Genomic DNA, 72,089 nt, shown 5'->3' with positions numbered 1-72,089 from the left:
ATTTTCACATCTTTAATCCAAAAACTCATTCCCTACTCACAAAGCTCTCTCTGTCTTTCAAACCATTCCCTAACCACGCCTTTATGTATATATATATCCTTTACTTGTAAAAAAAAAAAGGAATATACGTATGGTAATGTTCATTTCTTACCAAAACAAGTCATTTATGGATATTATCAAGAAGTCCGTACAGATCCAATATAGTGTCTTTTTCGCCCCTATGCCCTTAAATCATGAAGCGAAAAAAACAAAAAAAATCTTCGGCAGTGAGAAATCTGATTTTCTCACTAGTAATCGTTGCCAAAAAAAGAAAATATCAGTATCTGATACTGAGAACCAACTTCTCTGTTTTTGGGCAACAGAGTACCTACAGATTGAGACCAACACGGATGCCCTCGATTTCTTTCCAGAACTTGAGAAACAAATCCGACGGAACCAAATTTATGTTGCAAAGTTCATCCCGTGAAGCCGGTTCTTTGTTGTTCGACCCCGACTCCATTTTCAACTGCTCGAGAGTCGAGACCGTAAACAAACTACTGTTCATCCCATGGGGGTTATTCTAGGCCTGTAAACAAACCATTGTTCATGCTTGATTTTCCTCACTTCGGATTGAACGAAGGAAAGAAAGATAATAAAAGGTTGAGAGAAACACACTAGTCTTGAAATTTGCTTTTTAAGAACACTTACGCCAGGTAAGGTACAAAATCCCATAGTCTCTTCGATTTCTTCTTTTCTCCCTGTTATTTTTTCTTCCATTTTCTTTTTCTTTTGAATCGATGGTCTAAAATATGTGAATGTTGTTTTAGAAAAAGCCCAAGATGCTCTGCCAAAAAATACAAAATCGTCACAAATTATGAACTAAATCCTCCATCGATTTCTGATCTGTGTTAGTATTGTTGCTCGTGAAATTTTGGTTTGTGTGGTCAGATTTTTGTTTCATATGAAATCCAGTGAACCCAACTTGTGCAATTCTTCTTTCGTCCCTTGATGTGGAATTCTTTCCTGAAAATTCAATATGGTCGGATGAGGAAAGTCTCTTGGAGCTGGAGCGTCGAAGAAGGCAACATCGAGAAGCAGCAAGGCCGATCTACAGTTTCCGGTTGGTAGGATCACTAGGTTTCCAAAAGCCGGAAAGTACGTAGAGAGAGTCGCCAGTGCTCCCGTGTATCTCGCTGCCCAGTTGAGGTTCGTTTTTCCCTACATGATTCCCTCCCTCTGGTTTTCACTGTAATTTTGTTTGAAGGATTGAATAAATATATTAATTATTGGCGCAAATCTTATTAAAAACAGGTTTGGAATTGGTTAGAAATGTAGCAATAGACAAGGATCATGCCGAGGCATATTCAGTTGGCGGTGAGAAAAGATGAAGAACTTAGCAAACTTGTTGGGTGCTATTACGATCGCAAACGATGAAGAACCTAGCAAGTTCCTCGTCCGGTGTTCTGTCCTCTCTTCAAATTCTCAGTATCTTGCTTTCTCCATTTACATTTTAGTATATTCATTGGTATCCATGGCGATTTGGATTTGGTGGAAGATATTTTCCCACAGTTTAAAAATAAAGGAATTCTGGCAGATAAGGGCAACTTTTTGCCCTGAATATCAATAAAAAGTAATATTTTTATAAAATAACTAAAATAAAATAATTTTTCTGAAAAATATCAAGAAAAGGCAGTGGCAGTGTGGCACTGTTCATCGTCTTCCTCTGCCTTTGTATTCATACCAGCCATTTCAATGGGTCAACGGGTTCCGACAGTCCATCCCGTGTATCGGAGGCTCGAGAAGACGGAAATACGGTGGACTCTATGCGAGACTAATTCTTCCAGAAGAATCAGAGCAGCTCCTTGGAAGGGCTGGCAAAAGAATCGTCGGTGAAGTCAGGTTCGCCAGTGGAGTTTTGTTGTCTGAATTTTCGACGACACCAGAGGACGACAGCAGTAGTCTGGTTCAATCTCGGGCGTCAGTTGATTCAGAAACTGGTCGATGATGACCCAGAAGATTTGATTTAAAGTGGAACTCGCAGACCATAGCAGAACAAACACGCAGCATTCTCCCCCCGTGTTTGACCAGCCCGCGTTGGCTTCTTTCCCTCCAAATCCAGCACCAACTTGTCAAGCCGTCGTCTCCGGACGCCAGACTGGTGTTGCTTGCTGATGAGGGCAGATTTGGCCTTCCAGTGAAATTGTGACACGTGGTACCTCGTGACAACTTGGCAAACACCCAGGCAACAACTTGACAAGTTGGTGTCCCCCTCGGGCACCGGTCTGGCTGGCCTGGCGCGACCTGCACGCGGCCTGCAGGTGGCCTGGCGCGGCCCGCGGGGCCTGCGCGACCTGGCCGGATCAGCCTGCCACAGGCGCCGACCTGGCAACCTGGCCCGGACACAGGCGCCGACCTGACAACCTGGCCCGGACACAGGCGCCGACCTGGCAACCTGGCCCGGACACAGGCGCCGACCTGACAACCTGGCCCGGACACAGGCGTCGACCTGGCAACCTGGCCCGGACACCGACCCACCGACTGACACAGGCGCCGACCTGGCAACCTGGCCCGGACACCGACCCGCCGACTAACATAGGCACCGACCTGACAACCTGGCCCAGGCGCCGACCTGGCCGCCTGACACAAGCGCCAGCCTAACAACCTCGAGGAGTTCATCACCGTACCCCGGCTCTGACGGGATATAACGTCTTACCGTTTGAAGGCTTTTCACCCACCTAACCCGCGAGGGCACCACTATATAAGGACTCAGACCCCCAAAGCCAAAGGGGAGGAAAAAGGATGGTAACCCCCGCTCTCTAGCTCTCTCATTTCTCTCCAAGCCCTCTGTAATCAGAATGCTAACTTAGGCATCGGAGAGTCCCCGCCGGGAAAATACCCCCAGGTCCTCTGATTCAGTTCTCGCAGGTCCCTCAGCTCCCGCCGCCTACAAAGGAGAGAAAATCACCTCATGCGGAGGGTAGTCGGGTTGCGCTGGACCAAGGAGCTCCACCATCCTCTGAGTTGCAGGCCGCCTAGGAGCAAGTCAAGTGACGAGTCCACCAGGCAGTTCTTCACCAGGGAGTTCGCCACCAGGGAGTTCACCACCAGGCAGTTCGCCACCAGGCAGCTCGCCACCAGGCAGTTCACCATCAAGCAGTTCGCCATTAGGCAGTTCGCCACCAGGGAGTTCACCACCTGGCAGTTCGCCACCAAGCAGTTTGCCACCAGGCAGTTCGCCACCAGGCAGTTCGCCACCAAGCAGTTTGCCACCAGGCAGTTCGCCACCCGGCAGTTCGTCACCAAGTAGCTCTCCACCAGGGAGCTCGCCACCGGGCAGTTCGCCACCCGACAGTTCGTCACCAAGTAGCTCTCCACTAGGGAGTTCGCCACCAGGCAGTTCGCCACCAGGGAGTTCGCCACCAGGCAGTTCGCCCCCAAGCAGTTCGCCACCAGGGAGCACCACCAGGCAGTTCGCCACCAGGCAGTTCGCCCCCAGGCAGTTCGCCACCAGGGAGTTCGCCACCCGGCAGTTCGTCACCAAGTAGCTCCACCAGGGAGCTCGCCACCGGGCAGTTTGCCACCAAGCAGTTCGTCACCAAGCAGTTCTCCCCCAGGGAGTTCGCCACCAAGTAGCTCATCACCAAGGCACGTCACCACCGGGTCAAACAACGAGTTACTTAGCCAAAAAATTTTATACATCACAAAAAATGATACGTGACCAAAAACGGTTACATCAATTGGCGCCGTCTGTGGGAACACGCTACGAAAAGCTAAGTTCTCATCTTACCAAAGCTAAGTCCTCACTTTTTTGAAGCTATCACTTTATAGTTTACATTTTTTATGAGCTCAAAAACTATGGAGGGAGCTAACAGACTAAGTAGCTCTACCAACCTTACTTTCAATTCAGATAATGCCTCATCAGTCCTCTCCGCAAGGTCCCCCCTACAAAGATGAGCTCTTCGTGGCTTCCGCGGGAGTTGATGGCCAACAGACTACATAGGCGCCCTTACCGGTCGAGCCTTCCAAGTCTCCTGTGTGAGCTGGCGACCTAAAGTTAGTAGTGCTGCCCCCGAAGGTCGAACTCCTAGTAGCTTCTTGTAGGAGTGGGTGACCGGCATTACGAAGCTGATGCAACACAATCATAGCTCGACACCTCACAGGCAAAGCCTACGGGCCACATTACTGCTTAAGACCCGGTCGCCTCTCCGGCACGGGCAAAGTCAAAAAAGAGTAGACTACGAGTCACTCCCAAAGCCTGCGGGCCACATTATTGCTTAAGACCCGATCGCCTCTCCGGCACGGGCAAAGTCAAAAAAGAGTAGACTACGAGTCACTCCCAAAGCCTGTGGGCCACATTACTGCTTAAGACCCGATCGCCTCTCCGGCACGGGCAAAGTCAAAAAAGAGTAGACTACGAGTCACTCCCAAAAGCCTACGGGCCACATTACTGCTTAAAGACCCGGTCGCCTCTCCGGCACGGGCAAAAGTCAAAAAAGAGTAGACTACGAGTCACTCCCAAAAGCCTACGGGCCACATTACTGCTTAAGACCCGGTCGCCTCTCCGGCACGGGAAAGTCAAAAAAGAGTAGACTACGAGTCAATCCCAAAGCCCACGGGCCACATTACTGCTTAAGGCCCGGTCGCCTCTCCGGCACGAGCAAAAGTCAAAGAAGAGTAGACTACGAGTCACTCCCAAAGCCTGCGGGCCACACTAATGCTAAATATCCAGTCACTTCCTCAGCAGGAACAAAATCAGCAAAAGTGAACTATAAGTTGCCCCAGAGCCTAAGGGCTACACTATTGAACTGGCGGAGACCCCCTCGTCTTACTGGCAGCTCGCCACATACAGGCAGCTCCCAAAGCCTAAGGAATTGGATCAAAACTTACTAGCTCATCGACTTACGGGCCAAAAGAAATCTACTCCCTTCGCTGAGTTACTCTCAGCTCGGGAGTGGGGGGCAATTGATGAGGGCAGATTTGGCCCTCCAGTGAAATTGCGACATGTGGCACCTCGTGACAACTAGGCAAACACCCAGGCAACAACTTACCAAGTTGGTGTCCCCCCCGGGCACCAGTCTGGCTGGCCTGGCGCGACCTGCACGCGGCCTGGCGCGGCCCGCGTGGCCTGCGGAGCCTGGCGCGGCATGCGCGCGACTTGGCGCGGCGTGCGCGCAACCTGGCACGGCCTGCGCGCGGCCTGCGCGACCTGGCCGGATCAGCCTGCCACAGGCGCTGACCTGGAAACCTGGCCCAGACACAGGCGCCGACCTGACAACCTGGCCCGGACACAGGCGCCGACCTGGCAACCTGGCCTGGACACCGACCCGCCGACTGACACAGGCGCCGACCTGGCAACCTGGCCCAGACACCGACCCGCCGATTGACATAGGCGCCGACCTGACAACCTGGCCCAAGCGCCGACCTGGCCGCCTGACACAAGCACCAGCCTGACAACCTCGAGGAGTTCATCACCGTACCCCGGTTCTGACAGGATATGACGTCTTACCGTTTGAAGGCTTTTCACCCACCTAACCCGCGAGGGCACCACTATATAAGGACTCCGACCCCCAAAGCCAAAGGGGAGGAAAAAGGATGGTAACCCCCGCTCTCTAGCTCTCTCATTTCTCTCCAAGCCCTCTGTAATCAGAATGCTAACTTAGGCATCGGAGAGTCCCCACCGGGAAAATACCCCCGGGTCCTCTGATTCAGTTCTCGCAGGTCCCTCAGCTCCCGCCGCCTACAAAGGAGAGAAAATCACCTCACGCGGAGGGTAGTCAGGTTGCGTTGCACCAAGGAGCTCCACCATCCTCTGAGTTGCAGGCCGCCTAGGAGCAAGTCAAGTGACGAGTCCACCAGGCAGTTTGCCACCAGGGAGTTCGCCACCAGGGAGTTCGCCACCAGGGAGTTCGCCACCAGGCAGTTCGCCATCAGGCAGTTCGCCACCAGGGAGTTCACCACCTGGCAGTTCGCCACCAGGCAGTTTTCCACCAGGCAGTTCGCCACTAGGCAGTTCGCCATCAGGCAGTTTGCCACCAGGCAGTTCGCCACCAGGCATCTCGCCACCAGGCAGTTCGCCACCCGGCAGTTCGTCACCAAGTAGCTCTCCACCAGGGAGCTTGCCACCGGGCAGTTCACCACCCAGCAGTTCATCACAAAGTAGCTCTCCACCAGGGAGTTCGCCACCAGGCAGTTCGCCCCCAGGCAGTTCGCCACCAGGGAGTTTGTCACCAGGCAGTTCGCCCCCAAGCTGTTCGCCACCAGGGAGCACCACCAAGCAGTTCACCACCAGGCAGTTCGCCACCAAGCAGTTCGCCCCCAAGCAGTTCGCCACCAGGGAGTTCCCCACCCGGCAGTTCGTCACCAAGTAGCTCCACCAGGGAGCTCGCCACCGGGCAGTTCGCCACCAAGCAGTTCGTCACCAAGCAGTTCTCCCCCAGGGAGTTCGCCACCAAGTAGCTCTTCACCAAGGCACGTCACCACCAGGTCAAACAACGAGTTACTTAGCCAAAAAATTTTATACATCACAAAAAATGGTACGTGACCAAAAACGGTTACGTCACTTGCATTTCTACCACTGCCTCCTCTGTTACTATCACCCAGTTGCTGCTGATTATCGCCGGTACCGATCATTTTGCTCACCTGTCAAGAGTTTATATAAAGCTGAAACGATTCAAAGGTAGAAAACAAAAGAAGTGTTGAGATTCCTATCGATCAAAGCAACGAAACGAACCTGCTCGTTGGTCTTGTCCACCCTGGCCATGGCCGAGTCGGAAATGTTTGAGACAGTATCCCTCATGGCCTGCATTTCCGTTTGCTTTCACAGACGAACGAAGATTAATTAGAAAATCGGTATCTGATTTCAAAAAGAAAGAGCTCGTCATGTGTGTCGAACCAAGCGCGATGTGTCCCCATTTTATATTATAAAGGGTTTCTAGCAGAAGGATGAACTGTGTCGGGACGAGGAAGACGATGAATAGCGCCCTGCCCTTTTTTGATATTTTTCCAAAAAAAGGTTATCTTATTTTAGTTATTTTATAAAAATATTATTTTTTATTGATATTCAGGGCAAAAAGTTGCCCTTGCTATAAACCCTTAAATAAATAAGAAAAGGATAATTTAGAAATTTAAAAAAATTAAAATAATTAAGTGAAAACCTTTTTTGATAGTAATTGATCGCTAACAAAAGGGGTCTTTGTCTAATGGATAAAGTTCAGGGGGTTCTTTGTGCAAAAAAAGTGTAGGGGTCTTTGTTGTTGACCACATAATCAAGGGGGTGTCTGTGTAATTTACCCTATTTTTTTTGTTAAATAAAATAACTATAACTATATTACAATGAATAATTAATAACTATAATGGGCCCTAGTTTGGTTTAGGCCTGTCAACATGTCAGGTTTAGGTAGAATCAGTCTCAAACCGATTATTTAATCGGGATAAAATCATAGACATGATTATATCGAAAACAATAGTTATTTATTCAAATAATAACTTAAAATTTAAATTTTGATAATATAATCTTAATAAAAATGATAAAAATATTAAATTATTTATATGTTAATAAGTTAAAATTTTTTAACTAATATAATCTTATTTATTATCTATCAAATTTACTATTTAAAACATAAAACATAATAAAAATTACAAAAAAAATTAAAAAAATATATATTTCATAAAATAATCGGTTCTAGATCTGAATCAGTTGGATAGGCAAGAACCAGAATTGATCCAATTACTAATCAACAAAAAATCATGGAACCAAAACAGTTTTAATTGGTTCAGTTGGTTTAGGTCCATTGGATAGACCCAATCTATTGACAGCCCTAGTTGGTTACTGTTTCGCTAGTAATAATAATATGTTAATAAATTATTTCTAACTAAATAAATAATTTAGTAAAATAAAATAATAAATGAACAAATAAAAGTAAATAATGTATTTACCTTTATTAAATAAATTAGTATTTATATAATTATTTATTAAGTTTAATAAAATAAATAAATGAATAAATAAAAGTTTATTGAGATGGGACTAATATAGGCTATCTCAAACCATATTTGACCTGTTGACAACCCTAAATATTGGGCTTAGGGGGAGAATAATTCGTTAGTAAATTATTTCTTAATAAATAAATAAATTAGGAAAATAAATAAATATTTATTAAAATCTCTCTAAATGTCAAATATCCTTTATTTTAATAGTTTATTATATTAAAGTTAATAATATATTTATTTACTTTTTTAAATAAATAAATATTTAGATACTAATAATAAAATAAATAAATGAATGAATAAAAAATAGAGAGTTTATAAGAGGAGAGAGAGAGAATTAACGATAGAGAAGAGAGATGTTTTTTTATTTTATAGGATGGCATAATCGTAAATAATTAAATATCTAGAAGCTAATATGAAAGAGAGGGGGTGGATTATGTGGCATCATGATTAAGTTTATCTTATTTTTGAAACTCATGTAATTTTCAAATGTCATTGAGTCAATTACATAGGAAGGTTTGTCTTATATGTGGCATTCATGTAATTTTCGAATACTAAGGCAATTGCACAAGGAGGTAAAGATAATACATTTGTCTTATATGTGGCACTCCTATAATTTTTGAATATCATAAACACAATTACATAGGGATGTTTGTTTTATATGTGGCACTCTTGTAATTTTCAAATACCATAAAGGCAATTACATAGGAAGATAAAGAGGGTAGAAGGTGGGATAGAATTAGGGGTGCAAGTCCAGCGGGTTAGACTAGGTTTATGGTCAACCTGGGCCTGACCCTAAAATTTTGGCTTAAGGCCTGAGCTTGGACCGAGCTCGAGGTTAAGCCCGAATTTCCTAACCCAAGCCCAACCCACATTGTAATTTGATGCACTTGGGTTGGGCTTTGGCCCGAGCCGGGCTTGAGTTGGTCAATGAACCCACTCTAAAATTATACATATATATGTATATTTATTCAAATATGTATAGTTGGGCTAGGCTCGGGCTACCTAAGGGCTAGGCCTGAGCTCGGCCTGAAAAATAAAAAGCTCGACTTCATGGGGCCGAGCCCTGCCCAAGGACCGATAATCTAAGCCCAGATTGTGTAAAATTTCGGGCTGGACCAGTTCGGGCTTAGGTTGGGCCTGCCTAAGTTGCACCCCTAGAGAGAATTGAGAGTGAGAAAGAGAGCATAGCAGAGAAAAGGAAGGGAGAAGTGGGAAAGATACGTCAAAGTTTTAGAGCATGCTTGTCGAGCCAACAACATACCGTGTGTCGACCTCCAAATGCTGCCCGTACACATTACCAATGCTTTAAGTATATACTTATAGATAGGGAAATCTCTAAAAGTAACCTAAGTTTTATGAAATTGATTATAACAATTTCCTAAATCCTCCACTATTGTTGTCATCTTTTAGCATTTCATTACAATCCGTTCACATTCAAGTTTAATGCCAGATGACGTATAGAATTGTTTTAAAACCTAATATTACTCTTTCGTGGTTGATTTTGTCTTCCATTATTTTCTAAGTTTTAAAATAAAAGTTAACATCCACCTTGTAGAGAAGAACATATCCTTTAACCTTTACTTGATTGAAGGTCAAGAACATAAAGGGGAATTTCTCCATCATTTTCCTGTGATATTGAACCAAATGGACATGGTACTAGCTAGAGCTAAGATGGTGTCCTCAAAATCTAGTTTTTAGGTGGAAGATGATCTTTGTTCTTCACCTGTTCAGAGGTCTTTATAGCAACAAAAAAGGGAGGTGATCCCTTTTAGTTTTTGGGTTGTAGATGGTTCTGTTGAACATCTCTATCTGTTGGAAAGTTTTTCAATGTAGAAAGTTTACCACAAGGAGAAGACTAGCAAGGTGTTGTTGTCAAATCAAAGCTAGCAATGTGTTATTCAATTGTTGCAAGTTTATTCAAATATTTCATTTGAAAATTTAAAGAAGAATGATAGGTAAAATAGTCTTTTCCATCTTTTCATTAATGGATGCTAACGAAAGGGGAAGATTTAGTAAATTGTTAAAAAATTTGAAGGGCACTTTAAAACAATTTCTAAATAGTAGGTGTGAATAAATCAATTTCCTAAAACTTAAGGGTACCTTAAGGGATAAAGGCCAAAATTTCTCTACATGTCCAAAAATAAATAAATAAATAAAGCCATCGGAATTTCCTACCCACACTCTACTCCTCACGTCACCATCTTGTATGTGCGGAAGCAGTGCATTGTGGGTAGAGAAAGTGAGTAGGAAATCTGAGTTCTAAATAAAACAATGAGAAATGAGTGAATAACTTATAGTTTGACATGGCCAAGGCACGTCTGCCAAGAGTTTGTGAATACGTTTTTTGAAACTTTTACAAATAGAAAATTGGTTGAGGGTGGATTTTCTTGAAAATTGGATGTTAAGAAATTAAGGGCCAGATCATTTATGCCAATGGTTATGATCTACCACATTGGCCATCAATTAACGATGTTTTTCATCATCCACAAGTCAATCACCATCCCACACCGAGTATGTGGTAATTATTCCCACCTAATTTGTTTGGGACTCGCCATTCATGTGGTAAATCTGTGTTAGGTTTTATTTTTTATTTGTTTTAAACAACATAGGCATAGATATATCAAGAAGTGTATCATTATACACTTTAGCATAGGTAGATCTCAGACAACATATTCCTATCCCATGAGCTTCTCCGTTTCATGAAAAAAATCTAAATCCAAAGGTAGATTCATGGCTCTCAAGTTAGAAATAATGAAAGCCTATGATAGAGTAGAGTGATTTTTATTTATTTTTGGATAAAGTCATGCTCAAAATGGGGTTTGGCTGTGTTGGAGGGACTGATTATGCAATGATTTTCAAGGGGCTGGAGGCAAAGTGACCCGTTATCTCCTTATTTTTGTTGGTTTTTGAGACTCTTTCAGCTACCCTAACTTTCAAAGCAATTAAGCACTAAGGCCATCTCAGGTTTGAAAGTGAAGAATCATAGGGCTCCTACTATTACCCACCTTGTTTTCCTCTGTTGATGACAGCTTCCTTTTCTCTAAAGCAAATCTGGACGAAGCAAATGAATTTCTAACTTCTCTTGATCTCTATGAGAGGGCTTCTGGTCAGAAGATTAAATTGCATAAATATGAAGTTTTTTCAATAAGAATACCCCTGTGAGATTCCAAAGATTGATTGCTAAATGCTTGGGTATGAAAAGGATCAACCACCCAAGCTTTTATCTTGGGCTCTCCTCGAAAATCCAAAGGTCAAAGCAGAACACTTTTGGCTTTATCACTGAAAGGGTAGCAAAAAGAGTCGAAGGTTGAAAGAATCAAATCCCCTCTCCTATTGGTAAGAAGGCCCTTGTTCAATCTATGACTTCAGTATTACTTGTTTATGCAATGTCATGCTTTCTCTTACCTAAATTGGTGTGTAATAATATTTCCACAAATGTTTTATTTGGGTGATTCTACTCACAGGAAGAAAATTCACTAGATCAATTGGAGCACCCTTTGCAAAAATAGAAATGTGGGTGGCTTGGGTTTTAGAGACCTGCGCACCTTCAACAAAACCCTATTGGCTAGACAAGCTTGGAGAATCCAAAGGAACCAGAATTCTCTCTTGAGTAGAGGCCTTAAGGCTAGATACTTTCCTAGAGATTCTTTCCTCATTGCAAAAAATCCCAAGAGGCTCTTCCTGGGGATGGTGTAGCATATGTGCTGGGAAGGAAATTTTGAAAAAGGGTTGCTTGTGGAAAATTGGTAATGACCAAAGTATCAATGTGGATTGATTCTTGGGTCCCTTCTTTAAGAAACTCTACTGTCCCTTGTTCCAGACCTGTGGATTGCTAAATTTCCAAAGTTAGTGACCTTATAAATCTTGAGACTCATTCATGAAGAGTTAATCTAATTAGAAGCTTTTTTCCCGACCATGTTGCATCTAAAATTTTCAAGATCTACATTCCCTTTACCTCCTGCCAGGATTCTATCAACTGGGTTCCCTCCAAATCTGGTATTTTCTCAGTTAAAAGAGCTTATTGGATTGCTAAATCCTTATGTGCTGATATGCATGTGTAGGATCTTGGGAACCTAAATTCAAACCTTTGGAAATTAATTTGGAAAGCTTGCCTTTATGTGGATGTTAAAGACTCTATTACTCAAAAAGTTCAAAACTCTAAGTCTCATTGCCCCCTCTATAACTCAAAAAGGTCAAAATTCAAACCATAAGCCATGCTCTGCTCTCCACTTTTGTGAAGCAGTAAAACTAATCTGGTATGCCTCTAGTCTAGGTTTGAGAATGGATTCTACTCCAACTCTCTCTTTTAAAAATTGGCTGCTATCCTGGGTCTACAACAGTTCCCTCTCCAAAGATGATCTACAGAATTTCTTTTCAACTACTATTATCATTTGATGGTGTATTTGGTTTAGAATAAATAAATTGGTGTTTGAAAATTATTTAGAGGATTATGGTATTTTGATCTTAAATTTAATGCTTCTTTTGTAGTAGCAAAGGCAGTTAGTGACCTTCCTTGTTCAATCTCTTGTGATTGCTAGCCTCTAATCAATTTTTTTTTTTTTTTGGGGGGGGGGGGATCAAGGTGTTGATCCTCTTTCGAATGACTGTTACACTCTATCTTAGGAGATCAAGAGTGAGATTGCTGACTTTGTTTCTATTTTTTGGTCCCATGTAAATCACTTCTCTAATTTAGTTAATCATTTTCTTGCTAGTAGAAACTGTCTAAGAGGTGTGTGGATCCACTCCCCCCTAACATCCTTTCTTCTGTTTTGCTACAATTTGATCAGTCTGCTTGTATCTCAAACTTTTTCTCTCCTAGTAATGGCTAATTTCATGTTTTATCAAAAAAGCATGAGTATGCTAGAAAAATCAAGATATACATAGATCTATTGAGGTCAAAGATCATGGGTAGAGAGCACCATAAAAGCTCCAGAATTAGATCAGACATTTGGGAAGAAAGACAAGTTTCTAGAAAACGAAATCAGATAGGGTACCCGGGAACCAAGATCTGCAGATACAGAGCGTCAGAAGCACTATCTCTAACAATAGAGGCTCTAATTTCGATAAGCAACTACAAGTTCAACTTCATCAGAGATGGAAAATGATAGAAAGCATCACTAGAGGAGTGGTGAGATCATATTCTGGCATTCTTTTTGGTATATTGGCCAGGAGATTTTTTTTAGTCGAGCTAGGAGACATTTCTGATCACACGGAATTACAGATTAGAGATTCATACTGATCTACGTGTGATGGTCTTGGATTTTTTAGTATGCAATTTTATCATCTAAAAATAGATTAAAAGGTCAGAATTACATATTAAAAAAGTCGAAGACTTTCACTAGAGAGGAAGTCATTGACTGAGAAGAAGCGGAGGCCTCTTTACGGAAGGGATTTTGATGTCAAGTAATTAATGTTAATTAATCAAACATTACAAAGTTAAGAAGGGATCGAAAGATAATTGGTGTTAACTAGACCGGAAAGGGCCATATTTGTCACGGCCAAGTATTTTACAGGGGAGGTGTTAGTATTTAGTACAAAACCCAGGGGAAGTTTAAGTCTTTTACCCTAACCGCCCAGGTCTTTAACCAATTGAAATTTTCAAATGTATTTAATAAGATTTGAACCCATAACCTTTTATTTTCATATATTGTTTAATTACCATTAGTTCACCTCTTAAATTATGTTAAATAATGACTCATTATTGTATATATTATTTTATTGTGCATGTATTTTAAAGAAAAGGTAAATTAAGAGATTTGATTCCTAGTTATTTGCTTTAAAAATTAAGAAACTTTCCATCCATACACCTTATTTAAGAGATTTGTTCCATTACCCAAACCAAGCAATTCTAGAAGGGGTGTAAAATTCCCTCTATAAGCATTAGGAGTTGCCACCTAACATGGCTTATCTCTTTTTTAATTAGCAAACTAACTACCCCCCACTTTCCCATAAATTATCTCTATCTTTCCCTAATTCCTATTTATCTCCTAAATTATATCTAAGTCCTATTTATCCTCTCCCCCACTCTTCATCTATATCAATCTAAAGAAAGTTTCAATTAAAGTATTTAACAATTATTTAAATATTATAATGAAATTATGTAATAACTTTAAAATCTTTATTAAAACCACAAAAAATAATTATAATTGGTTTAATAGTATTCATATCATTAATAATTTTATATTTTTGTGAAATTCATAATGAAATTATGTAATAGAAATATAAATTATAAGTTTATGGATTATTTAATTTAATAACTAAATAATATTTTAAAAGCATAAATAAAAATTATTTAAATAAAAAAATATTAAAAATAGATAAATAATTATGTAACAAAATAGTTAAAATTACATAATAATTTTAAATAAATAAAATTGAAATTATACAAAATATTAAATATTTAAATAATGAAATATTTAACATAACTAAATTTTAAATAGTTAAAATAACGAAATTATGTAATAAATTAAAAAGAAATCTTAAGGGTAGAATAATAATTATAATACATTTCATAATTTTTGAATTAATAATAATTTTATATTTTACAAAATTAAAAAAAATTATGTAATAATAGTATAAATTATAATTTCGTGGATTATTAAATTTAATAAATAATTAATATTTTAAAATTTTAAATAATGGTATTATTTAAATAATTAAATAATATTATAAAAAACTAATTTTTAAATACTTTAAATATCAAAATATCAATAACTAAATCATATCTATGTATTATTTCTGATGTAGCACGGTCCGGTCACTCCTAGCTGGCGCTCACGTGGCTCCTGAAAGGTACCTGAGATGAGAGGAAAAAGGAAAAACTCCGGAGGGATTTCCTGACGGGAACGCTCCGATGCTTAAGTTATAATTGTGTGCAAGAAGCGAAAGGAGAATGAAGGCTAAGAGTGAGGATAGTGCGTTATCACTATGTTCATGAGGTCAAAGATTTTAGAAGAAGTTTCCCTTCTGACCTGAGGGCTTTTATAGAGATGCTCACATTAGGTTGGGCATAACCGCCACTAGGCTCCTGCCACAGCCGTTACTTGCCAGGGCTGCGCAGGTGGCTGTTGCGGTGTACGCTTCACCCGGGTGAGTGACACGTTTCCAAAGTGGCAGGAACGCCCTTGCCTGTTGAGAGACGTGGATGCTAACTGTCGGAAGGACTGGGACTGCGCCATCAGTAGAGGATATGGTGCAGTCTGACCGATACGGTCTGTTAGTCGGAAGCTTCCTGGAGGGCGCTAGCGCAGATCGTTCGCGAGCTATCTCGTAGCGAGCTTGGGATACTCCAAGGTTACCTTAGTGGAATTGGTCCTCAGAATGACTTCTGTTAGGGGGCTCGGGCGAGCTAATAACTTTAGCTCGCTAGCTACAGTTGCCTCAGGGTATCTTTTCCAAGATAGCATGGGGAACCCGGAGTTCACCTTGTGGCGGGCTCTTCCCCTCGAGCTGTAACGTAGCAGACTGCTTCGTGGGCCCGTCACTTGGTCGCTCTAGGCTTCAGTGCTAGGCTGTCGCTCATGCTAAGTCGGCGCCTACATGTCACCATTTCATAGGTTGGGTCAAATCATCCCACATCAATTGCCCCCCACTCCTCGAGCTAAGAGTACCGCCTTAGCGCGGGGAGTTTATGAAGTGCGACGGACTGATTTGACTGAAATTCAAACTTGATTGACAGTCCTTATTAAATGCATTCGCGGGAATCAAGAGATTTTTTGACTCTCCTGACTTTTCAGATTCCGAAAATGTGCTGAGGTGGCCTTTAACTCCGAACGTCGTGCGGCTGCGACTACCTTAACTACGGAAGACGTGCCACCAATCGCCTTCGGTTTTCAGAAAGTGTGCGGTCAGGGCGCCTGCGGACCGTTGGATCTGCTTTGATCTGGGCTGTCAATTTGAAAGGGTGGAGACTATAAATAGGGGCCCCCTCGGGCTCTACTTTCTCCCATGCCATTTTGTTGTCTTTGGATTCTGAGGTTGCGCACTTCACCTAGTCTACCCGAGTTCCTCAGTTTGCTTCGTTCCGTCTACTCTGGTGAGTCCCAATTGCTGTCAGCCATGTCTGAGTATCCATATCACACCTATCACAAGGGCAATAGCCAGAATGATGATGCTCCCTCGAGCTCGGAGGGTGCCTGGGAGCAGATCCCGGAGGCTCGGGAGGCCTCTGGTGACATGGCGTCTACTTCTAGGGGGAGGGAGCCTGATACTTCTGGCCCTTCCTTAATGATAGCGGAGAGACTCAGGTCTCTGATCCGCTACTTTCGCCTCCCTGGGGACCTGGTTTACAGCCTTCCTACTGGTAACTTCCCTTGGGAGCACGGCCCCGATGACATAGTAATCTTTCAGGAACAACTTGAGGCCGGCTTGCGTCTCCCCCTGCACCCCTTGATAGTGGAGGTGTTAAATCACCTCAACATCACTTTTGACCAGCTTCATCCCAATGCCATTCGAAACATGGTTGGAACTATATCCCTGTGTCACGAGTACTGCCTTCCTTTGGACCTTGATATTTTTGTCTCTATCATTTGTATAAAGAACGCTGCTCCTGGGGTTCCTCTGGAGAGGCGCTTTTATTACCTCTCTCCCCGTCGCGGCTATAAGCTCTTGTACGAGCTGCCGAATAAGATTCCCACCTGGAAGCGGGACTACTTTGTGGTCCGTAACCCCGAGGGGTGGCCCTTTCCCACGGCTTGGAGGGGCGCTGTTCAGGACCCCGGGGCCGAGCTGGACCCTGAAATTCGGAAAACAATGCATTCCTGGGTGTCGGTAAGCTTCCTTTGCTCGAACTACTTAACCGAGGAGAAGCTTGTGCAGGTAGGCTTGAGCCCGGGTAGGTCGGCCTTTTAGGTCGCGTAGTGCCTTGTGACTATTGTGCACGCGTATTTTGTTTCTTGTCGAACTAATACCTTGTGGTCTTTTGGCAGCCATCATGTCCAGTGCCGACTCACGCCGCCCTCTCTCAAGCAGTCAGAGGCACCATGCGAAGAGGACGCGCCCCGACCAAACCCCTCCTTCGGGAAGCACTGAGTTCGGGTCTACCGAGCCGGTCCTACCCTCTCCTCCGCCCATTTGGTATTTTAAAGACTCCCAAGAATTTCAGGACCTCCAGACGGAGTATGGTTCGGGTTCGTACCGCTCAGGGTTTAAGCTCTGTCGGTGGCTGGTTCGGAAGAAGTTCTCCGAGCTCAACCTCGACGGCATTACTATGAAAGGTCTGTCTCCTGAGACAGCGGACCAAGCGGATGAAGAGGAGCCTGACTCTCCAGAGGATGAGGAGTCAGATCCTTGAGGCGGCGTTTCTCTGGGCTTCTGGTGGCTTCCGGGTGCCGTAAACCTGGTCTTTCACAAGTTTTCGGTTGGGCGGTTGTGCCCTGTGATAATCAAACCTTTCCCGAGTTGTTTAGCTCGGTTGCTGCACTTGTTATTTTTCTTTTCTTCTCTCTTTTTTTTTGACAATGAAAGTTTTTTCCTTCTTTTGAGTATGATGAACTCCCTTTATTTTCGCTAAAGCGAACTCATCATTTGAGCTATTAAAGCTACATGCCCGAAGTAGGATTCTTCGGTAGTCGTTATCCCAATTTGTCCTTTAACGCTTAAGACCTCTATGGTGTACCGCAAAGTGATTACTATGTATGCTCGAACTATACATTGGTTGGTTATTCCTCAGTTCAACCAACTTATTGAGGCGAGTCATGCTTCGTAGGGTTTAGACCCGAGCTGCTTACACCTTTGATATTTCATACCTTGCCTTCGCCACTGAAGTGGCTAAGTCTTTCTTCACGCCGAGGTCTTTGTTAGCTCGGTGTTTTGGCCATTGGGCTGAAGGAGTGGCTCGTGGTCCACTCTCGGAGTTTGCCCATGCCATAGAAGCGACTGGGTCCTGTTGTGTCGAGGTCATATTAGCTCGATATTCTGGCCCTTAGGCTTTGGGAGTGGCCCGTAGCCTACTCGATTCTTACAGATAATATTGCCTTAGGTTGACAATATTCCATGCTCGAGGTACTTGTTTCCCTTCGAGGGTCTCGAGCTCGTATGTTCCTTCCCCGAGCACTCGTTTCACTCGGTAAGGACCTTCCCAGTTAGACCCGAGCTTGCCAGCGCCGGGCTCAGGCACCATAACTTTACGAAGGGCCAGGTCGCCAACGCGGAGGTTTCGCTTCTTGACCCTGGCATTGTAGTACCGAGCTACTCTCTGCTGGTAGGCTGCGGTCCTAATGTATGCGAGGTCCCTTACTTCGTCGAGTAGATCGAGGTTGGTACGTAGCTCATCTTCGTTTGTTTGATCACTATATGTTTCTAGGCGCAACGTAGGTACTTCGATCTCTGCGGGGATCACTGCTTCGGTGCCGTAGGTGAGATTGAAGGGTGTTTCTCCGTGGCGGTCTTCTCCGTGGTCCGGTAGGCCCATAGAACACTGGGTAGTTCATCTGCCCACAATCCTTTAGCTCGGTCCAGCCGTGCCTTTAGTCCGCGGAGGATGGCTCTGTTCGTGACTTCTGCCTGACCGTTTGCTTGAGGGTGCACGACTGAAGTAAAATTCTGTTGGATCTCCATGTCTCGGCACTAGTTTTGAAATTTGATGTCCTCGAACTGCTTGCCATTGTCGGAGATTAATACCCGAGGTAATCCGAAGCGGCACACGATGTTCTTCCAAAAGAAGTTTTGGACATTTTGGGTTGTGATCGTTGTGAGGGGCTCGACTTCTACCCACTTGGTAAAATAGTCCACTGCCACTACTAAGAACTTCCTTCCACCCATTGCTGGCGGGAATGGCCCGAGTAGATCGATGCCCCACTGCGCAAAGGGCCACGGGCTGGTGAGATACTTGAGGTCGGCAGCGGGTTGGTGGTGAATATTGGCATGTCTTTGGCATTTGTCACATTTTTTGACGAGTTCAATAGCATCTGCCTTCATTGTTGGCCAATAATACCCTTGTCGGAGTGCCTTTTGGGCGAGGGCCCTGCCCCCCAAGTGCCCACCGCATAAACCCTCATGGGTGTCGCGGAGTACGAGCTTGGCTTCAGTAGGTCGCAAGCAACGTAAGTAGGGGAGTGTGTAAGATCTCTGATATAGTTGTTCTTCTATCATGACATATTTGGTTGCCTGGCGCTGCACCCTTCTAGCTGCATTGCGGTTTGCAGGGAGGGTCCCGTGTAGCAAGAAGCTCGCGAGTGGGTCAATCCAGCTCGGCTCTGCTTGAACGACGGGAGCGACCTCCTCTGCCCCCCCGAGAATGCTAGGCCGAGACAGGTCCTCTATGTACACGGTTCTCATGGTGATGTCGCTGGTGCTGGCTAACCTAGACAGGGCGTCGGCCTCAGCATTCTTTGACCTAGGGATTTGTCTGATAAAGTGTGACTGGAAGTTGAGCAGGGCCTCTCTGACATTGGCTAAGTAAGCGATAATGTTGGCTCGCGAGCTTTGTACTCGTCGGTGACTTGGTTGACAACAAGCTAGGAGTCACTGCATATAACGATGTGCTTGGCTTTTACTTCTCTCGCTAGAGCTAGTCCATCTATCAACGCCTCGTACTCCGCTTCATTGTTAGATGCCGCGAACTCGAATCATAGCGCGTACTCCAGTTTCGTGCCACTTAGGCCGTGTAGGACTATCCCGGCTCCGCTGCCCTGCTGGTTCGAGGAGCCATCTACGTGAAGGATCCAGGGCTCCTCATCCCACTTTGCTGGTGACAAAGTGGGACCGCTTGTAGCACGGTCCGGTCACTCCTAGCTGGCGCTTACGTGGCTCCTGAAAGGTACCTGAGATGAGAGGAAAAAGGAAGAACTCCCGAGGGGTTTCCCGACGGGAACGCTCCGATGCTTAAGTTAGAACTGTGTGCAAGAAGTGAAAGGAGAACGAAGGCTAAGAGTGAGGATAGTGCGTTATCACTATGTTCGGGAGGTCGAAGATTTTAGAAGAAGTTTCCCTTCTGTCCTGAGGGCTTTTATAGAGACACTCACATTAGGTTGGGCATAACCGCCACTGGGCTCCTGCCACAGCCGTTACCTGCCAGGGCTGCGCAGGTGGCCGTTGCGGTGTACGTTCCAAAGTGGCAGGCACGCCCTTGCCTGTTGAGAGACGTGGATGCAGACTGTCGAAAGGACTGGAACTATGCTGTCGATAGAGGATATGGCGCAGTCTGACCGGTACGGTCTGTCAGTCGGAAGCTTCCTGGAGGGCGCTAGCACGGCTCGTTCGCGAGCTATCTTGTAGCGAGCTTGGGATACTCCAGGGTTACCTTAGTGGAATTGGTCCTCGGAATGACTTCTGTTAGGGGACTCGGGCGAGCTAATAACTTTAGCTCGCGAGCTATAGTTGCCTCAGGGTATCTTTTCCAAGATAGCACGGGGAACCCGGAGTGTGCCTTGCGGTGGGCTCTTCCCCTCGAGCTGTAATGTAGCGGACTGCTTCGTGGGCCCGTCACTTGGTCGCTCCGGGCTTCAGTGCTAGGCTGTCGCTCATGCTAAGTCGGCGCCTACGTGTCACCGTTTCATAGGTTGGGTTAAATCATCCCTCATCAATTTCAAAAACAAAAATAGATTAAATAACAAAATTATGTTATAACTTTAAAAAATTTAATAAAAACACAAAAGCAATTATAACTAACGAGGCTTCATGCGATGCACGAGATGTGGCACCCCTCGCTATCCTTCACCCCTGTAGTCAAGACACTCCACCCCATTCACACCCTGTCCTCGGTGGCGGGGTAGGTTGGAGGCGTGGCACCCATTCCCCGTCGGAGATGGGGAATCCCCAAATTTCCCCACCCCAATGTAAACACCTAAAAATAATCTAATATATGGATATTTTACAAATAGGATTATGGGAATTTGGGGGTATTTTAGGAATTAGATTATGACAATTTAGGGGTATTTTATAAATAGAATTGTGGGATCCTATGATTATAAGAATATGAGGAAAAACTTAGAGATATTTTAAAAGTCAGTATTAAATCTATTGATATTTTACTAGTTTACCATCGGGTTTGGGGAATTATATGCAAACCCCCGTCTCTAATTTGGAGCAAAAATATTTTCCCCATCCCACCCTATCTCTTCCCCATCCCTATTTAAGATTTGAGAAAACTTGCCCTGTTCGAGGTGGGGTAGGGTACTATTTACGTTTTATATACTATTTTTTAATAATTATTTATGTTTTATATACTATTTTTAAATGTTTCAATATAAGAAATTAAATACTAAATCATAGTTTAAACATTATTTAAAAAATAAAAAATCATTTAAATAACAGAATTTTAAACATTATTTACATTAATCATTGTAATTTAATAGTTTTTCATTAAATTTTTACAATAATTATTTATTCATAAAGATAATACTAATTGGCATAATTTACTAATTTCTATAAAATCAATAGTTATAGTTAACAATTATCAAATAATTCAGGGGAACTCTTTAACTAATAATCCATAATTTTTAAATAAAAAATAATTAAAAATTAGGAAATTAATCTATGAAAAAAATATTTTCCAAAACTATTTAAATAATAGTCTAAAATTTTAGGAAAATTAAATTAGGAAATTAATCTATCAGAAATTGTTTCATATTTATTTAAATAAAAATCCATTATTATTATTTTAATAAATAATTATGAAATAATTTAGGAAAATTATTAAATCTATCCACACCGTTCTAGACCACTTGGTTGGCTTCAACCACACTTGGTTTTACATTAATTAACACCAAATGATTTACTTCTAATTAAAGTTAATGTAATTTACCATAATTACATTAGTTTACTATAATTACATCACTTTTATTAATAGTAAATAATTTATATTAATTCACATTAATTTATTGTTATTGTAAATAACTAATTTACTATACATTTTTGCTAATCAATAACAACTTCAATATTTTTTGGATATTATTATAAAATATTGTAATTTATTGTTAGTTAATTAGTTATATAGAATTATTATAATTGTAGGGATAATTAAATAGGAATGGGGAAAATGTTTTTGCTCCAAATTAGGGATGGGGATTGCATATAATTCCCCAAACTTGATGGTAAATTAGTAAAATATCAGTAGATTTAATATTGATTTTTAAAATATCTCTAAGTTTTACTTATATTCTTATAACCTAGGATCCCATAATTCTATTTATAAAATATCCCCAAATTCCCATAAATCCTATTTGTAAAATATCTACAAATTATATTATTTTTATGTGGTTGCTTAGGGGGGGGGGGATTTGGGGATTCCCTATCCTCGACAAGGAATGGGTGCTTTGCCTCAAATCCGCCCCACCACCAATGACAGGGAGGGTAGAGTGTCTTGACTATGAGGGCAAGGGACAGGGAGGAATGCCCCATCCCGTGCATCACATGGGGCCCTTCCATGTGATATATATATAGAAAGACAATCCATGTCACCATGCCTCTCCATGCTCCAAACTCCCCTTCCTAATTTCTTGCTTTTTTGAACTTTTTATTTTTTTAATTCTATATAATTACCCATTAAACCAATAAAGAAATAACATAAGCTTAACTATTTCTAACAACTAGGGTTGTTCATAAGAATGCCCAACCCGACCAAACCGACCAACCCGAGTCGGTCGGGTTTTTATCAGTATCGGTTGGTTTCGGGTTGGGCAAATATATAAACCGATATATCGGGTCGGTTTCGGTTTTCTTGTGTGAAAACCGAAACCAACCCGACCCGAACTGAACTAGTCTTCTACTAGTTCGGTAGTTCCTAGTTTGAGTAGTTTCCTACTTAACTATAACTAGTCTTCTATTAGAACTAGAAGGTCCATTAGGCAATTACAATTAGAATAGGCAATCTATCCTAGTTTCTAACTTTCTATAGTCATTTACACCAAATAGGCAACCCATTAGGCAATTACAATTAGAATTCAATTAGGTGTCCTTTTGTACAGGAGCAAAACCGAAACCGATCCAAACCGACCCAACCGGACTCAAACCGACTAGGTCGGTTTGGCCTATCAGTGGGTCGGTTTCGATTTCCACCTCAGGTAACCCGACCAGGTCGGGTCGGCTGGGAAAACCCCAATAAATCGACCCAACCCGACCCGTGAACACCCCTACTAACAACCATAAAGAATGAAGGATTGGCTTTTCTAATGTTTAGCCAAGTGGCACCACTTTCTCCTAAATTGTCTCTAATTCCTATTTATCTCCTAAATTATCTCTAACTCATATTTATCTCTTAAATTATCTTTAATTTAGTAGATATTCCCTCCTAAACTATCTCTAATTCATATTTATCCTCTCCTCCACTTTTCTTCTACATTTATCTAAAGAATGTTTCAATTAAAAAATTTCAGAATTATTTAAATATTATAATGAAATTATATACTAATTATAAAATATTTATTCAAAACATAAAAATTAATTATAATAGATTTAATAATATTCATATTATTAATAGTTATATATTTTTATAAAATTCATCATGAAATTATATAGTAACAATATAAATTCTAATTTTACAAATTATTCAATTTAAAAATTTCAATAACTAAATATCTTAAATAACATAATAACATTAAAATAAATAAAAAACAAAATAATGAAAATATTAAATATTTTACGTATGATTTAAATATTGAAATAACGAAATTATGTAATAAATTAAAAAAAACTTAAAAGTAGAAAATAATCATAATAGGTTTCAAAATATTCATATTAATAATAATTTAATATTTTACAAAATTAGTGACAAATTATGTAATAATAGTACTAATTATAATTTTATGGATTATTAAATTCACTAAATAATTAATATTTTAAAATTTTAAATAACAATATTATTTAAATAACTAAATAATATTTTAAATATCTAATTTCACTTATATCAATTAATAATTATAGAAAATAACTTTCAGAAAATAGTATTTATTAGTAATAATTTTACAATAATAGTGTATAATCATTATATATTTATATATATACTAAAATTAATATTTATTTTTATTCATTAATCATTTATTGTATCTTTTGATAAATATGTTTTCAATAATTGTTTATAAGTCTATTTCTGTTTTTTTATTTAACAGTAAATTGTCTATAGTTATTGGAGATTAAACAACTGTTATTTATCTTTTGAAGTTTAATTTATCGTATTTATTGTAATTTTGTTATAAAATTTATTTTAATAATTATATATTTTTATAATTTATTGATTAATATTTACTAGAGATTAAACTATTATTTGAGATTACACTATTTATTGACTAATTTAATATTTTTCAATATTTATTATATTTTTGTTGTTATTATATTTTTATTAGATATCTATTGTATTTTCATTATAAATTTATTTTCAATAATTATGTATTTTTGCTATAAATTTTCAACAATTATTGGAGATTAAACTATTGTGATTTATTGGAGATAAGTATATTAATTTAGCTGAAATTAGGAGTGTTCAAGGATTGGTTCAGTTTAGTTGCAGGCTGCTTCGCCAACCAAATCGACCTAGTTAGGTTAGGAGTTTGTCACCTGAAACCGATTGACCATTAGTGAATATTTTAGACTAAGAAATATGATATAAAATATTATTACATTGTTATTATTAAAAAAATTAAAAAAATTATGATACAAAATATTTTGGACTAGGAAATATGGGAATTTTCCTACTTTCTCGTATTAAAAAATTATATTTAAAATATACTATGGTCGAGTCGGTTCAGGTTTGGTCAGTTTACAAATGGCCAGATTGAAACTGATCTAACTTGGTCGAATTGAAAATTTTCTAAACCAAATTTGATCGAAAAATACTAAAAAACTGACCAACTTGGGTCAAGTTCGACTGTATGTATGTATGTATGTATGTATGTATGTATGTATGTATGTATGTATGTATGTATGTATGTATGTATGTATGTATGTATATACTAAAGTAGTTGGTGACACGCAACATGGCCTTTTCTTTCTCCCTTACCCCAGCCCCTCTTTCGTATGGCCTTTTTTGCTTTCTCTCTTGAAGCCACATCATCGGTGTCTTCTCCCTTTTTCATTTTGACATCTCAGCATGCCCAACCCAACCCTCTTTCCTCTATGTTTATCCCTTTGGATATCCCCTCCTAAAACTATTCCGAAAATCTCTCTACAAAATCCAATCTAATCTAGCCAAGTGGCACCACTATCACCCACTTTCTCCTAAATTATCTATGATTTGTATTTATCTTCTAAATTATCTCTAATTTAGTAATTTAGTAGAGAGTTTCTCTCCTAAATTATCTCTAATTCCTAAATCATATTTATCCTATCTCCCACTTTTCATCCATATCTATCTAAAAGAAGTTTGAATTAAAAAATTTAAGAATTATTTAAATATTATAATGAAATTATGTAATAAATTTAAAATATTTATTAAAAACACAAAACATAATTATAATAGATTTAACAATATTCATATTATTAATAATTTTATATTTTTATGAAACTCATAAATATTAAATATTTAAAATAGATAAATAATTATATGATAAAATATTTAATATAATGTAATAAATTTAAAATTTATATAACGAAAATTTTTAATTATTTTACATATTATTTAAATATTTAAATAACTAAATGTTTTAAATAATGAAATATTTAAGATAACTAAATTTTTAAATAGTTAAGATAACGAAATTATCTAATAAATTTAAAAGTTTTATTAAAAGTAGAAAAATCATTATAATAGATTTCATAATTTTTGAATTAATTACAAAATTATGTAATAATAGTATAACTTTTAACTTTACAGATTATGAAATTCAATAAATAAGTAGTGTTTAAATAACTAAATAATGATATTATTCAAATAATGAAATAATGTTGTAAATAACTAATTTTTAAATATAAAGAGTATAATAATGAAATCATATTTTAAATATTATTTAAAAAATAAAATAGATTAAACAACAAAATTATGTAATAGCCTTAAAAAATTATCTAAAACAAAAAATAATATAATAGATTTAATAGTATTTGATTATAAGACTACAAAAATAAATAATTTATAAATTTATAAATATTATTGAAATAATGAAAATAAATTAAATAATTTAGAGGTATTGAAGCTTTCAAATAAAAAAATAGGTAATAACTTTCAAAAAAAATGTTTTTAATAGATATTAAAAAAATAGAATAGTAATTGCAATTATTAGTGTACTAATAATAAAAATGTCATTTCAATTACATCAATTAATAATTCTATAAAATAACTTTCAGAGAATTTGATATTTGTTAATAATAATTTTAGAATCTTAATCTACGCTTGTTATATATTTATATATACTAAAAATTATATTTGTTGTATTTTTAGCAATTGTTTATTGCATTTTTGTGATAAATATATTTTCAATTAATATGTATAAATTTATTTCTGTATTGTTATTTGATATAAAATTTTCAACAATTATTGGAGATTAAACTATTGTTATTTATAAGAGATTAGACTATTAGTTTAGATGAAATTAGGAGTGTTCACGAGTTGGTTTAGTTTAGTTGTAGGTTGTTTGGCCAACCAAATTGATCTGGTTGGGTTAGTGAGTTGGTCACCCAAAACCAACCCAACCATTAGTGAAAACCAGCCAACTCTGGTCAAGTTAGGAAATTGCTGAACCGAAACCCACCAGAAATACTACAAAACTGACCAACTTAGGTCAAGTTGGGTCAGGTTGGTCAGTTTGGTCGGTTTCATGGGTTTAATGAACAACCCTAGTTGAAATTAATTATTGTTATTTTTGTATTGTAAAAAGTAGAAAAGTACAAAAATTTTGTTTTGATATAAAATTTGTGAAAGAGGGAGAGAGAGAGAGAGAGAGAGAGAGAATAAAAGATTTGTGTAGAGAAGGGAAGAGGACAAAATTAGGTTCGGCCACCCCTAGTATGCCCTTAGTCTTTTGATACAAAGACAAGTATGCCCTTAGTAAGTCGGCTACTTGTAAAAGCTAAGTAAACATTCTTAGTTTAAACATAAACTAATGGGCCTTAGGCCATATAACTCTCTAACTATGCTTTGTAAATAAAAATAAATGTTATCGGCCCAAAACTCAACACTCCCCCTCAAGTTGGGAATATATGTTACACATTACCAAATTGTATAGATCATTCTCCAACTTGTTTCTTGCAACACCTTTTGTAAGAACATTAACAAACTGTAAGCCAGATGCAACATATGATAAGCACACTCAACACTCTAACTATGCTTTGTAAATAGAAACAAATGTTATCAGCCCAAAACTCAACACTCCCCCTCAAGTTGGGAATAGATGTTACACATTCTCAACTTCCATAGATCATGTTCTAATTTGTTTCTTGCAACACCTTTTGTAAGAACATCAACAAGCTGCAAGTCATGCAACATATGGCAAGCACATTTCTCCAGATGTTACCCTTTCCATTATAAAGTGTCTATCCACTTATATATTCTTCGTCTTATCATGCTGAGTAGATGTTACACATTCCCAACTTGCATAAATCATGCTCTAGCTTGTTTCTTGCAACACCTTTTGTAAGAACATCAATAAGTTGCAAGTCAGATGCAGCATATGGTAACCACACTTCTTCAAGTGTCACATTTTCTCTTATAAAGTATCTATCCACTTCTATAAGCTTTGTCCTATTATGCTGAATTGGGTTGTGGGGAATGTTAATTCTTGCTTGATTGTCATGGTATAGCATCATAGGTTCTTTGGCCTTAACTCTAATCTCCCTTAACATGGATCAGGCCTAGACGAGCTCTGAAACACCATGTGCCATGGCTCTGAATTCAGCTTCTACACTTGACCTTGCTACAATTGATTGTTTCTTACTCTTTTATAAAACTAGATTACCTCCAATAAGAGTGCAAACTCTTGATGTAGATTTCTTGTCATCTAGGCACCTTGCCCAACCAACATCTGTATAAGCTTTTAACTTCAAATGTCCATGGTTAGCAAATGGTATGCCTCTACTTGGGTGTCCCTTCAAATAGGAAAGTATCATATCAATGGCCTCCCAATGTTGAACTTCTGGGGCATGCATGTATTGACTCACCACATTCACTGCATAAGAGATATCTGGTCATGTCATATATAAGTATAGAAACCGGCCCACCAATCTTTGATACCTTCTAACATCCTTCACTAGCTCACCTTCTAAAGCATTTATTTTGTGGTTCTAATCAATAGGTGTATCAACTACCCTTGCTTGTGAAGTATTTATCTTGTAGTTTTGATCAATAGGTGTGTTAACTACCCTTGTCCCAAGTTTTCTTGTCTCTTATAGTAAGTCTAAAACAAATTTCCTCTATAATATGAAAATCCCATGCTTGGACCTTGCCATCTCAATGCCTAGAAAATACTTCAACTCCCCAAGATCCTTAATCTCAAACTCTTTGTGCAGGTCCTTCTTCAAGGTATCAATCTCACTCAAATCATTTCTTGTGACTACAATGTTATCCACATACATTATTAGTACTGATACCAATGATCCCCTCCTTTTTACAAATAGAGTATGATTAGATTAAGTTTGAATATAGCCAAATACAATCAATGCACTTTTAAACCTGTCAAACCAAGCTTTGGATGATTGCTTCAAACTATATAAAGACTTCTTTCATTTACACACCTTTCCTTTACCCACATCATTGTAAAAACCAGTTGGAAGATCCATGAAAACCTATTTTCGATATAATTTTTTTTATTGTGTCCAAGATGGAATAAGAGTCCCATGTTGGCAACAGTCACATAAGCCTCTAATGATGGCAGGGTTTTTATAATTTGAAATGTAGAGCTGGTTGTTAAAGTTTTGTTGGTTTCCGGACCAACTTGCAACCTAATTTTAAATGTATAACCGACTTTGACTATAATTCTCCCTTTAAATTATATATTTCATTTATATTATATAAAATATTTTTTATTTATCAAACTTAATTTTTGTTTGTCTATAGTATCATTTTACTCAAACCACTAACCCACCATCTAAAAATAAAAATTGTTTCATTTCTAGGTTGACATTAAATTTTGTATTACATTTCCATCATTGATAAAATTATTTCTTATGTATAAAACTTATTTTTTGTTCAATATAATGAATGTACAATATTAGAGATGCACCCAATATTTTATTTTTTATAAATATATAACATTAGATATGTGCCAAAAATTTTCTCTATCTTTTTTTTTATTTTTGTGATTCTTTGTATGTTCTATTATTAAAAATTTTATTATTTAACTATGACATCATTTAATTTCTTGGTAGATTTTGAATTTGGCATTCCATTTTCATCATTAATAAAAATACTTCTTACATTTCATAGTTATTTATTTTAGTTTTTTTATTATTTAATTATGGCATTATTTATTAATCCATTTGACCCCAAATGGTCGAATTGCTTGCCCATTGCTGGAAGGGAAGAATATAATTTTTTTTTCAAATTACTTTTCAAAATATTTATTTTTATACTATTAAAATTAATATTGTGGATTTAATTACAAGATTTTAATGATGAGAAAAATAGATCTTAAATATATGATTTAATGAGAGAGAATAGGAAAATATTTTTATTTCCAATTGCTTTTAAATTTTACATTCTATTTTTATAATTAATAAAAACATTTCTTATTTATCATACTTATTATTGTTTAACATGTATGCTAAAAATGTTCCCATTTTTTTAAATTTCTATTTTTTCATTTTTTCTATTTTTAATTTTATTATTTAATCGTGGCAACATGGATTAACCCATTTGACCCAAAATGATTTAATTTCTTACCACCACTTAAATGAAAACACTATTTTTTCTAGGTAGATTTTAAAAGTATATAAGCTTTTATGTTATTGGAATTATTAATTTATTAAGTATGGATTTAATTAATAGAACTTAATGATGAAAATAAATAAAAATGACTTAAATATCTGATTCAATGAACATGAATGCAAGTTAGTAACTTAAATATTGAATTTAATGAGAGAGAATTGAATGCATTAAATATCTTTAAATTACCTGTTTTCAACTCATTTAATATCAAGAACCGATTACCCTATTTGCCCTCATTTTTTTTATCATTAAATTTAAATATAAAGGAGTAAATATTGTTCTTAAAAATTCTAGAAATATTCTTGAGGTCATTCGTACTTTTTAAAGTAGTATACATAATATAAATATATGATATATAAACATTATATATAATATATCTAAATGGAATGCGTAAAATCATAAATATATAATGAACTCGTTATTTTATAATAAAATAATAAATAAAAGTTTTAAGTTTTAATTTTTAGGGAAGCTATTTGGGCTTTCTAATTGGGTTAAGCCCAAAAGAACCATAGAATGGTCCAAAGTCCCCAAACCGTACTAGAAACCACACCAAACCGTAATAAAACGGTTTGGTTTCCATACCAAAATGGTTTGGTTCAGTTTATAAATTTCTCAAATCGTAATTTACTGGTTTGGTCTAAGATCTTCTCCAAACCGCATCAAACCGGACCGTGAACATCCCTAATCTCTAGCATGTTTAGATTTCCTATAGTAACCACAAATCAGGTCCTTGTCCTCCTTCTTCAGTTCATTTCCACCCTCATCCCCACTTAGCTTAGGCTTCACTGTGCTAACCATAGCTGATTGCTCAAGGCTTAGGTTTCTTATCATCACATTCCTCTTATTCTCCTTTCCATGCACAAAGGTATATGGCATATGCCTGAGAGAGAATTACACTACCTCGGAAAAGAATATGTGGTCGTGCAATGTCATATTTAGGGTTAAGTTCTGATAGAAACTCAAATACCCTATTCTTCTCTACTAGCTTCTAATAAGTTGTTGCATCTTTGCTACTTTCCCAAATCACAGTCTCCAAATGATCCATCTCCTGCCATAAGGTTTTGATGACTGAAAAATAAATTGCAAAGACTTATCTCCCTACTTAGTACCAATCACCTAGTTTCTCAGTTGGTTGACTCTAACAACATTCTCACTCTATGAATAAGTTTTTACTACTCCATCCTAAATCCCCTTAATTGTATTAGCCCATAGAAAGTTTTTACTCTCATCACCGATGACATAAAAAATTATTAAAAGTATTATATAAAATATAATTAATTAATAATTATTTAAAAAGTTAAAATATAAAACAATTGTCTACTCTTATGTGCTTCTATCATTTAACTTTTGCTTAACAAAGCTTGTGCATCGCACTGGTCTCTGCTAGTATATATATAGATTTATGTATGTATATGCCACATCATCATGGTTCGACCCTGGTTGAACCTTTGACTTGTGAACCTCCCGCTTCTCTGGTTCTATGCCCAGTCTGGATCTCTAAACATTGATTAAGACACATAACACATTTGGTAAATGTAGAGAAATGATAAAGGAAACAAACACAATTCTTAGAAACCGAATGTTTTAATATTCATAAATATAAATTTTAATAAATATTTTTAGCATTTATTGACAAATATTCACCAAAAATACAAAATGTTCAAAAGTCAAGAATTAGAATACATGTGTATGACAAGTAATTAGAACATGACATAGTGGTAGATTTGTATCTTTCAACTTAACTAGTTTATATTTTCTTAATTATACTTTTTAATACCCAAAAATGGACACAGGTATTAATGAGAAAAAGTAATTATAGGAGTTGAATATAAAAATTAATGGGAGAATATGAGGAAAGAATGTATTAAAAAAATCTGTGCCAATGGTATTGACTGATATGAAGCCAATACATATCAATAATGTTAATACAAACAGAATAAATTTGAGTTTTGACCATTCCACTCGTGCCACGTATCTATAACTTCATAATCCAATACAAATCTCTAACCTCAATTTGCCTATCTTATTGCATCTGACTCAAATGTGGAGTCGGATGAAAATTTTGAAGGGCAATCAGGAAAGTTTGGACAATCAATTGTTATCTAACGATAACCTCTTCTTATGTTTCAAGGCTTTTACTGATTGGCAACCTCATGAAGAAAATTCTTTTGAATAGAGCAATAAGCTTCAATGCTGAATTGGTGACTGCCTTATTTGTTATAAGTGATTTCTTCGTCGCGCCATCAAGCACCTACCGTCGTGCCACCCAACGACTAGCCCTGTGACATTATTGTGGTAAACATAATGAAGATGATTCCAGTCCCCCCCCCCCCCCCCCCCCCCCCCCCCCACCTCCTGGAAAAAAAAAACAAATAAATAAATAGATGATCCCATCTTTATGTACTATCAGAAAACATAGTCACTACTATGGAATAGTGGTGTAACTCAGATTGACCTGAGATAACATTTTAAACTGTTTCAGTCTTGGGCTTTCGAATTGGGCCATTAAAAAAGTGAAATTTTGACAAAATTCCAACCCTGCACCCCTGGTCCCCTACTACTACTACTATGAATTAATTCCAAGTTCATGCAAACATGGTGAACTACAGCCTGATATAACAAAAAATCTAAACATTCATCAAAAACATTAATTAACTTTCCTAATTTGGACAATTTGGAAAGAGAAACAAAGACAATCTTTGCAAACTTAAGGCTTAGTTTGGGAAGAGTGCAAATACAGATGGAACCTGTGTAGGAATCGTGCACATTTGCACTCTTCTCAAATGGAGCCTTAATATCCAAATAAAATATTTACATGCAAGAACTGCCAAGCAAATCAGCTTGCATACTTTTTCAAAAGCAAAGCCAATCTGTTGTCAAAGAAGTCAGATTTTGTCTTCACAATACTTGCAGTCATGCACTGGGAACATCTCCCCATGAATGAAAAACATACAAATAAGGTGAATGAAAACATACAAGTAGGGAGATGTTCTCCCTACCCGTAACTGCAAATTTTTTTAAGAACAATGTGAGGACAAAACCTGATACACCCCCTTTATCTTTTTAATAAGTAAAATATATTTCATTAAACAGCAAGGAAAAGAAACACAAACATCAAAACAAACCAAAAAAATCTAACAGGAACCACACATGAATTATAAGAAAGGATAGCCTACTATTACCGATTACTGAACGTGCAATGCAGTGAATATTTGTTTCCAAGTAGAAGGAAAATGCAAATTAAGACCACAATTTTACTTTATTTCCAAATTCCAAGTAAAAACAAAGTTCACTCGTTTAACAAAGGCAAGACACCAGATACTGTACTAATCTCCTTTGGTTCTAAAAATCGTATTCATATATTTTCGAGAGAACTTCAAGAACGTGAATACATTATACATAAACACGCTATGTCAACCTCCACCATAAGGCTGTGTTTGGTTTGACCGTTTAGGACTTTAACTTCCCACATCAGTTGAGCGTTGATGTGGGACTTGAGGTGGACTTTAACCTCCACCATAAAAATATTCATATATTTTCCTACCTTCCCTTTTAAACCAAACACAGCCTAAAGAAAATTCAAGCGGCTCAGCAAGTACTTTAACTTCCCACATCGGTTGAGCGTTGAACGTTTAGGACTTGAGGTGGGGACGACGACCGAATCGATTTTGAACACAAAATCTTGGCCGTTAGGTAAAAGAAAAATGGATAAACTGAATGATTTTTTTTTTTCTTTTGGTTTTTATTATGGATAAAATAATTAAATAATTATAGAGGATTAAGTGATCAACCCGATCTCAGCTTCAGCCGTCGAAGTTCACAACCTCCTTAAGAGTAGATCAATTCAGTTCAGCCACTTCAGTTGTCATAAGACTCATAACGAGAGAGAGAGAGAGAGAGAGAGAGATTATTCCAGAAATTTCAAATCCAGAATCGATGGATGTATTCTCAAGGCACGAATGAAGCCCCATAGTCAGAAAACTTAGAAACAGTCATTGCTGCTTCTAAATTGTCCCGAGGGTTCAAGAATATAGTTCATATGCATTTTATGAGCAAATGCAATTTGGAAAAATAAGAATGGCTGCAGAAGTGACAATAGCACGACTCAATTGTTCCAAAAAATGGAACAAATAAACACTAATTCAAAGGGAATGATCGGAATCCAGAACTCGTATGCCACTATAACCACCGATACTTGCTATGCTGGGCAATCAACCAGTTCGCTTGATGATATGGACGCCACTGTCAGTATCAACAATGTCACTAATCTCACCTACTTTGAGACCAAATGCTGCTTCTTCGAAAGGCTTTTGCATCCGGCCCTTGCCAAAAGGACCTGCAAGAATTGTCACATGGAATTTCAATCAACACCAATTCATGCCAGTGTGTTATATCAAGTCTAAGTATCTTAAAAAATGATTAGGACTAACAATAATAGAGACAGCATATGAAGATTTGGTTCGTGGGAATAGGAGTCTGGAATCGGACTGAGAACAGGCCATTCCGGTTTCAACTGTTTGATTGGGTGGAATCAGAACCCCATTTCCATTCATGGTGGAATGACATTTCCCCATTTGAGAATAGGCCATTCCGGTTCCAACTGTTTGATTGGGTGGAATCAGAATCCCATTTCCATTCATGGTAGAATGGCATTCCCCCATTTGAGGGAATGTCCATTCCCTCTCCCTCCAGCTGATTCCAATTCCCATTCTGATTCCTGTTTGAACCACACAGACTATGGGAATAGACCATTCCAATTCTGACTGCAAACCAAATGGACCTCAGTGTTTAACTCTCTTACCTTTTACACTTAAGTTGCAACGTTAGAAATCGGGGAAAAAAATATGGTGTTTTGGGATTAAAAGCCTGATACCTCCTACGTTTGGAAGTCTAAACTCTTAAGTCTGATACCTCTGACTGAAGTTTCATTGGGATAAGAGCCTTTTTTAATGTTTGAATAGTCTGCTATCAGAGTCTGATTAGTCCCTCATAACGTAGTTATTGGTCTGAGTGGCTATTATAGTTCTTCTATTTGAACATGGGTATGAGCGCTATTCTTGTTATATGAAGTTTTGAGAGAATAAGAGTGAGCAAGACATGTATGCGAAGAACTAACAAGTGATAAGTGGCTATTCAATCACTTGTTAATCAGAGCAAAATTTCAGATATAAGTAGGGCCAACCAGCAGGGATTCCAAATACACTTGGGATAACCACATCTGATTAGTTTCAGATAAGTGGAAATATTTCAGACTTCCAAACCTTCTTCTTTCTTTTCCTTTCTTTTCCTTCCTGAAAGTGGCATCTACTATTTATACGACAGTATTAACAAATCATAGACAGACTATATTGAAAACATACCTACAATAATAAAAAAAGAAAATCAAACTTTCCCATTCACATGCATGGTATCAATATTGGGAGGTTTCAATAACTTAGTTGAGAGTAAAGATGCATTTTGTTATGGTTTGCTTTGTCATGGTGTTTCTTCTCTTGGTTGATTTCTTATCACCTTTTATGTACTCTTTTTATTTTAATGAAAATTTTGTTTTATTATCAAAACAAATCTCAATAAACTGCCAATCTCATTTTCCAGGACACAGACCATGGAGACTGGACAGACACGGTGTTGGTCTGTATTTTCCAATTTCCATGAAATGCACATGCCCTTGGTTTGTCTGCCTTCTTTCAAAGCCTTAACATTAAACAAACCACCTTAGGGATACAAAATTTGAGAGAATGACAAAGGTAGAGGATCAATATATCAGGACAGGGTCAATCCATACAGTGAAGCTGCCAATGTAAAAAAAAAAAACATTAACAAAGAAAAATATGCAAAAATTCTTGTGACTTTTGCCTTCTCTAAAGCCAAAAGTCATGACAGTATGCATTTGGAAAGAAAGCAAATGCTACACCGAAGCAAATTTGCACTCTAGTTCCGTTTTGCAGGCATTTGGTAAGAAAGCATTTTTGTAGCAAAAATGAATGTAAATTTGTTTTTTTCCTGACAATTTTTTGCATTCAAAACAGGTAGATTCCAGTCTTAATTTGTTTTTGTACCCATCTCAGGTAAGATACAAAATTAATCAATGCAAAACCAAACCAAATTTGCATTTTCATGAATCATATATATTTGCATTTGTGTTGAACATATTTGCATTTGCACTCTTACCAAATGCACATGAATCACTTTGTTTTATTAATCTATTTTAGCACTTTCCAGAAAACTGACAACTCATCTGAATTTCTTGTCAATTAAAGGGCATTTAGCCACTACAACTAGGTGCAACAAAAGAATTAGTCAAGCTTGTGTCAGTAAGTCATTAAATCACTTTATGAAACAACGGAAATCATCTATCCTGAACACAATGGGCATGGTAGGGAACTAGGGAGTACAGGTCAACTAAGATAACCCATGGATCATCTCTAAAATTCTCATCCACTATTCACCTAGGCCACTAGTTGCTATTGTAAACCAACCCCCAAACCTACAGAAAAGAGGAAAAAGAAAGGAGTAAACGTGCACACACAGAAAAAGAAATGTTTAGGTATTTTGCTATTTTTATTCTACAAAGCATAGCAAGGTACCAAGGGCATGCAGCAAGTCAGCATTGTCCAGATGAAAACCATGCTGAGTAGGGAGGTTAAAGGAATGACAAAAAATTCATCAATGTTGTCAAATGGTAATGACTCAGTCAAATCGTGGTTCTGAACAAGACATACCATACCAATTGCAATGTTCTAAAATAATAAAAGGAAATGATAAAAGCTAACTGTAACGGCCAGAAGCTCTCATTTATATACATAACAAATAAATGAAAACCACGCTGCACTGCCGAAGTCTTTGAAAAGCCACTAAGAACAGGATAAGATATCTTAAATTAGGGACGTTACCATATAATCCATCAAGGCTGGAAAACTGAGCAGCTCGTCATGTAATACTTGATAAAAGGCCATTAATAACGCAAACACAGAAACCGATTTTCAACCTTGACAGGTCTCATAACCAATAAAAAGAATCCGTCACAGTTAACAACAGTAAGTACACTTTCCAAAATCCAAACCAATCATCAGAAAACCAAGTAGTTGGTTAATATACATTAGTATAACTCAATAACTCATCCCCAGCTATTAACACTCCAAACACCTACTCACATCACATTGAATCAACAACACAGAACAGAATCTATTTGGCTCGACAATAGCCAAACCCTAGATTTCTACTTCCAAGTACAAACAGAATGATATTCAGGTAGAGAAACTCATCAACAAACACTCCATTTAAATAGGAGAAAAAATGAATATCATCCAGAAACCCTATCTTCCTAACCAAACAGTACTTGAATTCAACTACAGTATTCATTTCAGAGTAAAAATATCGAAAGAAAACTATCATAGTCAAAACGTTGAACGAAAATCAAGTCACTATGAAGAAACCCTAACTCACTAACTAAATTTAGTAGTAGTAAAGAAAAACAGAGAGAAAGGGACCTAGATCGCCGCCACGTTTGGCAGAACTGCAATCAGAGTAACGAGAAGCGACGTCCTCGAACTTGGCCTTGCCGGCGACAATATCCTCCCTGAGGGATTTAAGCTGATTGACAGCAGTTTCTCTGGTGGTGTTCTTGATAACGTGGCCATCTGGATCCTTCCACGAAGCCTGCCTTCTGGAGCCTTGGTGCTTAATCAGGATGTGAGAAGCCCTAACCTGATTAGAATCCATCTTCGTCTTCTTCCCGTTCTTATCCCTTCGATCCGACGACGAGACCGAAGTTTTCTTCCGCTTACGATCGATCTCCTCTATCTTTGCAATGACTACTCGATAAATATAGCAATATAAGTGATTTCTCTTTCTCTGGTTTGAACGGGTTAAGGGAGACGGACGACGGGTGAAGTCTTGCTTTCTTTTGAGAATTGAGAATTGAGAATTGAGATTGGGCGCGTAAGACGAGAGATAATAATGAGAATTGAGAATGCAAAGGGATGACAATGACATTAATACATCTGCTAGTGCTTCGCTTTAATGCGTTGACAGCAACATCAAGAGAGTAGTGCTGCTTCAATCGGCATGTTAAGTATTGACACGTGGTCATGAGAAGGAGAACGGGGAACTCAGATGCATCTGATTGCAGCCACGTGGTGGACTTCTTTCTCATTTCCTTCAAACCACCTTGTAACTTCTTGCATATCCCACTGTCTGTGCTCATCTAGTAACTGATTAACTTTTATTCTTGGTTGAGCCTTGTATCGCTTGTCTTCCTAAAGGAATTCCATCTTGCGGCATTGGGCACCTAGCAGACGGATCTTGAAAAACCCATATATTCTTTCAATCATGCAGCTTCCAACTAAAACGTTGTTCATTTTTTTTTCTCTAATTCTTAAAATTTGCTTCCACCAGAGGGACTGCCCACTAGCTGGCTGGTTTTGCTTCAAAAACTGAGGCGTTTCTTAATTATTTTGCTTTTAATTAGTATTTTGGCATTAGAGCTTGATTCCATTCTCCTTTTTAAAACCCAAATCTCCATCCTAAAATATCCCTTTCGCCCTTAATCTCTTCCTCATTTAACATAATTTGAAAAATCTACTGTTTATTCTCCCCTTCCTCTTGACATATAGCGACGAACTAAAAGAGACGGGCGGCGATCTAGATTCCCTCGGAGGCCCGTCTACTACGTGTAGAGCCCATCACGAGATTCCCACGATGGCGAGAAGACTGATTAGTTGCATTGTTCTTCTTAGGTGGAACAAGTGGTGGTCTTGTGGTTTAGAAATGTAACCCATCGCTGAAAATGGGTTTTTCACTATGCTCATTCGGAGCTCAAATCCAAGTAGATCAAGCGACGGTAAGTAGCCTAGTGAGTTTGGAGACATTTGTTGTTCTAAATTGCAGAGAATAACCGAATCCATGAATTTACAATAAAAGCATAAACAAATTTGGAATAACCCTGGACGGTTAGACAGGAAAAACCGGGAATCGGGCACCTTACCGGTTCCGTTTTCCTTCAAAACCGTTTTTTCCTCAAAACTATTGATTTTGGTCAGCAAATCGCTGAAGTGGCCAGTTAACCGTTTAAACGGGTTTTGATCGTTTTCTAAATTTTTAATTTTTTTTATTTATTTTGTCAGAACGGTCGGACCGTTCGAACCGATAACGGACCCTGACCAGTTCGTTTTTAAAAACCATGATTCAAAGAGTGGACAGCGGAGCAGGCAGGGAGTTGCAAGAGTCCCCTTTAATTTACATGGACACCACCATGACTGTCGACGAGGAGGGAAGCCTTCTTGGTGCACATGAAGTAGATTTCGCCATACGTGAAGATGGCAATCGTGTCGGGGAAGTCATAGCTGAGAAGCCAAATGTAGAAGGCGGAGGATGCCAGATGGGGAAGTGTGGTGGAAGGGGAACGAACCATTGGCGAGTGGAGGGAGGGGGTGTGCAGAGCAAGAGAACATTGGAATCACCCCATAGAGATCCATTTCTTTCCTTCCAGTTTGAGTAAAATAACCTCAATCTCTTCTTGAGATCATGCCCACGATCCATTGATGACAGTCGATAAGTGAAGATTGAACATTGAGGGCTTGGAGCGTTCTCTATTCAAAAACCCTGTGTTGTAAACCGACATGGTCGGCGAACAAAAGGGAGAGAGGGGAAATGTCACAGAAACAAGAATTGGTATCACTGTCCCTGAAACCATAACAATGACGATGACGATGCAGATATGTGCCGCAAGGAGGCGGAAGTAGCTTCCTAGCTACTTCTGAACCTTAACCCTGCCAAGCTCATGGAAACACTGGATCCGACAACCGGCGTAATAGTCTTACTCACAGGCGGTGATTCTTACCTGGATTACAAAGGATAATATTGGGTTTTAAAAAAAATGTATACATCACATTAACGGATGCTAAGGGCAAAGATAGAGTTAATCAATTATTAAGAGTGGTTTAAGAGAATACTTAAATTAAATAGAGTTTCAGTTCTCTTTTTGCCAATCCAAAGTTTTCCGAATTGAATATAAGAATTTGAGGCCCATGATTTAAGTTGATGCATGCGTGCATATGACATTGATGACCCTTTGGGTTTTCCACTAGTTGTTCAGATACCAACATGCAATAGAAGATACGTGGGAAACTAACGCAAGTTGTGCTCCCAAGATATATGTCTGGTGGTGACTGGTGGAGAAGATGAAGAACGTTGTTGCAAAAAAGGTTGCCCACGTAAAGAAACTGAAAGCCAATATCACCAATATTGAATTGATCTCAAGAACATCAATCACAATTTACCATCTTCAGCATTAGTTAGTGATGAGGGTAGAACTAACTTCTAGTAAGATCGTGACGTGTGACGACCTCGGCATATTAGTAAGCATCTTATACATTCTCGGCATTAGCCCGGTTTGAGGCACCTTGGCAACGACTGTTATCAGCTCAGCATATGAGCAAAGCTAAGTAAGCAAAAAAGAAGCACATCACGCTGAGACGAGCAAACACACCGGAGCTGAACCATGTGTGTATGAAGACAACCACCATCCCATTTGCCCACTCTTTCAGATGGTGGGCCTCGGGCTTCTTCTATGTACAAGTACAACCTAACGTGGCATGTGAGCCACCTAAATGTGTCCCACTAATCCATCACGTCAGGTGTCTCGCTTGCCTTCACCACGTGTTGGTCGGCACAAGTGCCCTAACCTATATAAAGGTAAATTCCATATCTTAGTAGATACATTGCATTTACTACTCTTTATTTCACCTCATCCTATTACTAACTCAGTGACTTGGACGTTCAAGTCTCAAGCCCGGGATTTCACCACTCATCATATTACTCAGTGACTTGAATGTCTAAGTCTCAAGCCCGGGATATCACCTCAAACTCTCTGATTTATTTTCCCCTGCAGGTCTTCACCTTCCATCCACGCCGATCTACTGTCCAGGTACTAGGGGATTTTGATCGTCTTCAATTACAACATTGCCTCATGAAAATTGAAATCCATTATATCTGCTGATGTACATGTAGTTTATTACCTAGATTAACAATAACAATGTTCGTAATGGAAAGGTAGCTTGTCTTAATGAAATCTGAAATTTTGCGAACCATCAAGGAGACAATGGAAACTGAGCCAGTAGTGAACACGAATTCAGTTATTCAGGTCCATCAAGCTCATGAGCCCTTAGTTGGGCTAAATGAAGGAACGATTCATTTCTCAATCAACTATCATTTGTGGTGGGTTAGTTTCGGAAGCATATTCTGCGACGCCGGGATTCCATCTAGCTAAGCTGCTCAATTCTGAAGATGAATGCAATCCTTGTTGGAAAATGAAAGCTTAGAGCTCATACCTCACTTTATAAGTTCCCAAAAGTCATTTAGGTCCGTTGGAATGAAATTGTCTATTCTTATAGCCTATGGTTTATACAGGAATTAGAATGAGAGTTAAAATCAGTTGGAATGAAATTTTATTCCCAACAGAAGGAGAGGAAATAGTTATTGGGGGAATATCATTCCACCAGAAATGGATGTATCAATTTTCAGGGTGTCTGGTATGTTTAATACAAAGGAAACTGTCTAAGACTCACCATGACTTTCAAGAGAAATGCAGAAAAGTCATGGTAAATTTCAGACAATTTAATTTCCCTCAATACAAAATTTATGGCAAATGGCCATCTTAAATGGTTAAAACCCTTGATAGAGATGATATGATTCAAAGCTTGAAAGCCAAAACAATTTCAATCTGTGAACACCATCCCTTTGAAATCCGGCGATCCAAAACAGTTGCGCATTGATAAACCATGGTTGAGCAAAACTTGAGTTTTCACAGGGTCAATTTTTGTTATAACAGATCAAAGTTGGGGAAGAACACTGCTCCGTCTTCTCATTTTGAGTTAACAGCACACCCTTGCTTTAATGCTTGCAACCCCTCAATGAAAGGTAGACAAACCATTGATGTAAATAAATTCAAAGGATCATTTATCTTGAAAATAAATTCAAAACATCACGACTTTCTTATATTCTTAAATGGCTTGTCCATGTTTCATTCAGGGATGCGGGGGAGTAGTGCGACCGCAACAGATGTGTGCTCAAAGCTCGCTCACTTTCCAGCCAGAGCTAGCTTGTATAAACTGGTTGACATGGTCCCCTTCAAAACTGAGGTCTCTACTCTACTTGCTTGGCCTACAAAAAGTCACAAACCAAAACTGCCAACAATTTTAAGCATCTTCTCAAGGCTTTGCTACTGTAAAAATTGTCCAGAAGTCATAGACCATATTGAGAAAATAAAACATAATTCAAATGGACGCTTCCCCACATGATAGAAAATTATTGTTTCCAAATGAGGGATGATTGAAGGCTTCCCTTGACTATTTTATCTTCTGTTAACAGGCAATAAAATATAAAATTGCCATAACAATGTTTTGGCAAAAAGGCTCACTAACAAAATTGCAGAGCTATAAATGAAGCACAATGGTTCACTGATGCTTTACATGAAGAAAACAATACTAAAAGTCGCTAGCTTAATGCATCATTTGGACCATAGATCAACAATGGGATCATCTCTACTTCAATGATGAGCCTTAGCCTTGGCCTCTGCCTTACTATGAGATTTTGCCTTTGCCTGAGAAAAAGCCAAGGAATATACAAATGAGCACCAAACCGAGCAGCATTTTCGTTTAATTGAATGATATAGAGACTACAAGTTTCAGATATATCTTATATGCAGTGAAGTCAAAATGATAAGTGATGATGACAAGTTGTATACTAATATCATATAATGCCCAAGTGACAGACAATGAAAAACACCAAAACTAGGTGAGTTCTTTACAGCCTCTCCAACTCCAAGCTTTTCTAATTACAACAAAAAGAACCTAGCAATTAGCCTACCCTAGAAATAATAAATCCCCCATCAACTTCTCAATATATCCAGGAAATAATGAAAATTAGATGAGAGGATGCATCAACAAGTAGGCATTTCAATTTTATTTTTCGTAAAATTGATTTTGCTAGATAACCATGGTGTTTTAAGTCTCAACATATGTATATGAATAATTAATTGCATTGGAAATTGGAAAAGTGATATGTTATGACACACAACACAATGCATGATAGTTTGTTATAAATTTAAACGCATGGACACCACAAAGATAAGCTGAGTGAGAACACCCCCCAAATACTGAACCAGAAACGTCTTTTTAACATATCCCCCGACACCCATGCACATAACTCAATGTAAAAAGTGTACAGCCATTTGAAGTTAAACCTGCCCAACCAAATACAATTTTTGGATGTTAAAGCCAAATCGCCTACATGGCACTTATGTGGAATCTAAACAGGAATGCAACACTATGATTCCAAACACCAACTTTGATCATCCAATACTGGCTCCTAAAATCACGTGACCATGCATCCTTAGAAATAAAATCCAAATGGCCTATTAGACTAGGACCATTTGAACACCCCACATCAAAACTACATCGGGCAGAAAACAGTCTAGTTTAACAATTGGTGCATAAACCAACCCAACTCAATAGGGTTAAAATAGATTCGTAACCTAATTTAAGAAAAATTAGAGGATTTCAGTAAAATTTTGGGTGCAAAATATGTCCAGCACCTGTACTAACAAAATAAAAAAGCTTTATATGATATTTCATTTTACTTGGATAAAAGAAACCAGAAACTGATTGTTTCTCTGATATAAATTCAGTAGAAAAAGAAGAGAAAAGAAGGTCACAAACAGAAGAAAAGAGAGAAGAGAAGAAGAGAAGAAGAAAAAGAGAAAAAAGGGTGTGGTTGAATCATTCTGCCACCCCATCAGATTAGTATTATATGTTTGCATCTTAACTGTAGTGGAGTTACATAAATACTCCTACTAAAACAGAAAAAAATATAAAGCAGTATGCCTAGCCTAACTACCATAACTACCATGCAATAAATATAAAAATATTAGTGGGACCACACACACACTAACAACTAACAACTATCTCTACACTCCCCCTCAAGTTGGGAGGAGATATTAGTCATTCCCAACTTGCGTAGATTTGCCTCCAACTTGGTCTTTGTAACCGCCTTAGTGAAGAGATCAGTTAGTTGCATATTTAAGGCAATATATGAAAGATACACTTCTTGAGATGTAACTCTCTCTCGGATAAAGTGTCAGTCCACTTCAATGTGCTTAATTCTGTCATGCTGTATCGGATTATGAGCAATGTTAATTGCAACCTGATTATTGCAATACAACATCAGAGGCTTCTCATATTCAACACCTAGCTCATCAAGTAAAGATCGCAACCATAACACTTGAGCCATTCCATTAGCCATAGATTTGAATTCAACTTCAGCACTGAAGCGAGCAATAACATTTTGTTTCTTACTCCCCTCCAGGAAACAAGATTTCCCCCTACAAAAGCACGATACATAGAGGTAGATCTCCTGTCATCAATACAACCGGCCCAATCAACATCTGTATATGCTTATATTTTCATGTGACCATTATTCTTGAAGAGTATACCTCTCCCAGGGCATCTTTTCAGATAGCAAGTATCCTTTCCACTACAAGAAGGTGGGTGGTCTTGGGAGAATGTATGTACTGGCTAACAACACTGATAGTATAGAAAGTGTCCGGTTGTATTAGGCAAAGATAAAGAAGTTGCTTGAGGGTGTCAATCTCACCAATGTCACTTCTTGTTACTACAATATCAACATAGACAGTAAGCAAGGTCAAAGAAGAATTTGTTTTCTTAATGAAAAGAGTGATCTGATTGAGCTTGAAAATAACCAAATTTTTCTAAGGCTAGTTTAAATCTATCAAACTAGGTTCTTGGGGACTGTTTTAGTCTATATAAAAACCGAGGGGCAACTCCATGTACACCTCCTCTTGTAGATCTCCATTGAGGAATTCATTCTTAACATCCATCTGAACCAGTGGCCATGAGAAATTTGTAGCAATGGATAATAAGACTCTGATAATATTCATCTTGGCTACTGGTGCAAACGTCTCCAAATAACCTATGCCATAAGTTTGTGTGAATCCCTTTGCAACCAATCTGGCCTTATACCTTTCTATGGAGCCATCAACATTATATTTTACGATAAACACCCATCTACACCCAACAGGCTTTTTCCCCTCAGGCTAATCAACCAACTCCCATGTATTGTTTTTAACAAGAGCATCCATTTTTACTTTCATTGCATCTTTCCACTCAGGTACCAATAAAGCTTCTTGCACTGTTATGGGAATAGGAATAGTAGCAATAGAGGCCCGAAAGGATCTATATGATTGTGAAAGTCCACCATAAGAGAGAAATTGAGAGATACAATGAACAGTGGATGAAGTACAACGGTGCTTCCCTTTACGAACTACAATTGGGAGGTCAAGGTCATTTGAAGGTAGGGACTGAGGCTAAGCAGTGTTAGGTATATCATCTGCAATAGTGGGTTCAGTAGTGGAGGTGGTACCTAGATCTGGAGTTGTAGAAAGAATTGGGATCGACCTGGACTATTGAGAACCAAAATCAACCTGCCTCCATCGTCTGTGAAACACCCTCAATTCATTGCACTTCTAACAACCCTCTTCATCATTCTCCCCTTTAGTGACTAGAATAGGTAATGAAACTTCTAGGGCTGAATTACCCAATTCACTACTCTCCCCCTGAGAAGAAACCTTATGATAGTAGGGTACACCCTCAAAGAATGTCACATCCATAGACAAACTGTCTACCAAAAACAAGGTCATAACAGCAGTATCCCTTTTGATTTTGTGCATACCTAAGGAAGATACATTTAACAACTTTCGGGTCAAATTTGGAGAGATGAGGTCCAAGAATTTGAACAAAACAAGTACATCCAAAGGTTTTAAGAGGGATAGTAAACAAATCATTGTCTGGACACAAGAGGTTAAATGGTGTTCTCATGTCTAAAACCCGTGAAGGAATTCTATTAATGAGGTATACATTAGAGTTCAGCATGATGCTTTTGGCTACCTCCAAGATATGTTGGTTTTTTTCTCTCAACAACCCCATTTTGCTGAGGTGTATGAGAACAAGTGCTCTGATGGATGATCCCATAATTAAGGAGATAGTTGTTACATCTCTTTGACTTTCCCACTCAATTGTCTCTAAGTGATCAATTTCATGCCAAAGAGATTTTAAAGTATCAAGTATACCTCTAAGTGATGAGGTATACAGCTACTTGAAATTATTCACTTCACACTTCAGTTCATAAGCCCTAGCAACATAAAGGGGTTGGGAGTATGTCTCTTTCATATTATCCCAAATTTCCTTGGTTGTTTTTGCCCATAAATAATTTCGGCTAATGTGAGGCTGCATTGAATTGCACAGCCATGTCATCACCAAATAGTTCTCTTGAACCCATTTGGCATGTGATGCATCTTCCTTGGTTGGCTTCTTTATATCCCCAGGCACAGCCTAATTTGCCTCTACCTCCAATGGTCATCATGGTTGATTGGGCCCATTCCAAGTAATTAGTTCCATCGAACCTAATAATAGTAATCTGAAAAGAACTTTTGGTCATGCTTCCAGCCCCCAAAAGACCTCCTTAAATCTTTAATTCACTTCCAGCCTTCTCCATTTTATATCACTACTTCAAGAAGAAAATCCCTGAACTCCTCTTTTTATGCAAAAAGAACTTAGATGATTGAAATCAGCCACCCAAAAATCACCCACAGTGAAGACTTATCATTCAGAAATCATTCACAGTCAAGAATCACCACCAAGAAATCACTTCTCAGACTAGAATCATCACCCAAAAACCATTTACAGTTTACTATAATTGTCCAGGAATCAACCACAATCAAAGAACAATTCTGGGAGCAAAGAACTGATCGTAGGGTTTGAAAAATCCCTAGAGAATAGAACAGGGAAAATAGAGATCCGTCAAAAACCCCAAAGAAACAACTAAGGAAGACTGAAATCTGTTAACTGTTGCTTCCAGAGTGGTTTAAACTGCTCTTATTTAAGGTTGGTCTTAATAAAGAGAAGTTCTTTCTCAAAAAGAAACTGATCGCCACTTTCAATCTCCAATTTAAACCCTAAACTTGAACTTACCTATTTTCTTTGATCCTTCCTAATCACCGGGCACTCTCCAAAGATCATGCAATCCCTTGGGCAGAAACTCAAGACTCCAGTAATCCTCCAAGAATCAGGCAATGACGCAGAACTTCCAGTCTTAAAAAGTTCTCATGCAGCCGACTGGATGAAGCTCACATGAGAACCCTAATCTGTCCTAGTTTTGCTCTGATACCAACTTGGATAAAAGAAACCAGAAATTGATTGTTTCTCTGATATAGATTCAATAGAAAAAGAAGAGAAAAGAAGGTCACAAATAGAAGAAAAGAGAGAAGAGAAGAATAGAAGAAGAGAGGAGAAAAAAGGGTGAGGTTCAATCATTTTGCTGCCCCATCAGATTAGTATTTATATGTTTGCATCTTAACTGTAGTGGAGTTACACAAATACCCCTGCTAAAACAGAAATAAATATAAAGCAATATGTCTAGCCTAACTACCATAACTACCATGCAATAAATATAAAAATATTAGTGGGACCACACACACACTAACAACTAACAACTATCACTACAATTTTGGCATCTTCAGGAATCAGGAATTTTATCATTTTCCTCTTTTATTGTTATATACTGGATTCAGACTGTTCCACATGTTCCACCAGTCTTAACAAACTAGCATCAGGTCCAATCATTGTAAAGTCTGACTTATTTGGTTCTATGTAAAAAGAACTTTCTAAAAAAATGTCTGCAACAGATAATAAAGGAGGATTCAAGGCAATCAAACAAGAAACTGATTCTTCATACGGTGCAGAATCTGGAAACTTAAAAACCATCTGAATCATATAATATACCTTCAATCTTGAGAAATCCAATGACTTTACCTGGTCTTATGCCATCTGGATTGTCTGCATTTCAAAAATTGTGATGGAACTTTCACTTACCGTCCAATCGTATGATTATTTATCCAAACCACCATAAAAATGGAAAGCCCTTTAGTTATTGTGGGAAGATTTGCTGCAGGATTCTTTCCCCACTTCAAATCCTTGAGTGGGGAAACCAAGAAAGTTCAAATAATAGGCCCAATTTGGTGTTAATGGTGTGTAATGTTTCGTTTTGGAAATATAATGCACGTTGTTATTTATTCAGGACACATTTTCTGAAATTCAAACAAATATTTAGGCAAATGTTCACCTCCGCTAATGTTTCCAGAAATCTGCACCAAACAAAAAGGCAGATTCTTTCACCCCCCAATCACCTCACATTATCAAACAATACTGTTTGCTCACAGCGGAAATTTCCCAGTTTCTTTTGCGTTAAGCCGCTTAAGTGTACACTGAGTTTAGACAACAAAAGGTCTACCAAAGCCAGCTCCCCCGGTCTTATTGACAAAGCAGTTTCAAAAGCACCACCAGGGAACTGGAAATATTATCCATGAACCATTGCCAACAACAAAACCTTATATTTGTAGCAATCAAGCACCCAAGCTGAACATTTCATTCAAATCTAATCGAAGTAGACTCTATGGACCATTATATGAGATACACAAGAATTCAAGGACGATATATATATATATATATATATTTGCTACCACAATTTATTTGTAACACTAATCCAGATGAAAAATAGAACCCGTTAGCTATATGATTTTCCTTCTTTCTTTTCCCTGTTCTGATTTAGTCGACCAAAAATCCTAGCTAGAAGGTCAAAGCTTACATTCTTCATAATAGTATTAAGGAAAATAAATTCCATAAAAAACCACAAAGTCATTCAAAGGCTTCAAGATATGAAAATCTAATTAGGGTGGCCTGAGCACATTTGCAATTAAAACTCCAATATAATGGGAGGGATCTGAGAGTACCTTAAGATACTTGAGCTTCAGGCTTCCATAGACGACGCCAAAGGTAAAGGCTGAAGCACGAGCCACCTGCAATCGCAGCAAAAGTAATGAGCAAAGGGAAAACTTGAAGAATCGGACGAAAGGCAACAGATTTCTAGGAAGAAGGATAAGAAAAGGCAAAAAGTACAGAGGCTAAAGAGATTACCAGAGCGAGCGTGCTTGTGCCGGAGTAAGGACCAGGAGGTGGCGCCATTGAAGCTTTGATGGTGGGAGTAAAAACGAGTGAGAGAAAGATCTCCAACACAGAAAGATGTGAGCCTCCCTACACCTCCAAGAGAACTCAGCCCTAGATTGATTTGCTTTGCAGCTCCGGAACTGTTTTTGAGCTCTATTTCGCCTCTAGTGAATTACATACATACCCTCATAAAATTTCAAATGGTTATTGTATCCTTGCTAAATATATCATATAAGCTTTACCTAACTGGACGCATAATCACATCAGCGCTTCCCCAGCACGCATCCCACAGCGGCCTCACATGCACATCTCAGCGTGAATTGAGAGAAGAAATCAGCCCCCACGAGATTTCCCCGTAACGTCCCACCACACATTCTCGTCGTGTATCTCCTTATCATAAATCAGAAACGATAATATCATCAATGGGAGATATTCTCAAGAAGGGATGTGTTGTGGGACATTGTGGAGGGCAATGTTGTTGGGGATTCAACTTGTAAATTGAAAACATCTTCCCTACTTTTCATGTGTATACAGTTATGATGGTGTAATCATATGATTTTATGTTTTTAGTGATTATTGTGGTGCTTTGGTGTTAGATATTTGATTGATATGATCTCTTTTGTCTTTTTTTACAAGGCTAATCATTTTAACCCACGTAGTGTCATTGTCACACGGACTTCACACGCATATCTCACCGGTATCACCCATGAATAACAACTTAGAAGTATAGGAGATATTCCCAATGCAAGGTGGGATGTGCAGTTAAAGGTCGTTGTGAGGCACCTTGTATGAGGAGCAGATCCGGTCTCTCAACAGAGATAGATGTAAGTCCTCCTGCTATTTCCACCTACACGGAAAAGATATCATAGCGTGTTAAATACCAAAAAAAAAATTATTTTAATCCACTTGCATCAACCCTAAAATTTTAGGATCAAATTACAGCATCAAGTATCATATTTGGATATGGATATGAATATATTTGAAAAACGCATGGATATTGATGAAAATCTAGAAATATTTGAATACATTAAGTAAATATATATAAATTCTATAAATATATTAATAATATTAAGTTTAATATCAAAATAAGTATAAATAATACATAAATATATATAGGAATTATATATTTTAATAGTATATATGAAGAAATATATTACAATTAATATAGTGAGGTGCATAGATATTATACAATTTTGTTGATAATGTATCAATAAAGAGTCCAAGGCACATATTATATGGATCTTTACAAATTAATACATGTACAAAGTTATTATTAATTTATTATCTATTAACATCCGAGGCACAAAACATATGCAACTATTTGAATTATTATATCATTTTTCTATTTTACTATTTTTAATTTTTAACACTAACAAAAAAAATCAGCTAAAAAATTAATTCTCAAATGCTTGATAAATTAATTCCCAACGACCATCGCCCCCACCCATCACACTGCTACAATCTCGGTGATTGAATGGTTTTGAACTTTCATATGTAAAGAACTTTTTCATTTGCAGGACTAATTTTTATATCTAGTTTTTATTAACAAGATGTATTTGTTCTTTTAGGAAATTGTTAACATGTAGGGTATTGAAGATGTACACTTTGGATTTTGATGAAGACTTTTGGACATTATAGAGTGAAATGATTTTTTTGTTATATTTTTTATTGGTTTTTGAACTATCCATTATGGATCTATGATTTGAAAGTGACAATTGTATATATAAACATTTTATGATAAATTTGTTTTATATGAAAATGGTTTATTTGGTTAAATTTCATAATTATTAGATTTTTTAATTAAATATATAGTATGCATTTGATTTAAAGGGCATGATGAAATTAAGACTTTTTAGTGGCGCTTGTAAATGCCACTAAATCCTAAATGAATAGAATGATTAAGACTTTTTAGTGGCAATTATAAATGCCACTATATAGATAAATATTGTATGACATTTAAAAGTGCCGCTATATAAAAAAATAAATGCTATTATATTATTATTGCTAGCTTTTATGGTAACCTTATCGTGGCACTTATAATTGTCACTATACCAGTTGCTATTTAGTGGCACTACGAATTGCCACTAAATGTGACAATAAATGCCATTATTAAATTTAAAATGGCATTTGAAATCATCACTAAAGGATGAATAAAACGTCACTAAAAATAGTTTTTGTGGGTGTTTATATAAGTGCCATTAAAATTTGGATAAACGCCACTGAAAGTAAGTCTTATTGGCATTTATTTAAGTGCCACTAAAAATCGGATAAATGCCACTAAAACTTTTACCAACTCAGATATCGGTGGCGTAATTTGAAAGTGCCGCAATAGCCTTTAGTGGCATTTTTACCTATCTTTAGCGGCATTTGAAAATGCCGCTAAAAATCACTTTTCTTGTAGTGTCATTCATATTTGATTGGGTAATTTTTCATGTTTGTAAGCCATGGTTTTCTTAAGCCATTTTGGGAAATGCCGCTAAAAATCACTTTTCTTGTAGTGTCATTCATATTTGATTGGGTAATTTTTCATGTTTGTAAGCCATGGTTTTCTTAAGCCATTTTGGGTTTCTTGAGGTTGCTCCCATGCTTTTGGTGATATCTTGTATATGTTTGGCATCCATGTTGTAGATGATGTGTGGGTTGGAAGCACCATTTTTTGAGAAAATTGTGTCTTTTTTTTTTTGTTTGGAGTTGTTGCTGCCAAGTAGGACGTTTCTTGGAGCAACAACAACTTTTTCTGTTTGGTACCAATGCTCCAGGATAAGTTTTCAGCACTGGTACCCATTATCCAGTGCCACATCACTACCACCTCACATCCCTTTTGGCAACAACGAGTTGTAGTTCCAGGAAATGCCAAATTCGGCATTGCATCAAGCCATGCCTTCCTGATTTCCAAGGTGTGGCTTGGAGCACCATTTTTATGGAAAAACAGTTCCAAACAAATGCCCATTTCCTGGAGCACCTTGTTTTCCGACGTGGCATTGATGTGGTGCCGTTTTCTGGAGCAACAGCAATGATGCCAAACAAATGCCTTATCACCTCTTGTTGTATCCATTCCTTTTTTACTTTTAATGAAAATTTTCTCTTTATCCTTCAAAATAATAAAAAAGACAACTAGGTCTTACATTTCTTTTATTTTCTTTTTGTTAGATTATTTGTCAAACTTTTAGAACTTCTCTTTGATAATTATGTTCAATTGTGTATGTGCCACAGTTATTTCCCTACTTGAAGTCCATAGTTTTTCACTTGCAACATTTCTTGTCATGGTTGAATCCTAGGCCCTTGCTTGGTGCAATGGTAAACTCTCTAGCCAAGAAACATGAGAATACTGGTTAGAGTCTGAAAGTGACTACTTTTGTGTAACAAATTCCAAAGGTTGGGTTTATATCCAATCTATCCTTCCCAAGACCCCGGATAGCCACAACCATCATTGGTAATGGCCCTTTTATTGAAATTATAATTTAAATTAGAAAAAATTCCTATTACATCCATGAGAGCACTATCTATCTCATGAATCCTATCTTTGATTTGCCATAGTTATATTGAAACAAGGAACTTTTATCCATAATCTACTATAGTGTTTGTGTAGAAATTCTTATGATATGACAAGTTAACCAAATTGGGTTAATCATATTAAATAAAAAAATTTAAAATATAAATAAATAACAAATATAGAAAAATTGGGCACATCTCTAATGTTATATATATATATATACTAATCATATTAAAGAAACATAAGTGTGATAAATAATAATTATTCTTATTGATGTTGGAATGAAGTATAAATTTAAAACCAATCCAAAAATAAACATTCTTTTTTTGGTGGTGTGTTAACAATTCAACCTTTTGAGTCAAATGTGTCAACCCTTGATATCATAATTAAATAAAAAATGAAAAATTTTAAAAACACAAAAATATTATGTAATAATACAAAATTTTGTAAATAACATTTAGACACCTATCTAATATTTTATATTAATCATATTAGAAAAACAATTGTGATAAATAATAATTGTTTTATTAATGTTGGAAATAAAATATAAAGTTTAAAGTCAACCCAAAAATGAAATTGTGTTCTTGGTGGTAGGTCAACAATCAACCTTTTGAGTCATAAGTGTCAACCATTTACTTAATAATTAAATAATAAAAATTAAAATATATAAAAGTACAAAAAATATGAAAAAGAAAGAAACTCTATAGAAATCATTTTGACACATCTCAAATATTTTATATTAATCATATTAAAAATTAGACACAACAAACAACAATTGTTTTTAACTTTTTATTGATAATGATATAAATTACAAAATTCAAAACTAACCCAAAAGTGAAATTGTTTTCCACTTTGGTGGTAGTGTGTCAACTTGTGAAGTTATAATTAAATAATTAAATTTTAAAAAGATAAAAACACAAAAATATTCAAAAATATATTAAATATGTAGAAATCATTTGGGCATATCTTTATATTAATGAACCATAATAAGTGTGACAAATAAAATTAATTTTTATAGACATAGAAATATACAAAATTGTAGAGAGAGAGAGAGAGAGAGAGATAGAAGAAGAAGAAGAAGAAGAAGAAGAAGAAGAAGAAATAAAACAAATAAAATGAGAAAGAGAAAGGTGGTGGTTCATGAAAGACTCAGTTACGATGATGGAGGAATGAATAGGAGAGAAGAAGAAAAAGAAGATGAAGAAGAAGAGAGGCAGTGGAAGTGATTATGTGGAAAAGTGTTCGATTGCTACCACTAGTTAGAGTCTTTGCTAGAAGAAAAAGAAATGAATAGTGATCTTCTTTTGAAGACGAGTGTAAGCTCTGGGGAACTCATGGCCAGCTCAAAGAAATGGGGTCACCACTCATTTTTTAGAGGAAATGGGCCCTCATTTTCAACATATAAAATTGACTCTAGTGCTTTGATAGTGACTCCATCCTTCACCACGGAAAGCATTGAACCAAAAGATTTTGGGATCCCAAGGATTGGGAGAGGGAAGGCATTAGGCAACCCTCTTTCCAAACTACAATATAAGCCTGTACGGGAACAATTCAGGCTCAAATTCTAACAAAACACCAATGAACATGATCTCTCATAGCTCCTAAAATTTGGCAAAAAAGTTCCCAACTTCACCCAGAATTGATTTGACACGATTCTATCGGGTCTTAGGTATGGATTTCCCTATGACCCTTGCCTCTCTATCCCTTTTTCTCATTTTGGAGGAAACTGGTAATGCAAGTTTCCCATGATTTTAGGACTTTAAGCAACCCAAAACTAAAATGAAAAACAAATATTATGAATTCAAGCTAAAAAAATGATAAAATGAAAGACTTGTCTCTCTTGTGCAACCTTGAGAAGAGCTTTCCAGTAACTAAAAATGTTAGACAATGTATGCCCTTAGCTCCAATCAAATTGATGTACATATCCATTTATTGTAAATGAATAAAAATACATAATTGATTCATGTTATATTTGATGTGTTTCTGTGTAATTACCCTTAAACTGGACCCTTATGAGGCTCTTGTTAGTTTAGAATGTTCTCAGCCGTTGGATAGACTTAGGGAAGTTTATCCTACCAAGGTTGACACTAATGTGCTGCCAAGTCGGTTGGGGTGGCTTGTCTCAACTGCCAGGGTTAGACCCGAAGCACATGTAGTGTGTGTTTGTTTGAAACACCGAACCCAAACCATTTTCTAGTTATGCCCAAGACCTTGGAGACTGGTGGGCAAAATTGGAAAGTTACACCTAAACCCTAGACTCAATTATGGTACTGCACTGGGTGTCGGATTGGGTTGTCTTTGATATGCCCATCAGTGAGATCCTTAGTGGGGGTCGAAACCTAGGTATGCTGGGGCAGTTTGAGAATTCACTCGAGTGGGTGATCATAGTGACAAGATCAGCCCCTTTGTCGGACAAAGTGAATGATCGGGACTGCACTCTCTCTGATAGAAACCAAAACTGTCGACAGTCGATTTCAAACTTGTTTGAGATTTGTTTTGCAAAACATACTTATATAATAATATATATTCTTTTAAGAAAAATGTTTGCAAAAGGTTTTAATTCCCGAGATCCATTCGAGTAGAGAGTGCAACACTACACCTTGTAGCTGAGGGAGAGGTCCTCCATTGTCGGGCAATGTTTGATTATTAAGGGTTGAGAGGTTAAGTGTAAGACCATTTAGGGATGTTATACCTGATGGGCTAATATCACTTTAGACCATTGTCCTTGGGCCTTCATAGGATGGCTGGACTTAAGGACCATTTAGTGTAAATGTTGGGCCCATTAAGAGCCCATACTGATAGACTCAGGGGTTCACTGTGTTTGACAGTGAATTCGACCAAGCTTTTTCACAGAATCTGGGCTAAACCCATATAAGCTTTTGTGAGGTTATTGTTTGGGTCTCACACCATACAAAGAAAGCCAAATTGCCTAGCAACTAAAAGGGGACATGAGCCTACTTGCTTAATGGGCCTAAGGCCCATAATTAATTGGATTAATTAAGAAGTCACATGACAGCTTAAGCAGTCATGTGACTTGGGGCAAATTTGGGTATGGATAAGGGTTTGGATCAGCTTTTAAGATAAGATGATAAGTCTTATCCACTTAAAGAGTTCAAATCCAAATAAAGATTTAGATTATAACGCTCCTAATTGGATTAGGAGAGCTGATATTTAAGGCTTATAAATAGAGGAGGGCGAATTGCTCTAGATTGCACACTTCTGCTCTCAGTTCTCTCCTTTTGCTCTTGCTGCCCTAACCCTAATTCGACCTCCAATTCTTGGACTGATAGAGATCAGTTCTGATATTTGATTTTTGTAAGAAAATATCATATCCAATTCATGCTCACATCCCTTGTTGATCCAAGCTATTGGATTACAGTTCTTGCTGAAGGACTATGTTGCTGAACCGACTTCACCCTAAGCTACACCATCTTCAGTGGAGGCTGGTTTTGGTACCCGCTTTGGGCGTGAACACCCACTTTGGGAGCTACTTGTGTGGAATCTGTATCAGGTATTCTTCTCCCTTTCTTTTGGTTTTAGATCTGGTCTGGATTAGTGCAAGAACAATCCTTGAAAAATGCAATTTTTCTAAAATTGGGAATACGATTCCTGGAAGGGTAAAAGAAATTTTTTGAAATTTTGCCCTACCATCCAACATGGTTTGGCCATTCATATGATGAATTTCCCCTTCATTTAGTGGTATTAGAGCCTCAGGTTCAATCTTGAACCAAAATTAAATCAGATCTGAAGCAAGACTCAAATCAGTAGAATTGTTCTACCTGATTTGTGTAGTTAGTAGTTTTTTGAGAAACCGGTTATCAGATTTTTGGGCGATTTGATCTAAAATTTATTTTGTTTTATTTTGCAATAATTTTAGAATTGTTCTATTATTATTTCTTGAGTTTTTGGGTTGTTGGTGTGATGAAGATCGAATTCTTTATTGGCGTCAAGATTTGCATACCCTACAATTTATTCATTTGATTTTGGTTTGTAAATATATATTTTTTTATTTTAGACAAAATGTATTAGGATTTATTCTGATGTAATTAATAGAAAATTAGGGTTTTCTATTTTTTTACATTGGAAGACATGCTGGAGCGAGCGGAGGAGAAGAAGAGATTTTTGTAGAAAAACCTACAATCTACGATTAACCAATTTTCTTGTAGGTTTGCAATTTGTCCGGATCAGATTCAGACCATCACACTTGCAGCCCTAGATTATGTGTTTTGCTGTGATTGATTGTCATTATTCAACTGTTAATAATTTCATATCAAAATCATAAGAATTGTAGCATGCTTTGGACACCAAACCGTAGGTCGAATTGACCTAGTTTGGTCCAAACTGGTTGGACCGAACCCATCGTTCAATGGGGTCTGATCTCAGACCCATGGGTCACATTTTAAGTGGCTCAAATTCGGTTATGGGCCAAGGGTTTGATGGCCCATCACATGATATAATTTGGCCCACTCTTGAAAAACCTAATTTTGCTAAGTTAAAGCAACATCAACCAATTTTCAACATAACTACTATATGGGCCGAACTGCCTTTTGTAGTTTAGCCCATATACCTAGATGATATTATTTGATAATTCATGGGCCTTAATTGGCTGATTGTGTGCTAACTTAAATTAATTAAGGTTTTACAAGCTTTTGATTGATTAGATCAATTTTGTTTATGTGAATGCTTGTAATGTGCTGAATGTGATTCATACATGGCTAAATGCACATCATTGCCATGGTGCCCTCAGATCATTGGATAATCTCCCTTATCAATGGGTCCCTTGATTAGTTTCTCCCCAAGAGTAACCCTGCGGAACCCTAGCATGTTTTGGGCCCATTTGAATATGACTTTGTGAAAGTCAATGGAAGCCACTTTGGTATGACTTAAACCAGACCTAGGGACTGTTTTAACTTGTTCCCTCCTGATTAATATAAGTGCAAGTGATAGGGAATATCATATGATGGATTCTCTAAAAGCCTTCCATCATTAGCATGAAGGTGGGCTGAATCGGTGGGTGGAGATGCACCATAAAATTGGGTTATCCATTTGCTGGTCCAATCAGTTGGATTGCTTCATAAGATGATAGGGCATCATAAACCGATGTGGGAGAGGCTTATCCTAAAATGGAAGACTCTTTCATAGTACCTTAGGGTCCACGATATGACAGGTGAGCACTTACTAGACATAAATGTTTAACGTAAAATGACAATGAACCTTGTCTGATAGAGGCCAAAGGGAAAGATCATTAGATGAGTGGATATGATCATTCACAGAAAGTGGTGGAGTTTTGTAGCTTAAACAATTGGCTCCATGCACCTATGTGATTTACCACATTTCCAGGGACATGCATGTGTCCTCGTCACTGAGATAGGAGGAAAATCTCAGAAATGAACAAATGGAGATGAAGTATAGATAAAAGACCATTCTGTATAAGATAACATGAATCAATTTTAGGTCATGGACTAGTATTTGCTGCCTTTTATCATAAAAGGCAAATGGACAATTTGCCAAATTGTTGGATGATAACAAACTTAAGGGACCCAACTAAGTGGTGGAGATGTGATACATAGCAAGATTATGGCAATAACACACCTTGTTTTGACCTAAGAAACAAAGAAAGATAATTGAATCTGGCTGAATTGGTTTGTTAAAGCAATGGGTACTTGTTCAGTTCAAGAAGGTTCAGACGGTGGAAGGCTTGTTTCCTTGACTGTCGATTTAACTTGGGACCATGAGGAATGGTGATTTGCGATCACTCTTGGACGAGAAAAAGGGGTGAAAGAAATGGAAAATGGGAAGATTACCAAGGCTGGACTAAAGCATGCAATGGATCAGGCTTTATGTTGAGAAAAAAGAGAGATTAAAAATCAGTAGGTAGTTTCTTTTGTTTTTGCTTGAGTTTTGCCTTGCCCAAGGACGGGCAAAGTTTAAGTGTGGGGGGATTTGATGAGACTAAAAAGTACCAGATTTTTATCCCCTAATATTTACTCTTTTACATTTATTTAGCACTTAAATGGACTCATTATTCTTGTATTTCGATTCACGGCAAGAAAGAAGGCAATTGGAAGAAAACAGGGCAATTCGGATGATTTTGCATAGTTTTGGCAACAGTCAGTAATCTAAGCATAACTCTCAATTCTGGACTCTGAATTGGACAATTCAAGAGGCATTAGAAAGATGAAAGAAAGGCCCACAACTTCTATGTTTTGGGTTTTGACAGATTCGGTCCGCATCGAATACTAAACTGGGCCCGAAGTCGGAGCAAGTTCACAGCCAGGCCCATTTCACAGTTGAAGCCCAACTCACAAAAGAGCCTTGTAGCAGCCCAAGTTTTTAAAGCAGCCCAACTCGAATTCAAGAGCCAAGAGTCCCAATTTCGAATTTAATCTCCTGAAAGAGAGTCTTATCAGATCTAAAGTTTTGAATGTAATCCTAGAGAGATAAGAAGATTGAGACTAGATCATTAGATAAGAGATAGGATAGGATTAGTTCAAAACAAATCAGGGCTATCTAGCTAAGGTTAATCTCCTAGAAGGAGTTGGAAAACAGCCCTTTCCCTCAGCTATATAAAAAGGGGGGCGGACCAGCTCTAGGCATCAATCCAAACAAGCCATCAATCAAGCATCAAGCAACTCAAGAAGATCAATTCGGCCTACTGAGAAGCAAAGCCTGGAGGGTTCGAAAATCATGAGCAGCTAAGCCTTTTCTTTTCTGGTTCAAGGGGGAGGTTCGATTGTGTCATCGTGAGGTTCTGTATTTAACTCAAGTTCTTGCTTTTTAACTTAAGTATTCATTGATTCTTATGCTTATTCTCTATGGATGTTAATGTTAATTAGTCTGACAAATTAATTAATATTGATTTTTCCTACTGCTATCCATGGTTCGGTGATCCATAATTGTCACGAATAATGGTATACGTAGCAATTAGGTTAATATCTTTCTGGGTCAATTGTTCATGACAGCCTTTGACCAATGTATTGACATGTTTTAACCTAAGGGGAATCAATGGAACAAGATTTGATAATTGCAACTATCTCAATTATTGTTATTTTGGTTTAACTGTTTTCACAAAGCGTACTGCTATCACTAGTTGATATGGAACGCTAGCGTACCCAGTCGATTAGTGACAAGTGTTGATCGAATGCTGGGTTTGGTCAACTGAATTAGAAAAACACAAGGTTTTTATTGCTCTCCTAATAAATCTATTGTTAAATGCTTGAATTGCAAGACTGCCGAAGTCTACCTATGATCGATGACCAGTTGACTAACCCGAACCCTTGAATCAGAATTCGGTAAGACTGATTTCTCTTGTTTGATATTGTTATTGCTTTCTTGTTCTTTTAGAAATTTTAGTTATTTGATTTTCCCACTCAGTTATATTATTCATTCGGCCGAGAGATTATTGTTTAGCTCCCTGTGGGATTTGACCTAGCACCACTTTTACTGCAAAAAATTTTATTGTGGTACTAGCATTAATTTTGAGGGCTTTGACAACCCGTCAAAATTTTGGCACCGTTGTTGGGGAGCTATTTTAATTTCTTAGCTTGTTACCTTCTATTGTGTTAATCTCTTCTGTTTTATGAATCGTGCTTCTCAACGAGGTGAACTAGAGTACAACCCCGAAATTGAGAAGACTATCCGTCGTTTAAGGAAGGAGGCGAAGCAAAGGAAGGACCGTTCACCTAAAAGGGTGAATTTTGAATTCGACCTACCAACTTGTGATCAACCCATCTTCGAAGAGGAAGAAAGGATGGCTGATAGAGAGAGAACACTAAGGGAGTTGGCTGCACCGATCATGAACCAACAACCCCTATGCATAATATATTCCACTCTTGAGGTAGCCTTCGAACTAAAATCTGGTTTGATTCAATTACTTCCTATTTTTCATGGCTTTCCAGGTGAGGACCCTAATAAACATCTCAAGGAATTCCATGTTGTCTGTTCAAGCATGAAGCCACAGGGAACTTGGGAATAGTCTCTATGTCCTCCGTCCTTCTTTGGAAATAAACATAGCCGAAACTATATCGAAAATTATCCCCAAGAAAAGCACACATGATACGGTTAATCCCACGTGCCTATGGCATTACCGACTTGGCCTTATAAACATAGATTGGATCACAAGATTGGTAAAAGACGGTCCTTTGGATTTTCTAACTGTAGAAGATCTTCCAACTTGTGAACCTTGCCTTCAGGGTAAGATGACGAAACAACCATTTGCGGGAAATGTTGGAAGATCTATGGGCACACTTAACCTGATACATTATGATGTATGTGGTTCCATGAATGTTAGGACATGCAACTAGCTCTATTATTTTATAACTTTCATCGGTGATTACTTTTGATATAGTTACGCGTACCTAATGAGACATAAGTCCGAATCCTTTTAAAAGTTCAAGGAGTTCAGACAAGAAGTTGAGAAACAGTTGGGGAGACAGATCAAAGCCCTTCGATTAGATTGAGGAGGCAAATATTTCTCTAACGATATCAGGAACTACCTTAAGGACAATGAGATTATATCGCAATTGTCTCCTCCTGCTACACCACAATTAAACAGTGTATTGGAGAGGAGAAACTGAACTCTATTAGATATGGTCTGATCACTTCTTGTCCACTCAAAACTACCTATATCCTTTTCGGGATACGCATTAGAGACTGCTATATATGTGCTGAACCAGGTTTCAACCAAATCCGTTCCTAAGACTCCCTATGAGCTATGGACCGACAAGAAACCAAGTGTAAGACACTTGAAGATTTGGGGTTGTCCAGCACATGTTAAAAGAACAAGTGCTAACAAATAGGAATCCAAGACCAGTCATTGCCTATTTGTAGGCTACTCCAAAGACTCTGTAGGATACCTCTTCTATGACCCAAGAGAGCAAAAAGTGTTTTGTAGTCGAAATGCCTACTTCTTGGAAGAAGATTATATCCTGGACAATCATCGTCAGGAAATTGTTCTTGATGAGAAAAGCTCAGGAGTAATGGGAGATGTCCCACAAGTTCTAGATAACACCTAACTTAGAAGATTTACCTGGGTTTCTAGGCCTCCAGTTCGTCACAACTATGATCAAGAAAGTTACTTGATAGAAGCCATGATCAGTGAGGAAGATCACATGACTTATACAGAAGCTATATTGGACATAGATTCCTTGAAGTGGGTAGGTGCCATAAGAGCCAAGATGGACTCAATGGAAACCAATTGAGTTTGGATTCTCGTAGATCCACCCCCTAGGGTGAAAGCAATTGGTTGCAAATGGATCTACAAGAGGAAGAAGGGCCCCGATGGGAAGGTTGAGACCTACAAAGCTCGTCTTGTAGCGAAATGGTACAATCAAAAAGAGGGAATCGATTATGAGGAAACCTTTTCGCCAGTGGCCATGCTTAAATCCATATGGATCATGCTACCTGTAGCAATACACTATGATTATGAGATTTGGCATATGGATGTCAAAACCGTGTTCCTGAATGGAGATCTTACTAAACATATCTATATGCAGCAACCACAAGGCTTTATTGTTGCTGGTTAGGAACACATGGTGTGTAAACTTAACTGATCCATTTATGGACTTAAGCAAAATTCAAGAAGTTGGAACATCCGATTTGACTTTACCGTTAAACAATTTGACTTTGAGAAAAATCTGGGTGAACCCTGTGTTTACAAGAAATCAGTGGGAGATAAGTTTACATTCCTGGTTCTGTATGTAGATGACATTCTACTCATTGAGAATGATGTAGGAATGTTAACTACGGTGAATGTATGACTTTTGTAGCAATTCTCCATGAATGATCTTGAGAAGCCTCCTACATCTTGAGACTTTGACTCTATAGATATAGATCGAAAAAGATAATAGATCAATCTACTTACATTGAGAAGATTGTCAGTAGATACAACATGAAGAACTCTAAGAAGGGATTTGTCCCTTTCAAACATGGAGTCACTCTCTCCAAGGGTATGTCTCCCTGGACTCCTGAGGAGATTGAGGGCATGAAAGAGGTTCCCTATGCCTCAGCCGTAGGGAGCATCATGTATGCCATGTTGTACATTCGACCAAACATTGCTTAGGTTGTGAGTGTAGTAAGTAGATACCAATCAAACCCAGGACAGGAGCATTGGATTGCTATAAAGAACATACTCAAATACCTTCGAAGGACAAAAGAGTTTTGTCTAGTCTTCGATAGTAGTTCACTATAGATCGTCGGGTATATTAATGCCGACTTCTAGTCAGACCTAGATGATAGAAAGTCTACATCTAGTTACATCTTCACGATGGGGTCTTGTGTAGTAAGAAAAATAGTCCACGACCCAAGCCAAGCACATTGTCGTAAGTGAGGCTGCCTAATGGATGAAGCTGTTCATCTTGGAATTTGGAATCCTACCATACCACCCATTCCACTGTTATGTGACAACTCTGGAAACACGGGAGATTGTTCGTAGAGGGGACGTCTAGATTCAAAAGGTAGCATAAACGGAGAATGTGGCAGTCCCATTGACTATGCCACTGATACAAAGTGTTTGACAAACACGTGGACAGTTTGGGAGTGAGGCTTGTACCCGATTAGACCTAAGTGCAAGTGGGAGTTGTTAGATAGTGTATGTCCTTAGCTCCAATCAGATTGATGTACATATCCATTTATTGTAAATTAATAAAAGTACATAATTGATTAATATTATATTTGGTGTGTTTTTGTGTAATTACCCTTAAATTGGACATTTATGAGACTTGTGTTAGTTTAGAATATTCTCAGCCATTGGATAGACTTGGGGAAGTTTATCCTGCTAAGGCTGGCACTAATGTGTTGCCAAGTCGGTTAGGGATACTAGGGTTAGACACGAAGCACATGTACTGTATGTTTGTTTGAAACATTGGACTCGAACCATTTTCTAGTTATGCCCTGGACCTTGGAGACTAGTGGGCAAAATTGGAAAGTTACACTTAACCCCTAGACTCGATTATGGTACTGCACTGGGTGTCGGATTGGGCTGTCTTTGATATGCCAATCAATGAGATCCTTAGTGGGGGTTGAAACCTGGGTATGTTGGGGCAGTCTGAGAATTCACTTGAGTGGGTGATCATAGTGACAGGATCAGCCCCTTTGCCGAACAAAGTGAATGATCGGGACTGCACTCTCTCTGATGGAAACCAAAACTGTCAACAGTCGATTTCAAACTTGTTTGAGATTTGTTTTGCAAAATATACTTATATAATAATATATATTATCTTTTAAGAAAAAGGTTTGCAAAAGGTTTTAATTCCTGAGATCCATCCGAGTAGAGAGTGCAGCACTGCACCTTGTAGCTGAGGGAGAGGTCCTCCCTTGTTGGGTAGTGTTTGATCATTAAGGGCTGAGAGGTTAAGTGTAAGACCATTTAGGGATGTTATACCTGATGGGCTAATATTACTTTAGACCATTGTCCTTGGGCCTTCATAGGATGGCTGGACTCAAGGACCATTTAGTGTAAATGTTGGGCCCATTAAGAGCCCATACTGATAGACTTAGGGGTTCACTGTGTTTGACAGTGAATTCGACCAAGCTTTTTCACAGAATCTGGGCTAAACCCATATGGGCTTTTGTGAGGTTATTGTTTGGGTCCCACGCCATACAAAGAAAGCCAAATTGTCTAGAAACTAAAAGGGGACATGAGCCTACTTGCTTAATGGGCCTAAGGCCAATAATTAATTGGATTAATTAAGAAGTCACATGACAGCTTAAGCAGTCATGTGACTTGGGCAAATTTGGGTATGGATAAGGGTTTGGATCAGCTTTTAGGATAAGTGGATAAGTCTTATCCACTTAAGCTGTCATGTGACTTGGGCAAATTTGTGTATGGATAAGGGTTTGGATCAGCCTTTAGGATAAGTGGATAAGTCTTATCCACTTAAAGAGTCCAAATCCAAATAAAGATTTAGATTAGGAAGATCCTAATTGGATTAGGAGAGCTGATCTTTAAGGCTTATAAATAAAGGAGGGCGAATTGCTCTAGATTGCACACTTCTGCTCTCAGTTCTCTCCTTCTGCTCTTGCCGCCCTAACCCTAATTCGACCTCTAGTTCTTGGACTGATAGAGATCAGTTCTGATATCTGATTTTTGTAAGAAAATATCATATCCAATTCGTGCTCACATCCCTTGTTGATCCAAGCTGTTGGATTGTAGTACTTGCTGAAGGACTGCATTGCTGAACCGACTTCACCCTAAGTTGCTTCATCTTCAGTGGAGGCTGGTTTTGGTACCCTCTTTGGGCGTGAACACCCACTTTGGGAGCTACTCGTATGGAATCCATATCAGGTATTCTTCTCCATTTTTTTTGGTTTTAGATCTGGTACGGATCGGTGCAAGAACGATCCTTGAAAAATGCAGTTTTTCTAAAACTAGTAATGTGATTCCCGGAAGGGTAAAAGAAAATTTTTGAAATTTTGCCCTACCATCCAGCATGGTTTGGCCATCCATATGGTGGATTTCCCCTTCCTTCAAAAAATGTTTAAATAAAGCTTAGAAAAGCTATTGAGTTAGGGTAAATGTTTTTGGTTTCAAATCTTCAGTCTGAAAATAGGGGAGGTAAATTTGAGTCTTAGGCTTCAAAGGTTTTATGATTTAAGGTAAAATGGAAGAATTACAAAGGCTGGGGAGAAGGTTCTTTATCATCTCTTCCCCTAAGCTTGAGCTGGACCTCTACTTATAAAGGAAGAGGGAGAGAAATGGGTTTGAAACTCGTCTAGCTACAATTCCTAGGATTCAATAGAGTTCTTTCACCAAAATAGGTATTGTTTTTGAGAGGAAAGGACCTTTAGTTGACCCTTTCTTCTTTGTGCAACATTTTCCTAGAGTTTGGATGGATTTTTATGAACTCTATGTGTCCAATGAGAGCTTGGGGGTGTGCTAGACGTTGTAGTCCCGTATTTGGGCTTGACAATGGCAAAAAATGTAAATTTGAGTTATGTGCACATATGGTTTTTTCTTTTCCTAGTTTTAAGTGGGAGTATCTTTGGTAGTTTGGCCTTTTTAAGCCTATTAGGATCAAATTCATTGGTCCAGGTGTTCTAATGGGCCAGGTAAGATGTTGACATCAGTCCCCACCCTCTTGAGGTCCTAGGTTGAGCCAACTGACGTGGCAATTCAATCTGGCATGTTGAAATGGCATCTTCTTAGCTTAACGGTCAAACGAATGAATTGAGTAATGAAATTTGATGTGCTATGGTTCTTTGGGTCTATGGTGGTGGGGTCCGATTGGCCAAATAAGGCTTGGATGATGGAGATCTGTGACAGGTAAGCTCTTGATTAACGAGATTTGTCAAAATGGAATCAAGGCTTGATGATGGGTCTAACGAGAAAATTTTGGGATGAAATTTGATGGGTAGGCATGGATTGGGACTATGATTCTATTGGGAGGGTTTGATTGTGTCAGGTATGTAAATATCACTTGTTTTAGGATCAAAAAGTATCGTAGTGTCAAATACATCGAAATGGAACCTCTGATAGATGATTGGCTAAATCAAGGAATTTAGAGCTGAAATTTTGTGTGAGTGGTTGTTTGAGGATCTTGTCTCATGTGATGGAGTTTGATCGAGGATCAAGTATGGTGATGTGTCATAATCAAGACCATCGAAAGGGAATCATGTTTATTTAACAATGGATTTGAGGGTATTTGGGCTGAAATTTGGTTTCTTAGGGTTTTAGCACATTCTACAGAGGTTGGTGTGGTTTGGATGGGCATTCAAGATGCGGGAAATGGATTACAAAAGGGATCGAGCAAAACCAGGTGCTGACGACAAGGGAAGTCCCTAGAAAATGAATAATACATTGGCAACAATTTTGTCCCAAAAAAGAAATAAGTACTTAATGAATTAGCACTTAAAAAAAATCCAAATCCTAGCTTATTTTTTAAGTGCTTATTTAAAAAAAAATATTTTGGGCCTTTTTTTCCAAAGATGGATAAGTGTGTATTTTCCATTTTTTGTGTGGTCCTACCACTTAAAATAAGTATTTATTTGAATAATTACATTTTTAAGTGTTTCCAATTAGGGGTTACACTCCACAAAATAAATTCACCAAATTTCATCATTCATACAGACAAGCTCAAACTACTGAAACATAAAATACAACCAACTAATTTATATCGTTGAGCCCTCCCACTTTTGAAACCTTCCAGTCGTACTAGAAGGAAACACTAAGGTAGTAGAAAAATCCATGTTTACAAAATCACTAGTAGGGACCCGTGCCATGCAAAAAAAATAGAGGAATGAGCTTTATGATATTTTCAATTAAATGGTGCTCATTTAAGTCCAATTCAAACAATTTTTTGAGTTATGTCTAGTTTATTCGATCACAATTTAAGCTGCACTTTAGTGAGACAAATATGTATCATTTTTTTGTATCTTAATGCTAATTCTTTTTGTTAATTTTTAAAATCTTATGGTTTGTGATTATTTTTGTTTTATTTTTAGGTAAAACTATTTTTTTACCAAAATATATTTTTTGGTTTGTAACTATATCTGAATAAAGTTGGTTAAGGGTAAATTTTGTGTTTAAAGAAAATTAATGCATTACATCAACATTTTCTTTTTCAAATGCTAATGGAATGAAAGTATCTAGACCTTTTTTCAAAACAATATGGGAGGTTTTTATTAAGGTCAAGACATATATAGGGAAGGATGGGAGGTTTATGGGACTGTTAGAAAACCCAATGAGGTTTTTATAATTTTTCCTATTTTCAATTATAATTTAAGTTGATTTCAAATTAATTAAACTATATTTAAGGTTAATAAATATTGATTAATTTTTCTTTTTATTAATCCTTATTAAATTTAACCAACTATATTAAATTTTTATTTTTCACTGAAATTTAAGTTCGTTAGAAAAAATTAATTACAAAACTAATAATTGTTAGATAATTTTAATTAGTTTTATATTAATTTTAAATGGATATTAGTTTTTAATTTATCTTATTACTTTTTATTAATTTATATGTTTCTTTATATTAATAAAAATATTTTTATCAGTAATAATAATAAGTAATTATACTATCTTATTTAAGTAATTGAATAAATTATTTTTACTATGGTTAATTATTTTTTATTATTTCAAATGGAATATGATGCGGCGCGATCCGGGCACTCCTAGCTGGCTGCTGACTGGCTCCTTGTTGGCAACAAGCGGCACCTGAGAAGATGAAAGGAAGGATTCCCGGGGATTTGCCCGGTGGGAATACTCCGATGCTTAAGTTAGTATTGTGTATGGGAAGTAAAGAGAGAAACGAAGGCTAAGAGTGGAGGTCGCACTTTATTACTATACTCGAGAGATAGAGGTCTCAAGAAGAAGTTTCTCCTCTGCCCTGAGGGCTTTTATAGGAGCGCTCTTGCGAGATCGGGCATAACCGCCACTGGGTCCCTGCCACAGCTGTTACCTGCCAGGGCTGCGCAGGTGGCCGTTGGGACGTACTCCTTACTCGGGCGAGTGACACGTCCCCAAAGTGACAGGCACACCTCCGCCTACTAAGAGACATGGGTGCAAACTGCCGAAAGGACAGGGACTGCGCTGTCAGTTAGGGACGTGGCCCAGTCTGACTGGTATGGCTTATTAAATAGAAGCTTCCTGAGGAATGCTCGTGCGGCCCATTCGCGAGCTACTTTGCAACGAGCTGCGAATACTTCAGAAGTACCCTTAGTAGAATTGGTCCTCGGATGAATTGCCTTGTTCGGAAGCTCGGGCGAACTAGCTTTCTTAGCTCGCAAGTTAAAGTTTACCTCGGAATATCCCATGAGGTAGCTCGGGGGACCCGGAGCTCGCATTGTGGCGAGCCCCTCCTTTAGCCCGCTACCATGCAGCGAGCTGCTTTATGGGCCTATCACTTAGCCGTACTGGACCACAATGCTGAGCTGTCGCTTACGCTGAGTCAGCGTCCACGTGTCACTGTTTCATAGGTCGGGTCAAATCATCCTTCATCAATTGCCCCCCACTCCTCGAGCTAAGAGTGCCGCCTTAGCGCGGGGAGTTTATGAAGCGCGATGGACTGATTTGACCGAAATTCAAACTTGATTGACTGTCTCCAATAAATGCATTTGTGGGAATCAAGAGATCTTCTGACTTCTCTGACTTTTCGGATTCCGAAAACGTGCTGAGGTGGCCTTTAATTCCGAATGTTGTGCGGCTGCGACTACCTTAATCGTGGAAGATGTGCCGCCAATTCCCTTCGGTTTTCAGAAGGCGTGCGGTCAGGGCGCCCGCGGACCATTGGATCTGCTTTGATCCGGGCCGTCGGTTTGAAAGGGCGAGGGCTATAAATGGGGAGCCCCCCTCGGCCCTATCTCCATCCACGCCATCTTGCTTTGGACTTTGAGGTCGCATACTTCGCCTAGTCTACTCGAATTCCTCAGTTCGCTCCGTTTCGTCTACTCTGGTGAGTCCTAATCGCCGTCAGCCATGTCTGGATACCCACGCCATACCTACCACAGGGGCGATAGCCAGGATGATGATGCTCCCTCGAGCTCGGGGGGAGCCTGGGTGCATATCCCGGAGGCTCGGGAGGCCTCTGGCAACATGGCGTCCACTTCTAGGGGGAGGGAGCCTGATACCTTTGGCCCTTCCTTAATGACAGCGGAGAGACTCAGGTCTCTGATCCGCTACTTTCGCCTTCCTGGGGACCTGGTTTACAGCCTCCCTACTGGCAACTTCCCCTGGGAGCAGGGTCCCAATGACGTAGTGATCTTTCAGGAACAGCTCGAGGCTGGCATGCGTCTTCCCCTGCACCCCTTGATAGTGGAGGTGCTGAACCACTTCAACGTCACTATTGACCAGCTTCACCCCAACGCTGTTCGAAACATGGTTGGGACTATATCCCTATGTCATGAGTACTGCCTCCCTTTGGACCTTGACATTTTCGCTTCTATCCTTTGTATAAAGAATGCTACTCTTGGGGTTCCTCCGGAGAGGCGCTTTTACTACCTCTCTCCCTGTCGTGGCTATAAGCTCTTGTACGAGCTGCCGAATAAGATCCCCACCTGGAAGCGGGACTACTTTGTGGTCCGTAACCCCGAGAGGTGGCCCTTTCCCATCGCTTGGAGGGGCACCATCCAGGACCCCGGGGCCGAGCTGAACCCTGAGATTCGGAAAACGATGTTGTCCTGGGCGTCGGTAGGCTTCCTTTGCTTGGACTACTTGGCCGAGGAGAAGCTCATGCAGGTAGTTTTGAGCCCGGGTAGGTCGGCCTTTTAGGTCGCGTAGTGTCTTGTGACTATTGTGTACACATGCATTTTGCTTCCTGTTGGACTAATATCTTGTAGTCTTTTGGCAGCCATCATGTCTAGTGCCGATTTGCGCCGCCTTCTCTCGGGCAGCCAGAGATGCCATGTGAAGAGGACGTGCCCCAACCGGACCCCTCCTTCGGGAAGCATTGAGTTCGGGTCTGCCGAGCCGGTCCTGCCCTCTCCTCCGCCTGAGGTTCTGATGCCCCCTCCTGAGGGGAATAGTGGGATCAACCCTAGGGAAAGCGAGCCCTCTCTGCCGGGGGAGGCCCCCTTTAACCCCCTTCAGCCCCGTCCTTAACCCCGGTTCCCAGTGGGAAACTGGGAAGGGGTAAACAATTATTTGGTAGCTCGCCGGAGGAGTCGGAAGTCAATCAATAACGACGAGATCGCTCAGTGGGGAAACATGGAGCCCAGGGATCTCTCTGCGTTCTTCTCTGCCCACTGCATGGTGGTAAGTGGCCTTTTTCCCTTTTTCCCTCTCATTTTGCCCTTTTTCGCTGTCTTCTGATCTTCTTTTTTGTCGATAGGTAAATTCGGCCATCCATGCCATGGCTCTCCAGACGTGCATCCATCGCGTTGTCGCCCTTGACCAATGTGCTGCAAATCAAAAGCTCCAGGTCGAGCTCGACCGGATCTGGGGTGAGCTCCATCACACTCGCAAGGGGAGCGAGTCTCAGAAGCTGCTCGTTCATGACCAAGAGGCTCAAATCGCTCAGCTTACTGAAGAGAGCACACGCTATAGGGAGGAATCGTCGAGGATGGCGGGGGAGAGAGAGCTCCTTAGGCAACAGGTGCGGGATCTGGAGTCCACTCTTCTGAATTGGACTTGAAACTTTGACCAGATGGTGGAGGCTGAGCGAGAGAAAGCAGTCTGGGATTTTAAAGACTCCCAGGAATTTCATGACCTCCAGGCGGAGTATGGCTCGGGTTCGTACCACTCGGGGTTTAAGCTTTGCCGGTGGCTGGTTCGAAAGAAGTTTTCCGGGCTTAACCTCGATGGCATTACTATGAAGGGTCTGTCCCCTGAGACAGCAAACCAAGCGGATGAAGAGGAGCCTGACTCTCCGGAGGATGAGGGGTGGATCCTTGGGGTGGCATTTCTCTGGGCTTCTATGGCTTCCGGGTGCCGTAAACCCGGTCTTTCACAAGTTTTTCGGTTGGGTGGTTGTGCCCTGTGATGATCAAACCTTTCCCGAGTTGTTTAGCTCGGTTACTGCACTTGTTATTTTCCTTTTCTACACTTGTTTGTTGTTGTTGTTTTCTTTTTTTTTCGATAATGAAAGTCTCTTCCTTCTTCTGAGTATGATGAACTCCCTTTATTTTTGCTAAAGTGATCTCATCATTTGGGTTATTGAAGTTACCTACCCAAAGTAGGGCTCTTCGGTAGGCGTTATCCCTATTTGTCACGTTTAGGGCCTCCGTGGTATACCGCAAAGTGATTACTGCGTACGTCCGAGGTCTTTGTTAGCTCGGTGTTTTGGCCCAAAGTAGGGCCCTTCGCCATTGAAGTGGCTGTCTTTCTTCACGCCGAGGTCTTTGTTAGCTCGGTGTTTTGGCCCTTAGGCTTTGGGAGTGACTCGTGGCCCATTCTCGGAGTTTGCCCATGCCATAGAGGCGACTGGGTCCTCTTGTGGCCCTTAGGCTTAGGGAGGGACCCGTAGTCCGCTCCTGGATTCTCCTAGGCCAAAGTGGCAACTGGGGTCTTCTTGTGCCGAGGTCATGTTAGCTCGGTACTCTGGCCCTTAGGCTTTGGGAGTAGCTCATGGCCTACTCGCTTCTTACAGATAATATTGCCTCAAGTTGACAATATTCCATGCTCGAGGTACTTGTTTCCCTCCGAGGGTCTCGAGCTCGTATGTTCCTTCCCCGAGCACTCGTTTCACTCGGTAAGGACCTTCCCAGTTGGACCCGAGCTTGCCAGCGTCGGGCTCAGGCACCATAACTTTACGAAGGGCTAGGTCGCCAACGCGGAGGTTCCGCTTCTTGACCCTGGCATTATAGTACCGAGCTACTCTCTGCTAGTAGGCTACGGTCCTAATGTACACGAGGTCCCTTACTTCGTCGAGTAGGTCGAGGTTGGTGCATAGCTCATCTTCATTTGTTTGATCACTGTATGCTTCTAGGCGCAACGTAGGTACTTCGATCTCTGCGGGGATCACTGCTTCGGTGCCGTAGGTGAGATTGAAGAGTGTTTCTCCTGTGGCGGTTTTCTCCGTGGTCCGGTAGGCCCATAGGGCATTGGGTAGTTCATCTGCCCACAATCCTTTAGCTCGTTTCAGCCATGCCTTTAGTCCGCGGAGGATGGCTCTGTTCGTGACTTCTGCCTGACCGTTTGCTAGAGGGTGCGCGACTGAAGTAAAGTTCTGTTGGATCCCCATGTCTCGGCACCAGTCTTGAAATTTGATATACTCGAACTGCTTGCCGTTGTCGGATATCAATACCCAAGGTAATCCGAAGCGGCATACGATGTTCTTCCAAAAGAAGTTTTGGACATTTCGGGCTGTTATCGTTACGAGGGGTTTGGCTT

At 38.7% G+C, this 72,089-nt stretch overlaps 2 protein-coding genes and 1 long non-coding RNA gene across 3 annotated transcripts; 1 reads left to right on the top strand and 2 right to left on the bottom strand.

Annotated features, from left to right (window-relative positions):
• The first annotated feature begins 315 nt into the window (after positions 1–315).
• On the top strand, positions 316–8,585 carry LOC104590112 (uncharacterized). The gene is made up of 3 exons (XR_734067.3): positions 316–692; positions 928–1,185; positions 1,291–8,585. It is a non-coding gene; the product is annotated as an uncharacterized LOC104590112 (long non-coding RNA).
• A 25,089-nt stretch (positions 8,586–33,674) lies between these two features.
• Positions 33,675–37,711, bottom strand: LOC104590113 (peptidyl-prolyl cis-trans isomerase Pin1-like). The gene is made up of 2 exons (XM_010248650.3): positions 37,246–37,711; positions 33,675–34,091 (listed from the first exon to the last, which is right to left on the bottom strand). Exons 1-2 carry the CDS (start codon positions 37,475–37,477, stop codon positions 33,967–33,969), a joined length of 357 nt encoding a protein of 118 aa, XP_010246952.1. The 5' UTR covers positions 37,478–37,711; the 3' UTR covers positions 33,675–33,966.
• A 4,299-nt stretch (positions 37,712–42,010) lies between these two features.
• LOC104590114 (uncharacterized) lies at positions 42,011–48,966 on the bottom strand. The gene is made up of 3 exons (XM_010248651.3): positions 48,802–48,966; positions 48,618–48,683; positions 42,011–42,356 (listed from the first exon to the last, which is right to left on the bottom strand). Exons 1-3 carry the CDS (start codon positions 48,847–48,849, stop codon positions 42,303–42,305), a joined length of 168 nt encoding a protein of 55 aa, XP_010246953.1. The 5' UTR covers positions 48,850–48,966; the 3' UTR covers positions 42,011–42,302.
• Between the last annotated feature and the right edge of the window lie 23,123 nt (positions 48,967–72,089).

This window comes from Nelumbo nucifera, chromosome 6 (assembly GCF_055504915.1).
Source record: "Nelumbo nucifera cultivar China Antique chromosome 6, China Antique-T2T, whole genome shotgun sequence".
NCBI classification, from domain to species: domain Eukaryota; kingdom Viridiplantae; phylum Streptophyta; class Magnoliopsida; order Proteales; family Nelumbonaceae; genus Nelumbo; species Nelumbo nucifera.
The sequence above is the reverse complement of the archived record's forward strand: the minus strand, read 5'-3'. Positions and strand labels throughout refer to the sequence as shown.

Excerpts from the sequence above, each read along its gene's own strand:
- LOC104590113 (XM_010248650.3), bottom strand. The coding sequence starts at position 37,477 with ATGGATTCTAATCAGGTTAGGGCTTCTCACATCCTGATTAAGCACCAA. Across the intron at positions 34,092-37,245 it reads CAAACGTGGCGGCGATCTAG|GTCCTTTTGGCAAGGGCCGG; the intron begins GTCCCTTTCTCT and ends CAATTCTTGCAG.
- LOC104590114 (XM_010248651.3), bottom strand. The coding sequence starts at position 48,849 with ATGGCGCCACCTCCTGGTCCTTACTCCGGCACAAGCACGCTCGCTCTG. Across the intron at positions 48,684-48,801 it reads GCACAAGCACGCTCGCTCTG|GTGGCTCGTGCTTCAGCCTT; the intron begins GTAATCTCTTTA and ends CTGCGATTGCAG. Across the intron at positions 42,357-48,617 it reads TGAAGCTCAAGTATCTTAAG|GCAAAGGCAAAATCTCATAG; the intron begins GTACTCTCAGAT and ends GCTTTTTCTCAG.